General features: G+C 36.2%; 2 protein-coding genes across 2 annotated transcripts; both read left to right on the forward strand.

Annotated features, from left to right (window-relative positions):
• Positions 1 to 18,991: 18,991 nt before the first annotated feature.
• LOC131038735 (uncharacterized) lies at positions 18,992 to 52,736 on the forward strand. Its single transcript, XM_057971272.2, has 6 exons — positions 18,992 to 19,720; positions 50,663 to 50,913; positions 51,060 to 51,435; positions 51,587 to 51,718; positions 51,807 to 51,982; positions 52,299 to 52,736. Exons 1-6 carry the CDS (start codon positions 19,163 to 19,165, stop codon positions 52,420 to 52,422), a joined length of 1,617 nt encoding a protein of 538 aa, XP_057827255.1. The 5' UTR covers positions 18,992 to 19,162; the 3' UTR covers positions 52,423 to 52,736.
• On the forward strand, positions 28,412 to 30,164 carry LOC131038736 (uncharacterized). Its single transcript, XM_057971274.2, has 3 exons — positions 28,412 to 28,834; positions 28,958 to 29,369; positions 29,480 to 30,164. Exons 1-3 carry the CDS (start codon positions 28,607 to 28,609, stop codon positions 30,076 to 30,078), a joined length of 1,239 nt encoding a protein of 412 aa, XP_057827257.2. The 5' UTR covers positions 28,412 to 28,606; the 3' UTR covers positions 30,079 to 30,164.
• Positions 52,737 to 72,089: the final 19,353 nt, after the last annotated feature.

A 72,089-nucleotide genomic window follows, 5' to 3' on the forward strand; every position in this document is an offset into this window, starting at 1 on the left:
CCTTGTGGGTAATATCCATCCCTCCTCATCCAATGGACGCAAGTTCATAATCACGACCACTGAGTATTTTACAAAATGGATTGAAGTTGTTCTATTAACTATGATAAAATTATAAGGCACTGAGAGGGGGAGGTGAATCGATGCAATAAAAAATAATATAAATCTGATCACCACTTTACTCAACTTGAATCTTATCAAACATGCAAGGAAAATAACCACATAAGATAACACCCAATAAAACATGCAACTCATAACACAATTTTTTTCACGTGGAAACCCAAATGGGAAAAACCATGGTGGAAATTGGTACCCACAAGATCAACTATTTGCAGAATAGGGATATGACCGGTTAATGTCTTACAACTGCTATGTTAGGAGCACACCCGGTTAAGAGTATCTTAGCCTGATTAAGAGCTATTACAATAAGGCCTGTTAGGACCAACCCTATTAGGAGTTACCCAGATATGAGATTTACACAACACAAGTTAATGTGTGACCCTGTTAAGGGATTTAAACCTTCAGACCTGTGAGGATCCTACCGCACCCTATTAGGAGTGACCTTGTTAGAGGATTTTATCTTGCAGCAACTATTAGGGAACAACAAGTGATTGATCTGTTGTTAGCACCTTTGTGCCTAATTAGATCTGCTTCATATATGCTTCTAACACTGACTAAACATGAATATAAAGCTTCTTCTTTCACCGCACAATCAAATTCAAATTACGGATCTCATGTCTGATACATCATCACACAATATACTCCTTTTTATAAACAACTTTGCTAAGTCAACTAAGAACCTTTGGAACAATTTCCTAGGTTCAATGAATCTGGTCAATCTTGCTCAACACGCTTTACTCATGTCGGCCACATAATTCATAACTTAAAAATAAAACATTATGTCTACTGGTTTACCGATCTAAGTAACTCTGCTCTACTGGTTCTATATTCTTCACGACTGACTGCTCAAAATATCATAACTCACTCATTCTGTTGAATCTGCTAATGTGGTTTCGTTCATAGACTCATGTCAATGTCATAAACATGCATTCCAAACCACAACACTTAACTCTTCACCAATTTTCCGTATCGGTCGCTTGAACATAGCTTTGTCACTGTTTACCAGTTTGTTGTTTTGTTTACCGGTTCACAATTTAACTGCTTCCACTACTAGTTAGGATTTACCAATTGGACTAAATGACTTAGATGACTAATAAACATGGTTTCCATCAATGATAACACAATACAAGTCATCAATTAACCTATTACAACAAAATCAACATCAAGCCAACAAACTATTGTTACCAACAAGCAAATATTTTCCTTCATCCTGAATGATCTCATTTATCGGCATGGCATCCGTAGTTCCATTATCACTGATAATGGTAGACCTTTAAAAAATAAAGATGTGCGAGAAATTTGCAAAATATTCCTCCACACCTTATTATCCTCAGGGGAATGGCCAAGCAGAGGCTTCAAATAAAACTATTATGAAAATCCTAAAGAAAACAATGAATGATGCTTGTCGTGATTGACATATTCAATTGAATCCCACCTTATGGGCAAACCGAACTAGCATTTGCACATCTACAAGAGCCACACCATATGCACTTGTATATGGATCAGAGGCTATTTTAACCATTTAGGTCAAAATTTCATCACTCAGAGTATCATTAAAAGGACTCATTCCAGATGAGGAATATAGGGTAAATCGACTATAGGAATTAGAGTTGCTAGATGAATGCCATCAACATACTTTAGATCACCTCAAAGCATACCAACAACGCATGTGCAGGAACTACAACCACAAAGTAAAATCAAGGGCATTTCAAATTGATGACTTGGTACTGAAGGAAAATCCTCGCAATTAATAGGATTGAGAAAAGAAAGGCAAGTTTGAACCAAATTGGCTAGGTCCTTTCATCATCATATCAGCCTATGGATCAGGGGCATATCAGCTATCTACTTTAGAAGGAGACATGTTGGATGAGCCTATCAACAACATGCATCTCAATAATTTTTACACCTGAGTCGTCCAATGCACAAAAAGCAAAAAAAAAAAGAAGAGAAAAATCAAGAAAAAAAATCATAAAAATAAAAAAGTGCAATAAAAGCAAGTCGTGAAAACCTAGAAGTAAGCGCTATTTGTGATAGATCGACTCTTTTATCTATCAGTACACATATTAGACCTTTTTGCATCCATCTCATGTACGCCATCGACAAGTATGCACAACTGGTAAAGCTCTTTAAACGCAGTACAATCTTGAAGACACTTAGCATAGTCATTGTCCTTCATTATCTACAACAGTTTATCTATATAATATCTCACCATGACTTCGTAATCAGTGTATATATCCATATCGACAGTTGTGTCTAGGGTTGGGGGCAAGATCCTGACGTCACTAGGGTCAATTTACCTTTTTGGGTTTAAACAAACAACATCTGCACGAACGAAGACATATCCCACAAAACAAAATCATGAAACTCAATGATGAACATCAGAACATTCAAATCTAGAAGCAATTCAATAGTGAACAATTGCACACACATTTCAAACCAATCATCAGACTCAACTTCATGATTGGTAGACCAAAACACAATGGATGATCTATTATGAATCATGGTTTGATTACTTTAGCATAAGATTTGACTATTTGTATCTTAATTTTTGGTTGTCTACGGAGCAACTCAAGGATGTCTTGAACTAGAGAAGCAAGGAAGGAGTTTGGTATTTTTATTTGTCTGCTATCTATGAGTGGATCATTTGTACTATGCCAATTAGTCACAAGACATGATTGGAAACATATCGTTGAAGATATTTCGGATTGGCAGATATTGATGATTCACTCTTGCCTATTTTTACATAAACAACACTTAGGTCATCTTGGTTTAATTATACCTCGACACTTGTGCCATTTTTGCAATATCAAAATCCATGTAAGTGGTACTTGGGTCATCATGGTTTAATTATACCATCTATGTTTGTACTAACTTCCAACATTTCAAAATCTCAATTATGACAAAAAGGAGCACAAACAATTAGCTAATGGAATGACAACATTGCATAATTAGATTGCATGACCACATTAGATTTCATATCAATTGCATTACATTCATATGTAGTTGCATTATCATCATAGTATCATTTCATTTAGCTGCATAATTACATCATTTTACATTTAAAGTAACATATGATTATCATCATCGTCCTTATCAATAGTATATTAATTTGCATTCCTTTATCCAATTAGTTGCATTTATCATTACCATCATTTACATTTAGTTTGAATTTTAACAAATAAATACATTTACCAGGTAATTATCATTATATAGCATTTCGTTGCATTTACATCACAAAAGTATAAGCATGAAACATAACACATCATCATATAGGCATATATCACCTTCAAAACATATAGAATCCATCACCGTATATGCATCATCATCTACATCCATAACCATAGAATCATGTAGACATGCACATAAGACGTCTTAATTATTTATAAAATCATTATCATCATGTATCAACATATGCATCACATAGTACATCATCATTAATATAGCAAGAAGACCATGTAAGCTCATCATAAAATCATTCATAACATTATATGCATTCATGAACAAGAATCATCACATATAGACATCTATAAACATATAAAATAGAAATCATGAAATCCATAAGCATCATCATCTAAAATCATATCATCATGTATAAGCATCACATACGGGACCAAAGAAAATCGTTGTAACATCTAATATACAATCTCAAAAATCAAGTTCAAGTATACAAATGATATCAAAGTTTGTATGATAGATACATCAAAAGGAACGGTACACATGTCAATGTCTATACAAGAGATAAGCAAAATTAGGCACGACTGCCTCCAAACACTGATGGTCTCACTACACTTGTATCACCACTAGATGTCCCTACCCCAGGATCTTTGCCAGGTGGATCCCGTCGTAATGGTCCTCTCACACCCCTACTCTTGGTCTTAGTCTGACTTTGTCTTGATCTAGTGGAGGCTACAGTTGCATAGCTCAATGCTCTTTGGTCTCGAGGGACTAGATCCTCATACAATCTCCTGTAATACTCGGCCTCCTTGGCCAAGTATTGCATCTCTCTAAGTGTATCTCTGAGTGAGGCTCCCGTTGCTGCTCTATCCAATCTATCTACCAAGGCCTCCTCTCGTCCCTGCCACTCTATAGTAGTATCCCTCTCTGTCTCCAGCTGTGCAATCTATCTTTGTTGTGCTACAATCTGTCTTTGTTGTTGAGCAACCTGTGCCTGCAACTGCTATACTGAGACCTGTAATGCCCAGATCTATGCATCCTTCTGATGTGATGGCATGAGGATCTGTATCAGAGCCTGAGACGAGGTACCTGCTTCCCTTGTCCCTGTAGCCAGTGGAGGGAGGATCCCTGATCTCCTCCTCTGTGTAGCTCTCCATGTATCCCGACTGACCCTCGCAACAACTACTCCACCAAACCCTACACCCCCACCACCCTCCTCCTCCTCCTCATCATCATCTCCCTCATCATCATCCTTGTGCTTATGCCCTCCATGGCCCCATGGTCTGCCCTCCTCCTTGTCATCAAAGGTTGGCACTGGCTCGACCAGATCTGACAACAGTGGCACTGCATGAGCTATCTAGAACTATGAATACTCATATTTCATAAAAAACATCAATAACCCCCGCAACATAGTCACATGTCTATGTCACCAAGCTAAGATACTGATAGGGAGGTTGCTAGGTAAGTGCTCAAAAAGGACAATTTGACTCAAAAGGCCATAAAAGGAAACAAGAGGTATTGTTTGTGTCTACTCCTGATGTTTGCAATAACAAGTTTAGTTACACTTGATAGGTCTCTCTACAAGTCTTCACCATCAACCTCCCTTCTTGGTGGAAATTCATACCCTTGCTCTAGCTTACTCCAACTCCTCACTTCACCCATCTACACATTTCTCAATCCCTAGCTTACTGGACATTCAACTTATTATTTTCAGTGTGCATTAGGATACTCCAACAAGGACATGTAGAGCAACAATTTTACTCAAGGTTTGTCAATCAAACTTGGTTTTAGGCCCATGGCCTTTGGCTTGCTCAATCACCAATCAAGGGTCAAAACCTCAAAAAGGGGCTACACACTGTCCAAGCTCCTATATTTCATTTGTTTCACTATTTTAGGATGATCTCACAAAGTTCCATGAGTGCCCAAATCCTCCTTGCAATCCAGTTCTTGTAAAGTGTGTGTTATGTAGTCAAAAGGGCTACTAGCCCGTGGAGGGGTAATTGACACTTTTTTGCTTGTCCTGCCCTATGATGGGTCTCCCCTCAAACAACCTTGTTTTGGATGGTATTTTAAAGGTATATTCTAGTGGATTTTCATGGTTTAGCCCACTGTTATTGCAATATGAGGATTGTCCACCATTTAAGGCACTTTTATAGGGTTGGGTAGGGTTTAAACCAAAGAACATTGAAAAGTCTTTCCAACTCCACTCATCAAGCCTCCAAACTGGCTTAGGACTTCTGCCACACCAAATAAAACCTTCCCATGTTACTGCCTTGCAAACATAATGCCAAACACTTGGCAAAAAACTGAGAAAAGAAAAGAAATGTCACTGTGACTGTAAAAAACTACCCTTTTATCAGTCAACTGTTGCTACACCTTTTGGGCCTGCATCACAAGGTGTTTGAACTGCAAATATACCTCAATGAGGTCTTCAAAACACAAATCAATTTTCCTATCACATTGCCTTCTTAGTTACAATGCTTGGATGATGCTTTTGAAGCATTCCATGAGCATTTGACAAATACAATTCACAAAAACATTGAACTCATTGTTTTGTTTACAAAGTAAGAATATTTAATAGGAACAAGCTATACTAACAAGCCAAGGTGATCTTCAACACCCTTGGCCATATGTCCAAACCTCTGCCTCATAAATTTATTCACTCCAAATTACTTTTGGGTGCAAATCTTGAGTTTTGAACATGCTACTAGCCGAGTAAACAATACTTGCCTAGTACTCACTCAAGTCCTTATTCCAAACACAATTTTGGCACAACAAGAAGCATATGTACACTATATACATGAGTACCAACTTGACTAAATCAATTTTGTGGGATCCCAGACTTGGATTAGTCAAGTGGTGGCATTTTGGAACTTCAAACCCTTGACAGGGTAGTGAGCACACACAAGTAAAATAATTTTGTACAAACAAATTGCCAAAGGAAACCAGTACAACAATCACTTGGAGAGAATTGTAAAACTAAAATGCACACTTTCTAAAGGTGCAGTATGGACTAGCAAAGCTACAGTACGGACTGTTACTCCAAAGAAGCAAAAAATAGTGAATAAAGCCAAAATTTCATGATTTTTATTAGGAATCTCTTGCTCATACAATCACCAACCTTTCTCCAAGAAAAGGGAGGCCTTTTTATAGCATTTATAATTAGTTACCAAGCCCTATATGGGCATGAGGCTTCCACAACTACATTTTACTTGAAAAACCCAAAAATGACAACTTTGGCAACTTTTGCAAGTCCAAATGACAATATTTGTTGCTCAAAAAGACATTTTTGACACTCTAACCTTATCAACTTGTCTAAAAAACTTAGACATGTTTAAAAAAAACTTATCAAACATGTTTCAATGCTTTGGAAAGCATTAGAAGACCTTTTTGGCAATTTTGCACATTTTTGCCAAAAATTGTCAACTCAAAGCCTGAAAGGCAAAACTTGACCTCTTGAACCCAAAATGAGATCAAAACCACTAAACACGACACATGACAGCCTAAAACAACATTATAAACTTGAAACAAGACATTAAAAACATGAAATCACAAATTATTAAAAAAGGAGAGTTTTGCTCAACTAGGTGCTTCTGCACCAGATACTCTGCACAAGTTTCCTCATTGGATATGGTGGGTCCCCACTCTGGCACATCCTACTGGTGACGGGTGTATAAACAGGCTCCCTATGGTATACCCTATTATCAACCATACTGTCGGTACACTCGACTATGTAAAAACCTCTCAATAATGAAAGACGTCTGATCGATCAAATACCATGAAGCAAACACATACAACATCTCTTGTGCATCCTCTTGTCAGACCTCCAATCAAGATACAGCCTCCAGATGACCGTATTCAAATCATCTAACACACGGTGCTAGTACTCTAATTTTCCCAGCTTATGCTGGACAACTACACTTGTGTGTTTATATACATATGGGCGCTCGACTGGTCTATCTCTGTCTACTAGCGGTTGAGTAACCGCTATGTGCTCCCAAGCCTACACCTATAGCAATGTCACCCCTGCTGACAGACTTGTGTATCCTCGATAAACCACTTGATGAAGCTCCCTGTACAGATGGGCTAGCATGCATGATCCCCAGGTGAATCTCCTAACCTTAGTAACCATGTCCTCTAGAACTAACCCCCAGCCCACTGCTTGTCCCTTCGACCTACGGTTGGGATAGAAAACCTCCGATAAATCATGCAATAACAAATGGCAATGGTGCATAACTATCAGCTATCCTCTGCTAGGAGACCTTGTATCCATTGATGTGCTCATCCTGAAAAACTTGTTGTAATGCCTATGTCCCACCCTCCTTCGTATGCTCATATGACAACAAGTCTCCAGCCACAGGGATCTGAAAGAATCCTATAAACATCCTCGGGTGTTACTGCCATCTCTCTAGTCGCTAGATGGAATGTGTTGGTGTCGCTCTGCCAAAGCCATCAACAAACCTCGGTTAATTGTATATCGGGGCATGTCAAGAAGAGAGGATAATCCACACCTTTGGATAATATCTCTATTAGTCTCCATGTCTTCGGGAATCACTCCCGAGACTGAAGGACACCTAACCTATCCTGCATATCGAAACCATATCAAGTCAAATATTATCACCAATCAATCATCGATCAAATATAATCTATCAACTCTATCCAATCAATCAAAAACATATCCAACATGTCAATCACATCAAGGTGATCAAACAACACAATATCAGAATCCAACAAACAAATCTCAATCCAACACCATATCGAAATAAAAAAGCATCGTATTGAGAACCAATACACCCATATCAAAAATCAATTCAGATCACAAAGAACCATATCAAGATCAAAGAGAACTATATCAGAATCCATATCAACAATCAATCAAAGATCAACTTTATCAAGTGAAACCATATCGAGAAATCATATCAAGATCAATCAGACCCATAACGACAATCATATCAAGATCAATTAGACCCATAATGGCAATCATATCAAGATCAATTAGACCCATAATGGCAATCATATCAAGATCCTTCGGACCCATATCAAAAATTATATCAAATCAAGCAACCCATATCGAGACCCATATCAATAAATTCAAACAAACGACCCATATTGAGAAATAAATCCAAGCAACCCATACACTAATCTTTCTGTCAAAAGCGCTAAAACGAACAAATATGCTAATCTTTCCATCAAAAGCGCTAAACTAATGATCAAATGCGCTAAACTACACACAATCTCTAATCTACCGACCAATGCGCTAAAATACCTTGTGTATGCGCTAAAGGATTTCAAAGTGCTAAGAATCAATTCCTACACGCTACCCTACTTTGCATATGCGCTAATGTGATGCCCTACCTAACTTATGCGCTAACATATGTTGCGTATGTGCTAAAATTCAGCCCTAATGCGCTAAAACATGAAAAATCTGGTGCAAAACATAAAAAACATGATAAAAATTAACAAAAATCATACAAAAAGTCATGAATTTCAGACAATTACAAGTGGTCCATACGTGGCAGGTCGCTGGTACTGCCTAACACGTTCAAATTGATGCATATGGTACTGAATCAACATCTTCTCTTTAGATCTCTAATCACCAATTGCAATAAGACAAATGTTCAAATGAATATTCTTTTCACTTTTTACCTTTTTAAGGGGGGTAAAAAGAGGGCTAATAAGTGGGAATGTATTTTTCCACTTCTTCGCATTCGACCCAACTGTCCACATCATTTTTTTCGGGAGATGAATCAATTTGCACATTATCCACAATTTCAACATTGTTAACATTTTTGAAATATCAAAATAAATTTGAAAAAATCGTCAAAAAAAAATTTGAAACTCGAAAAATCGTCGATTCATCTCCCGAAGGGGGCATTATCATCATCATGAATCAAATCAGCAACTGGGACAAAAATCAATTTGTTTTTATCAAAATCATCAAGTGATTTTTTCTTTGAATCAATGTGTGCACACACATCACTTCAAAGGGGCAAAACGTAGACGTATTAATATGACCATTTGATTAAATAAATATTTAATCAATATTTATTTAATCCATTAAAACAATTCTTCATATTTAATTAATTCATTTGACCATATTCTAACTTTTAATTAAATAAATCACATTTATTTAATTAAAAGCGCCCCCCCCCCCCCCCCTTTCCTATTTAATTAAATTTACATTTAATTAAAATCTCTCTCCCAGTTAAATAAATCAATATTTATTTAAATATCCTTCCAATGCAAGTTGTAATCCACCTTTTTGAAATAAATCATTTTATTTAAAATTAAATCCAAAAATCCCCCCACTTGCATCCTCCTAATAAATCCACTTGCATGTCTAATCCCCCTTCTAGGATTCTTCTAATCCATTCTAATTAAGCCCAATCCCCTCTTAAGCATTTGCACAATCCTTAAGAAAAGGGTCACTTCTCAAAAACCCTCAAAGCCTTCATAAACCATTAAAGGCTTTATGTCTTCAACAAGCTAACCTCCAAAGTCTTCAATAACCATTAATGGTTAACTCAAGCTTGACCCTTGGTTAGAGACTTTTTCTCTAACTTAACCCTTCTTTAACCCATGGGTCTCTTCAAACATTCATTTCTTTGACCATGGTTATCCATTAACCCTTGCACAATAGTTTATTCTTTGGACAAAAGGATTATCTAGTAACTCAACCCTAACCTTACCCCCCAGGGTGACCACCATGTCTTCTCAGGCATTCAAGGCCTCTTCTCTCTCCTCTCAAGCCATCTCGTGTTGTCAATTGTCACCATTTCATTAGTGAAAATTGTAAACATGGATTGAATATCCTTTAATCCTAAACCCTTGTTACAATTATTCGATCTTAACCATCCAATTGCCCATTTCTTCTATAAATAGGCCTCATTTCTCTCATTATTCATATCGAAGTTTCATGCATCCAGATTATAGTCTACTTTATCAAGCATTGCCTCTCTTTGTTGATCATCGTCCTAATCATTTAGAAGCATATTAGTATAGCATTTTATCCCGTTTAGCATATATCATGTTAGCATAGCTTGTTAGTTTCTTTATCATAGCATCATTTTCATCATAACTAATCTTAATCTTAATAAGCTTACCATTTTCATATAGATCTTAGGTGCATCTTGCATATAGATCATTTTCATCCATTATCACTCATTCTTGGATTTGTCATTCCAAAGGTTAGTTGCTCAATGATCTGAGAGCAACCATTGACTTGAGGAATCCTATGAGATAGAGAACAATGAGATACACTTTGGAATATTAGCTTGTTTAACTAGTTTAGCTTAGTTAGTCTTTATATCCAAAAGTTTCATTGGTATGTTAGTTTCTAGTTTTCAAATTGATTGACTAATTACACTAAATCTCGCATACAATAACTCATGTCCAAATGAGGTGTCAACACCTGTGGAGTGGTAATAGCACCAACTCTACCTGATACTTCTCCATAGTCACAACAACTAACATCAACTACCATCTTAATAGTCTCATTGCTTGGGTTAGTAGAGAGTGCACTCGATGCTCCTAATGTTGATACCATCACACACTAGTAAATAGGTACAAGAATAGAATCAGAAGGGGTATCCAAAATAGGTTGACTAGGCACAAATTGATTGGGGTCAACTCGTACCCCCAACCTTTGTTGTAGCATGCCACTGCCAACACCCTAAAATGATTTAAAGTCAAAATAATTGGGTTTGTAACCCATCACAAACTTTCCATATAATTTTCTCAAAAAATAAAGAAGGACCTCTAAATTAGTGTGTGGTGGTTGGTCAAATACCATCCACCAATGCTCCCAAAAATGACTAGCCATTCTCGAATGCCTACACCACCTCATAGATATTCATGATTTGTTTGGAGGATCTCATTGGTGGTAGGGGCAATGAAATTTGGAGCTAAGTGGGCTTTAGTAATTTTAAGGTCAAGCATTTTATTATAGGAGAGGCCATAAAAAAAAAGGCGTCTCCTTTGTTATCTCCATGGGGGGTATGTATCTAGGTCCATGTTGATAGACCTAACTGCATCTACAACATCTTTCATCATGCAAAACACACTAGATAGGGTGTCATAAATGGTTTATTTTGGATGACATTTAAAAGAAAAATTAGGATACATATGTACATGTATACATACTTCATTTAACTTTTGAGCATGTGTACAACTTTTAAAATTTATTCTAACTACAATTTTAACTTGCATGTATACTAAACAATAAATCCACTCAATGTAAATGAACTAATGTACACTTATCTCCTTCTATGTGATGGATGTGATCAAATACGTATCATATATGATCACATTCAAAATAGATATAATTCTAAGATCCATCATTTGAGGTCCTAGGTAAAATCAAAGCTTAAGGGGTCATGAAAGAATGTCTTAAGGGTTCATGGGAGAATTATTAAGTTAGAGGTCCTAATAATATGGCTTAAGGGGTCTTAAAACTATGTATCATATGGCCATATTAGATAAATATTTAATCACATTATATAATCATATTATACGACCTCATTATGAAGTATAATCACATTAGATAAATATATTCATGTATTATATGATCACATTATAATCACACTATATGATCACATTATATGACTTAAGGAGTCCTAAACATAATTTAGCCTATGTGCACAATATGTGATCACACTGGCACATTATATAAATTAATTTGGCACATTATAAAGTACGTAGACCATATGATTGTGCATTGGATAGATGTAATTTTAGAGGATCTATGGTCTAAGGTTGTAGGTAAAATGAAGGCTTAAGGGGTCATGAGAGAATGTCTTAAGGGGTCCTAATAGGATGTGAAGTATGAGGTTAGATGAAATTATTAAGATATAGGTCCTAATAGGATGGTTTAAGTGGTCCTAAAAGTATGTATCGAATGATCACATTAGATAAATATTTAATCACATTATATGGCCACATTATTGCAATGGTGAAAAAGATGAATGATGGAGAGATCAAGAGGAAATCTTTTCTTCCCTCCAAGGAGAGATGAAAGCTTCACTAGGGATTTCCCTTCAAACACTTTATCCACATTACATTTAAAAGAGGGGGAAATTCACTAGATCCAATCTCTTAGGGAAGAGATTGAATACTATGAATTGATAACGGGATAGAAATGACAAGCTAACCCCTCTTTTAGAATGGAAAATGATTGAATTATGTGTTGTAGAACTAAGTGTAAAAGTAGCAAAGAATTGATTATAACTCGAGATAGAAGCGTGAGATGAAGATGTGCCCCTGGATCTAGCTATAATATGTCGAGACGAAGCTACCCTGTGAATTTGAGGAAAAGTTGTCAGGACCGTGTTGAAAGTGTCCACGGTCCTCCGAAAAGTCCGCGTAACGAAAAGGGTTTTTTGCCTCTGCAAATGGAGTCCGAATTCGCAAACACAACCGCACACCTGCAACCTACACACATAAAAGAGAGGAAAAGGGGTTGGGATTGGGGGTTTGCCTTTAGGTCAAACCCTAATTTTGGAATTAACCAAATGATGAAAGAAAGTACTTGCAAGTAAATGTAAATGAAAGTGAATGTAATTCACCTCAAGGGAGGTTGTAGATAGAAAGTAGGTATATTTTCTTGTATTGAATTGAATGTTGAAAGAGATCTCCTCTTCAATGGTTGAATCCTTGACTTGAATGCAACACCTAGCCTTGAAGGGAGACTTGAGAATGCTCAATGCTGGAAAGGAATGCTCGAATGCTTGAACTTATGCCCACTCTTCGCTAATCCATCTTATTGCTTCTTCAACTTATGCAAATGAGAGGAAAAGTGTGACTTATATACTCATTAATTAGGGCTTATTGATTGATTTTTCGTCACAAGCCGACACAGGAAAAGTTTTTCCTGCTTTATGCAAAGTCCAATGCAAAGATAGGACAGAGGGGCCCAAAAAATAGGGCAAGGACAAGGGTGCCACACCCTTGTCCTAGGGGGGTCAGGGGCGCCACGCCCCTGTCCCGCCCTTGTCTCAGGACAGGAAGCAGGTTCAGGCATTGCGAAGGGCAAAACAAGTGTCGTTTCTACTGGTTGAGTAAGTCTCGGGTCTCCGATCAGGCTTGGGGATTCAAATCGCCAATGTGAAGACCCTAATATGGTCACAAATTGCAAGGATCACAATTTTATGACACTACAATTACAAAGTATAATCACATTAGATAAATATAATCACAAATTATATGATCACATCATAATCACATTATATGTCTTAAGGGGCCCTTGATATAAATTGGCCTATGCACACATTAAATGATCACATTAGTGCATTAGATAATTTGGAATGCATTATATAAATTAATTTGGCAAATTATAAAGTATGTAGATCATATGATCATGCATTGGATACATATAATTCTAAGATCCATGGTTTAAGGTCGTAGGTAAAATAAAAGAATTAGGGGTCATGAGAGAATGCCTTAAGGGATCTTAATAGGATGTCAAGTATGAGGTTTGATAAAATTATTAAGCTAGAGGTCCTAATAAGATGGCTTAAGGGGAGAAGCATGATTTTAGTCAATCTCTCAAACTATGTGATAAATGTGATCAAAATATATTTCATATAATCATGCATTAGATAAATATAGTTTTAGGATCTATAATTTAAGGTCCCAAGTAAAATGAAAGCTTAAGGGGTCATGAGAGAATGTCTTAAGGTGATGTAGGAGCATCCCGGTCGTTGAGAAATCTTGCGTCAACCAAAAAAATATTTTCTTTTCAATTGTTCTTGTTCTGTGTTGTTTTTGTGTTACTTCTGAAATTCTCTGGTAGTTGTTCATTCTCTATTGCAGATTAGGTTCTTCACTTCTAGACATGTTCTTATTCCTTATTCCAGATTTTTAGTTGATGTGGATCTTTTTCTGGCAAGTTGTCGCTTTCAGATTGTCTATTTCTTGGTTCCCAGAGCAGTTTTGAACTTAACATCTAGTTGGAGATTTCTTCTCTTGCGAAGTGATTTCTTGGCTTGTGGATCTAATTGGCACTTCATTTAATGTTCCTAGGCCCTTGGCCAACCTTCCTTGGTGGTCCACACTTTGTTATGTTCATTGGCAAAGGTGATCTTAATGCTTTGGGTCTGACCTATCTTACACATTTCATTTTCCTATCTTTGGAGGATGCGATCTTTTGTGGTCGACCCGAATGTGTTCCGGATGCTATTTATTTTGTTGTAATTGATCCCTAGAGGGACAGTGAAATATTGTATGACGATGATTTCATGTTATGTAATTTGGATACCTCTTAGAGGTCCGGATGGATTGTAATCTAGAATGTAAGCTATTATAGGCCTATAAGCCTATATGCATACTAGATATTGTCGGTTGGTTTATGGTGAATCTATGATGTTGTGGATGTCTGAATTAACATTTTCTCTATGTTGTTGTTTCTTCCGTTGTGTTACTCTCGCTGCATGATCTGGACTATTCTCTTTGAGGACCCTCCAGATTATGGCTGCGTCATAAGGTGTCCTAATAGGATGTCAAGTATGAGGTTGGATAAAATTATTAAGGTATATGTCCCAATAGGATAGTTTAAGGGGTCAAGTTTAATAGGATGACTTAAAATTATTAAATCAAGTTTAATATAATTTTTTTTAATATAATACGTTTGTAAAATCAAATTGATCAAATGTGAATGATCAATTTGAGTATTATTAGTGGCATAAGGGGATCAATGACTAATTCTTGTATGTTTGTATGTGATGGTTTTGGTTTTGGTCATGGTTTTGATTTTGTATTTTCAATATCATTTTAAACCCTATAATCTAAATATCTAAAAACATATAAACATGAAAATATAAACTATATTTATTAAAACCTAAAATCAATTTTGTTAATAAAAACAAACTACAAAACTCCATTTTTTGATTTATAATTAAAAAAAACAAACACAAAATACAAAAATTAAAGAAAAAAAGGAAAAAAACCTACTTGGAGGGGTTGGTGGTAGGTTGTGAAGCTCCACAAATCATAATTTCATATGCTCTCCTTGTCAATGTTGGCAAAAAATGAGTTGGAAGTTCTCATGTAAAAAAAAATTAATACTTTTATGAAACATGATTCCAATTGAGACTAAACGGGATACAAAACATGATCTCAATTGAAACTAAATGGGATCCCATTCAGTTTCGATCAAGATCCCGTTTCAAAAATCTCAACTTGGAATCACGAATCAAAACAAGATCCCAATTCATTTCAATCAAGATCCTATTTCGTTCGGCCCGATTAGGCATTTTTGGCTAAGTTCGAAACTTCTACTCTATGTGGGCTCAATCTCATACACTTACTCAAATCCTTATTGTATGGTTTAACAAAACCAACATTCCTCTTAACAATGGGATGTTTATGGCTTAAATACCCTTCTTCCTTGCATAAAAAAGCATGCATTTAAACCACCTTGAATTTCAATCCCGCAAGATAAAGATTTTTCACCGAAATCTACTTAAATGATTTTTGATATATCAAGACTGCAAGTTAGAGAGAGTAAAGCTCTCACATCCATGTACATTAGGGTAGCATTTGTATTTTCTATGCTTAAAACATTGTCAAATTGAGCTATCCGTTGAGGCAAGAAATTCCACAAATATGAAGGGATGTTCTTGACTGTAATCCACCTAGGGTAGGAAAGAGCCAAAAATTCTTCTGTGTTTAACTCTAGAGACCAAGACAATGGATCAAAATACAACATCTCTAATAGTCCATAATTGTTTCTCAACCACTTTCTGTTGCATTTTGAGATCGTTAAACATTATCAAGAATAAATATTTTTGAATCAACTAACAAAAGAAGATTTGAATTTCTATTTTCTTTGAACTAGACATTATTAAACCATTGGTCCAAGAATTTACTTGCATGCATTCTATTATTATTAACCACAAAAAATAAAAATAAAAAATTGTTATATTTTTTAATCTAGATTCCTCTTTTTAATTGCGAGGATCGTATCATCTGTGGAGAGTGCTTACCTTGGTCTCCAGGAAGCGACCCTTCTTCACTGGGGGCAACAAACTTTACAGAAGTCAACACTTCGAATGGAGGCCCTATGATTGTCTCCTTGAAGGTTTTTCATTCAACCCTTTAACCCAAATCATCTATATTTGATTCATTATTATCAAGGAGCTTCTCACTGGCCTCCATTAATATCAATGGTATTGATCAAATGAGGTGTTGCTTGCACTCAATGCATGAGGGTAGAATTCATCCTATGCATGCTCGACAAAATGCTCGACCTACCTCTGTCTGATGTTGAGACCAATTTTCAACATTTCAAATTGTACTCTTAAATTTTTTAAAAAAATTCCAATTAATGTTAATTTTCTTAAATAATTGTAAACATAAACTACATCAAGAGTTACATGCATTTAATTAGTTTACATCGTTTTAAGATTCAAAACATAAATGCCACTTTTAAGTGGTTCAAGTTGAAAATTTGTATTTGTGTTGATCATTTTCTTTTTCTTTTTATATTATAATTCAAAAAACTATACAACTATTGATCATAGTGTCTATTTGTGCAATCTTATACTGTCACAATTATATATCATATGAGCTAGGGTAAAAAAAAATTAGCCTTAGTAAGGCTTGAAGTCTTATATATTGTTAATACATCTTGAAATCAACTATAAGCATCTATACATATGATTGATTCGAAGAAAACAAAAAAAATGGAGAATAATGTGCTACTCTTTACTTCATAGATTCCTGCTATCATTGTGTTTATCTCAATCCTTCCACCCCAGGGTTGGGTTTATAACTAAGATCTCCTCATTAGAACTTATAGCCTCCATTGCAAATGGCTATCTTGGTACCACATGGTATCTGGCTTTGCTCACCTTTTTTTTTGTCTCCAACTTGCTTCCCTTTATCTTTTTCCTCTTTCTGCTTAGCTACATTATATTCTTTGCTAAATCCTTTCAAAGCTTGCACAAGATGATCGTGTTTTCCTCCTTTCCACAAACCCGAGTGTATTCATAGATCACCTATGAGGTGTTTACTCTTATGGTTCCATCTTCTAAGAATATCATTAATTTTGCTCTTGAGATGTCCAATACATCTGTCACTTGCATAACAACATGAATAAAGACGAGTCTCTTACAAGATTCATTAAGCTCCCTCCTTACTCTTGAAACTTCTCCTTGTTTCTTAAAGCTCAAATATTCCAAGTATCCAAGTACAAACTATTGGAGCCCATAACCATGGTCCATTTAAAAAAAAAACATCTTTTTTCTCTTTGGTTGAGAATGTCGCCACAAAGAAACCACTCAAAGAAATTTCAATGTCACTTTTGAGCAACAATCTCCATTCATCTACCTAATGACTCAAAATACTTGATAAGTAGATCTATTGATTCCTCTACAAGAATACAAGTAGTGGGAGTTGTCCCATTTTTGATGCGAGAATAATTATTACCAAACCCATGAGTGGAGATGTCAACAATAGAAAGATTCAAAACCCCAACACCCAAATCATTTGCAATACAATAATAAGATCAAGGAGCCATAAGACAGGCAATTCAATAAGGATTGCATGAAAAATCTCAACATGAAGCGAACCCCAAGAAATAATAAATGTGAAAGTTTAAAACCCAACACAATCTTAAGCCAAATGCAACAAAAATAAAGAAAGCTTTAAATTTGTCATGAATGCAAGGTAAATGAAGCACAAAAATATATGAGGAGATCCACCATGCCTAACAACCACCTAATGGGTACCAAACTTTAAATGTTTAGAAGTTCTTTTCCATCTCAATCTATAAAATATATATTTTTTAAACTTGATATAATGCACAAACATATCATACAAGTATGGTGCATTTTTTTTTGGGTTGAACAAGTTTATAAAAAACCCACATTTTTTTTTTCAATATGAGATTACTCATTTAAAGCTAAAACCTATTAAACTAAGAATAAAAAATTGAGGAGCATCCACTCCACCAAAATCACACAACACACAATTCCAACCCTAACCCTTACTTATTATACCTCCAAAAAAAATTTACCTTAAAAATAAATACATTATCCTCCCCAATTGGGCATCCAGCTAATCTCCACACAAAATGACACCCCTGTAAAAATTTAAATCCGTATAACACGATGGTTTTTCGTCGGATTTTTTTGGGTTTTAACAACATTGAGGAGATTGATTATGAGAATTAGAATGGTAAATATTGCGTAAAAATCTGGCGCATTTTGCAAAATCTGATTTTTCTCACGTATGACTTTTTTTTGTGTGGAGATTAGTTGCTTCCCCTAATTAGTACATACATTTGATGCATTTTCTATTCTTTGTAGATTATGCGTTGAAGAGAATGAATGAATGAAAGATTTTAATGACGTTCACGAGACTAAGCAGTCTATGGGACCAAGATGAACACCCTTAACTTATATTCAAATTCTTTTCGATGTTTGATCTCCTAGTACTGACTTTGCCTAGGAGGCTAGCCGTGTGGTTAATCTTGTCTTCCTGAAATAAGTGGCATATGTTGTCAACCTTTAAGCCATTTTCGTACTAGATATGAATATCTTCACAAATAAAATATTTCATTATGAATTTTGTTTCCACCACCCACTTATTATATAAAGTGCAAACTCTTTCTTTCCAAATTTCTTAAAATTTTATAATGAAAACATTATTGTAAAAAGAAAAACCCTTTCTTCCCAAGTTTCCTAAAACCCTTGTTGGCATGGGTTTGGTAACGAGAGCCGTTCACATTGGCGCCATAAATCCTGAATACAAAGCTGAGCCGTAAACCTAATTAAACATATGTAACAGTTTGAGGAATACCCTATAGTCTCAAACGAGATTTTTACATATAAAACAACAGGGAGAGGATTTGTTGTGAAGCTGCAGGGCGGCCATGGCTAAGGAAGTAGTGAGTATAGCTAGCACCTCACACAATGTGGTCTTGGTCATGGATTTCGGCTCGCAGTACACCCATCTTATAACTCGGCGCATTCGGCAGATGTCGATATGCTCTGTTTGTATATCCGGCACTTCTCCACTGGCTGCAGTCACAGAGGCAAAGCCGTCTGTGATAATTTTATCAGGTGGCCCCCACAGCGTGCACCAGGAGGGCGCGCCTGTTCTGCCCCAGGGATTCTGGGACTATGTATTGCACAATAACATTTTTGTACTGGGTATCTGCTATGGCATCCACTTGATGGTGCAGATGATGGGGGGTCAGGTAAAGCCCGCAGACAGCCAGGAATATGGGAGAATGGAGATACGTGTTCAGAAGGGGAGCAGTTTGTATGGGGAGTCTGTAGAAGAGAGGCAGGCTGTGTGGATGAGCCATGGGGACGAGGTGGTCAGGTTGCCTGAAGGGTTTTCTATTGTGGCAACAAGTCTGCAGAATGCTGTGGCCGCCATAGAAAATCCAGCCAAGAGACTCTATGGTCTTCAGTACCATCCTGAGGTACAGTTTAAAATCCCATTTTACATTCTTTCTATATTAAGGAGGCCAAAGTATCTACTTTTTCCGTAGCAAAAACCTACAGAAATTGAAGTTTTTGGATCTTTACCCTTCGGCTGACATGTATAGCTAGCTTAGCCCCGATGTAATTTCGGGTTTGAAATTTGCCCATCATTTCTAATGTTTTTTAATCGTTACTTTTTCCTTGGAAGCGATGAAAAGTGGTTTTGAACTTCGCAAAATGCTTCTTACCTCGACTGTTTGATATAGCAGCTTCTGCATGATCAGGCCCTGGTAAATGAGACAAATTGCCTGCACAAGCATATTTAGTGTACGCCGAGATTGAATTAGTTCACCTTTAGTTCCAGGCTTCTAGCTATTTGAATCACTTGAAAGCAAGGATAATTTAATATGGACCTAATATCCTTGGCTTTTAGTACCACATAAGACTTATTTTTAGTACAAGGTACCTCCTCTCATAGCGGGTTAGTTATTTCAAATCGACACACTGCCATAGCATCAACTATTAACATGACTGTATTCATATTAAATAAACTTCTAGATTCAAGAGATTATAAACAGCAGACAAGGCGACTTGAGTAACTTGTGCTCTATTCTAATGTGGCGTGCATGCTTGCCCGCGAAAATGCAGTTCACATTTTGAATACTGTTTTGGTCCATCATTGTAAATTTTAATACGAAGTTTTAAGTATTCCAGTTGACTTCCTCATTGAATGGATAAGTTCCATCTCTAGTTGGCAATAAATATTAAAAGTTTCAAGGCTATATTATATATGTAAGTTTTAGTTATTCTCAAGCCTTTTCGCTGAAGCCTTTCCTCATTTCCTCTATTGGAGTATGATTTGATTTTCAAGGTTCAAGACAGTAGTAATAAAAGGGACTATCTTCTCCAATGTGCCGATGGGAAAGTGTTGAAAACACCATTAGCTTCTGAATAGAAAGTTGATGTATACGACCGATGGTGTGTGCTAGTGATTGGGTCAAGTGGAAGGTTTATCAAACAACTAACATTACCAAGGGGGGTCACAAAAACCAATAGAGGCTAGCTTGTTTTACCGGATTTCATCTCTATTGATCAGGCTTAGACTTATTATATATTTACAATAAACAATGAAATTACATTAGAAATAAAATTGCAATGATTTAAAATTAAAAGTTAAAGCACTTATTTAGAAAGTAAAAAAGAAATAAACTATATTAATATCCACAGGACAATGTGACTTGGAAATACAGCTAGAGACAATAGGCCAAAAAGAGGCTCCAAAGAAGCTACAAACTAAAATATAAACAAAGGAAAAGCAAAAGCTGAAAGGCGTCTTGGTGGACAAAAGAGGGCGGTTCAACCTAGATTAAGGAAACTTAAGTCCCGTCAGAAAGAAAGAACTTGTGAGACCAGCAAGAGTACTAAAATTGATCTATAAATAGTCCAAACTAAATAGAGCTAGGGACTAGTAAGATTATTGCTTGTAAATCAAATGGAAGTAGCATAATCTATTCTTGTGCAATAAAGCAATCTTTCTTCTTGCGAGCAAAGAGTCTTTATAGCTAGATCTACGAAGAAACATTTGTAAATCCTATTTGTGTTGATAGTATTGAAGAAGGAAAAGCTGCAATCTGAGAAGACCGGTAGCAACTCCTTGTATCTCCTTCCTACATTATTGTAGATCTATCCTAGGAGCTGTAGAGGATGTTGAGAAGGGAGTGGTATCATAATCATTGGGAGTTTGGAATAACAATGGTGGACATGTGAGAGCTGAAGAGGTGATGTAAAGAGGGTGTGCGTGTTGTGAGTGTCCAATCTGGCAGCATAAGGGTGCAATTGATTAAATTTGTGAAAAACGGAGGACAATGGGTCATCATATAGGTCACACTGAGGGTAATATAGCCATTTATAGCTGTTGAGAGACCAAATAGTCATCTATAGCATTGCATTGTTTAGGTGTGGCTTTTAAACAAAGCTACAGTGGTCCCACAAATGGGCTTGAAGGGGTCAGATGAGGGATTCAGGGTGGTTAGTGGTTTGGGGATCTTTGCACTTGCTTTTGGGACCAATTTGTTACTTTGAGACCATAGGAGCTGCACATCAATCATTGGGGATATTTTGGCACTAGAAACCTCTCGAGAGGTGGACATGTGAGAGCCAAAGAGTGATGTAAAGAGGGTGTCAGTGTCCAATCTGGCAGCATAAGGGTGCAATTGATTAAACTTGTGAAAAATGGAGGACAATGGGCCATCATATAGGCCACACCAAGGGTAATATAGACATTTATGGCTGTTCAGAGACCAAATAGTCATCTACAGCATTGCATTGTTTAGGTGTGGCTTTTAAACAAAGCCAGATTGGTCCCACAAATGGGCTCAAAGGGGTCGGATGAGGGATTTGGCTTGGTTAGAGGTTTGGGGATCTTTGCACTTGCTTTTGGGCTCATTTTGTTACTCTGAGACCATAGGAGCTGCACTTCAATCATTGGGGATATTTTGGCACTAGAAACCTTTCGAGAAAGTTTTAAATTATCTCGACAACCTTCCATTTACTTGATTAGCTGCTAGTAGCATTAGAAATTGTCTGTATAGGTACTTTGACTACTTGCTTGATACAGACAATGGTTGGAGTTATCCTATCAGAAAAATATTTGCTACTTGCAGGAACTGCATGTTCTCATTCATTAAATAAAAAATACCCAGTTGGAAAACTCAGCAACTAATTCTATTTGGCTGTTCTCAAGGCTGAAGGTCACTGCGACAAAGAACACAATTCAGGTAATGAGGGAGAATAGATCACTGAAGGCCTTTGCACATATTCACACAAGTAATGCAGTTGCAGGTAAAGCAATGAGAGAGAGTATTCCAACTTTTCACATGAAATGGCTTTCAAAATAAATTGCATTTGGAATTAAAATCATCTGTGTGTCAAAAAATTAACATAGCTGAGATGTTCAGCAATAACAATTTAGTCGAGTCAAACACCTTCCAATCAGCTTTAGCTTTTGTTAATTTTAGTCATAAGACTGAGAGTAAATAACAGAAACTGAGAATGCAACACATCATAGCATAAGAGCAACACACAAGAACACAGCAGTACCCTGGGAAAACATCCCTCTTGGAGGAAAAACCCAGCAACACTATTCAGATCTGATTATATTAATGTCAGAATGTAACTAATTACAAGTACACCCACCTAGGGCTTGAGAAAATCAACTTATCTGAATTACAAGTTCTGATCAGAACTTGACCAAATCCCAATCACATATAGGGCAGTCTCTAGGGCAGATATCCTTTACTCAGAATTCACCACCAAGTAGGGAATACCTGATCAGAGGTCTCAAGAGTTGTACATTGGATGAACTCACTCAACTGAGATGACATTCGCTGCTGATGTCCAATGTCTGGTCGCTGCTCTGCTGATTGCTTGTCTTCTTAAGGATTTCGCAGATCTCAAGATATGGTTGCTGTCCTTCAATATGTATTTGCTGAGCCTTGGATACATTCTCTGTCTTCCAAGGAAGATTTACTGATATTGCAGAAGGACTCGCTGATCTTCAAGATAATTCGAATCTATGTGAAAGGCTTCAACTTGCCTTGACTTTATATGAGTTACAATGCCTTAACTTTGCTAGGTCGTCCATATGAAAATTCCCGCCAAAATATAAACAAATAATTTCATTTTACAAGTTACAAGTATAGGTCGTGACCTATTTACAAGTTACATAATTTTGGTGCCAAGCCATATTTTACATAATGTTTACACGTTATACATGCAAGTCGCAGCACGTTACATATATATTTAACATAAATTGCCCAAATAGGGCCCAGTCAACACGATGACAAATTGTCAAGGCCAAAAGGCCAATTTAGAGAGCTAGGTCGGCCCAAGCTAGGAATCCGACCTAGCTATAAATCAACAACTTTAACATCAGAGTCCCAGGTGCTTGTTTGGTTTATTATTTTAGGATTTTTTTTTGGGAACCAGTGGTCCCTTCAAATTTATTTTAAGCAAATTAACAACAATCTTTATATTAAATTTTGAAAATGAAATCTAAAAGCAAATGAAAAAAGGTAGGGGAGACAATATATGCTGCTACTTGGCAAATTTGTGGTTAAGCAGTGGTTGCATATCTTCAGTCCCTCCCCTTCGCTTACTGCTGAACTTTCAAATCCTAAACTATAGCTGTTCCAATATCAGGAGACAATTCTATATTGTACATTGTGCTAGTTAAAAGATTACATGAGACTGCCGGCACCTCATAAAATTAAGCTGTAAGCAGGGACATGGGATCATGCTGTAAGAAAATCTGCTGGAATGACTGATAATCTAGGAAACAAGCCTGAACTGAAGCAAAAAGAGACACCAATAAACACTGAAATCACTCTGATCTCCTTCCACAAGACCATGGAAGGTCTTTGGGGTTGGCTGCAGGTTATAAACCTGAGTGAACTTGAAACCAATGGGGTTTAGTCTAGTTTCTAGCAATTCAGTTCTTTTCTGCATGTTGATTAATTTCAGTATATATTTACCCTTTCCAAATAAAGAGAAAGGTGGGTTATGAACCTGAGTGAACTTGAAACAAATGGGGTCTGGTCTAGTTTCAAGCAATTCAGTTCTGTTCTGTATATTGATTAATTTAATAAGTATATACTTACCCTCGCCAAACGGAGAGCAATGGATCTTTCTCTATAAAGTAAGGTGTATGCTAAGACAGTCCTTTGCAATAAGATATAATCCTGTTCTTCAAAATAAAATTCTGGATAAAGACATGCATCTTGATATTCATATGGATACTTTATGTTTTTTCAGATAAATAAATTTTTGTGCTAATTTAATGGTGTTAACCGTTAAATACTTTGTTCAACTTGTGCTCACTAAACTAGAATCTGCACAAAACAAAATACATGCATGTTTGTGATAGTAGGGTTCAAATTAGTACAAACTGAAGCATACTAATAAAGTAAAATTATTAATTAGCTATTGAATTATAGAACCCCTGCCTCCCCCTCAAAATAGTGCAAATCGAAGCAAACAAATGAAGTAAAATTATCAATTAGCAATTGAATTATAGAGCGCTTGCCTCCCTCTCAAAGTAGTACAAACTAAAACACACAAATAAAGTAAAACATAAATTAGCAATTAAATTATCAAACCTTCTACTCAACCCCCACAAATACAAGAGAAATTGTCTCTGCAACTTTGTCCTTCATACAATTCTAAGTTACAACTCAGTTGCTGTCTACTTAGATATTTACATTTCATCCTTTTGTATGTAAGAGCCTCCATGCATTTCTAAATCACTGTCACTATCCATCATGAGCAAATCTTTACTACATACGTCGTCTATGATAGTTCATCCCTTGCATGCAAATTCAACTGGTCTTGTCTTGCCCCAACAAAAGTTCTAAATGCTAACTGAAACGACACTTTCAAAGGCTTCTCAATCTATTCATTCATGACTTGTGCACGGTTTTCTTTATTAGATACTGCTAACTAAATCTAATAACATTGAATGCTCCTGCATCAATCTGTCCTTTTCTGGAAACTTTGTATCTCTCTTTTCAAGATTCAATAAAAATCCTTTCTCTTCTTTTTCTTCCATCTTTCAAATCATTCTTCAAGAGCAATCCACTTGACTATCATCTTGTTATAGAGGACGTTTTCAGTTGATGGTCATTAATACAGGAATTTGTTGTCTCCTCCAAGGAAATAACTCTAGTTCCTATTTCTCATCCTTCATTTTCTGTTTTGCTGGTGGCTATTTGTGTCAGGTCTCGTTCTTATTCAACTTCGTGGCTATCATATGCAGTTTCCTCTTTATTTCCAATTTTATCTTGCAATTTATTCATCATTCCTTGTGCAGAGTTGTTATGATGTTTCTTGGGAATAAAGGTAAAAACCAGTAAAATATCAGACTAATTTTAGAGGTGACCTCCAGAAATCAGAACATAATTATATGAATTCAATTTTATAACTTATTTTAATGCCCCTTTTTTGGGATTATTCTAAATTCTCCCCTAGAATCACAAGTTTACATAAGTAATAAAACTTAACATAGTTATAATCATATTTTTACCAATAAATTGTCTTCATCAAGATAATATCTGCAATCATGTTAGACAAGTACTGAAAGCATAATTCATAAAACAATTATTTCAGCATAATTTCAAATCTAGGTAAACTGCACAATATCTATAATGCATAATTGGAGTTCAACCATATTAGGGCTTAGATGGGAAACATGATAGGGTGCCTGAAGCTGCCCCCATGTTAAGCTCAAGAGCGGATATACCATCCCTTTTGGCCCCATGTGGCAATCCGCGATCCATATGAGCTTGTGTGCTCAGTGGGTACTTGTACCTGCCCTTCCTATCCATATGCCTTATTCAACCCTTCTATGATTGAGACTCCTTGAATCCATCCCAACAATCAACCCACGTAGAGGTTGGAGGGGAAGCTACAATAGGGTGCCCAAAGCAATCCTCTGCCCTAGGCCCGAGAGCGGATATACTTTCCTTCTTGGCCTCGTGTGGCCGTCCACCATCCATCCTTCATGAGGTGCTGTACCTAGTGAGGAAGCCTATATCATTTCTTCCTCCTTGTTTTCCCTCTCATACCTTGCCATGATTGATTGTTGCTATTTGTTGAATAGACTGGAAATCCACATCATTACTTATATCTAATATATTTGGTGTTATGCGCCAAAGATATTATTCGAATTATTATCTATATTAATATGCATTTAAACATTATATTGCTGCATATATCAGGCATACGTATTTAACATATATCCATGCATACCACAATATCTACTAGATCAAGCATAGATGACATACTCGCCGAAAACTCGGCGAGTGACAAAAACTTGCTGAGTTTTTGGGCCTGGCGAGTAGTAATGACTTCTACTTGCCAGGAAACTCGCCGAGTTTTTGGCAAAAACTCGCCCGTGTTTCCAATACAGCCGAAAACGGCTTAAAAATTCATTTGTTTTTTGTTTTCCAATTATGTTTTGGGCTGAGAAGGGGGAAACTCATTTGGAAGGCTTGGAAGGTGATTTGGGGTGGTTATTGAGTGATTCCAAGTGGATTTGAAGGGGATTTGAAGGGAAAATCAGATTCCAAGTAAGTTTTTTAATTTTTTTTTCTATGCTTTTTTAAAACAATTTGTTTATTTTTTGTTGCATTTAGATTGATTACAAATGATTCCTAGGTAGTCTAAATCATTTCTAAGTTATTTACACAAGATTTAACACAATTCTTGTTGAATTTTCACAATTTTTTTGAAGAATCTAGTTTTCAAAAAATAATTCAAACCCTACTTTTTTAAAAAAAAAACTTCGAATGATGTCTAAATTTATTTAAACTAATGTAGATAGTTTGCTTAGTGCTAAATTGTTTAACTAAAATGTTAATTTTTTTTTGCACTTTGTATGTGTAGGTTAAGTAAGCATTAATCATGGCAAGGGAGCAATGGCCACTAAATCCATGCCCATCTGGATTTATAGGCACCCGTCCTAGAGGTGCTAGAGATGGGGCATGGAGGTATGCCTATGAGGGACCCGATCCTGGGTCAATTACATGCATAAAGTGTGAGAGAATACTTCATGGAGACATCAACCGCCTCAAATACCACCTTGTAGGAATAGATAGGCATGATGCTAGAGCATGCCCTGGGACCAATGAAGAAATAAAAAGACAAATGAATGCCCTACTTGCAGCTGGGGAAGAGAAGAAACTGCAAAGGGAGAGGGCAAAACTAGCCATGAGATCAGCCATAGCTGAATCTCAAGGTGTTTCTATTGACCTTGAAGAGGAAGAAGAAGCACTTGAGGGCATAGTGGGCTCTCGGCGTGGCCCACGTATCCGCAAACCGACCATCAGCTCGCCCATTGCTTCTGCTTCCTCTAGTAGAGTACCTGGCCGGGGCCCTGTTCCACTTCCATCACAACGATCAGGTTCGATAGGTGATTATTTTGTGCCCAAAAACACACCTGGAGGACAACCATCATTAGAGGCTAGTGGATGGAATAAGGAGGTACATGAGAAAACTGACATTGCAGTTGCTGATTTTTGGTACTTCAACAACATTGCATTCAATGTGGCGGAGAATGCTTATTGGTTGAATTTGGTGACTGCTATGACAGTTTCAGGAAAGGGGTACAAGGCCCCTTCTCGCAGGGATTTGAGTGGGAGGTTAGTAAATTACTACATAGTCCACTTGATTTCATTTTTAATTATTTTTTAGATTTCTTGTTTATTAAATCAAAATTGTGTACTAATACCTAATTTCACTTTGCACTTACAGGTTGCTCACAAATGCAGTTGCTAGGGCAAGAGAAGTGATGGAGGATCAAAAAATTGATTGGGCAAATTATGGCTGCACCATTCTTTCTGATGGGTGGATAGATGGCAAGAACCGCACCATCATCAATTTTTTGGTCGCTTGCAAGGACAATGTAGTGTTCTTGAAATCTGTCGATGCCTCCAACAAGGTGAAAAATGCAGAAACATTGGCTGGAATGTTGGAGCGTGTCATCATGGAGGTGGGGGTAGAGAATGTGGTGCAAATCATCACAGATAATGCAGCAGCATATGTGTCAGCAAGTAGAATCCTTTTGAATTATCACCTTTAGGCATTAGCAATATTCTCATTTGTTGTGGGCTTTGTTTTACTTGGTTGCATATTTCTTAAGAATAAATTCTTCTTTTGCAGGAAGAATCCTCCAAGAGAGGCACCCCACTCTTTTTTGGACACCTTGTGCAGCACATGTCCTTGACCTTCTTTTGGAGGACATAGGAAAACTTGAGTGGGTGACTCCAGTTGTGGAAGATGCAAGGAGGATCACCAAATATATCTACAATCACCCTTGGGTCCTAAATTTGATGAGACAACACACGCAAGGGAAAGATTTGGTGAGAGCTGGTGTCACAAGGTTTGCAACGATTTTCTTGACGTTGCAAAGCATTCTTGCTGCATTGACTTCTTTGAAACAAATGTTTGTGAGTGGACTATGGCTTAACTCACCTTATTCAAAGAAGCCTGAAGGAGAGGCTGTCGCATGCATAGTCTTCGACAACCAATTTGCACAAAGGGCTGCAGAGATTGTGAAGGTTGTTACTTCAAAACTTTAATTTTTAAATTTTAGTTATTCTTGATTCAAGTCTCTCATTACTAATTTGTAACTTCATTATTTAAATTTTGATCTTTTTGTAATTTGTATTTTTCAATTGTAGGTGTCAGAGCCCTTGGTTCGAGTTCTTCGCTTGGTGGATGGGGATAAAACCCCAATGGGATATCTTTATGAGGCCATGGATAGGGCCAAAGAGTCTATCAAAAATTACTACAAGGGGGATAGGCTCAAATTTGATCCCATTTGGGAAATTGTTGATAGGAGGTGGAACAATCAGCTCCACCAACCCATTCATGCAGCAGGGTACTTCCTCAACCCTCGTTTTAGGTTCGGGGGTTCTTACTCAGATTCGAATGGAGAAGTCATGGAGGGCCTCAGTACATGCATTGAGAGGATGGTACCTGATGTTGAGGAGAGAGACCTCATTGTGAGTGAGCTCCAAAATTATGAGGGAGGAAGGGGTAAGCTATTCTCTTCAGAGCTAGCTAGGAGAGGAAGAACCACTCAAACCCCAGGTATAACATTTGCCATTTGGATTTTGGGATCTAAAGACTAAAATGATTGATAAATTATGTTTTCTCTTTTCTCTTTGCTTTCTAACTTTTCCATTTTATTTATTTTGCAGATGCTTGGTGGCAAAATTGGGGTGGAAACACCCCACATCTCAAAAAATTTGCCCTCAGAGTCTTATGTCAGCCTTGCAGTTCATCCAATTGTGAGCGCAATTGGAGCTTGTTTGAAGCAATCCACACGAAGAAGATGAGCAAGTTAGCGCAGAAACGACTCAATGACCTTGTCTACGTGCAATATAATCTTCGATTGCGCGTAAAGAAGGTAGAGGAACTAGAAGGTGGTCCAATTGACTTGGATGATATAGATCCTTACAGTGATTGGACATCACAGGAGCAGCCTCCATTGTTTTCCGACACTGACATCACTGATTTGGAGAGGCAGGCTATGGAGGAGGGGGGTGGATTTGGTTTCAGGCTGGATGACATTGAGGAGGATGAGGATGAGGATGAGGATGAGGATTCATTGCCAGTGCCAGAGGCAGGTGGAGACATAGCTTCATCCAGGATGGAGGATGAGTCTCAATCAACCATACCGAGCGAGAAGGCACAGTCACGCCCAGTCCCACAGCAGACTTATACGACTAGACAGTCTAGACCCTCTAGTTCTACCTCTCCCCATGTTTTTGCTAGAGCTGGGAAGAGGAAGTTGTAATTGTAATTTGTGATGATGTATTTACTTTTGGTTTTACAAAAACTATTTAGTAATTTACTATTTTGCTTCAGGCTTCCAACCATCAGCATTCCTCATGAGGATGCGATTTTGTAGACACTTTGCATTTAAATATATCTAGAATCAGCTTGTTTCTTTTGTGTTATCATTTATTGACTCATTGGATGCATCTTCTCATTAAAAATTGAAAAAAAAATGCGTTTTTTACTAAGTTTAAGTGTGTTTTTAAGTTGCTGAGTTTTTTGCCGAGTTTTTCCGAGTTTTTCCCGAGTTTTCGCCGAGTTTTTTTCCCAGGGGCTTGGCAAGTCGAGCCGAGTCGCGAGTAGTTCAACTATGAGATCAAGTATGGCTGGGTTCCGAATTTGCAGACCTCTTCCCTTAGTTTATCAATCTGCCTTTCTCTTCCTTCTTATTCAATTCACTTGCTTGGTTTAATAAACTCAGACTATTACTGTCTTTATTACATCAGATCTCAGTTTGCTGTCCCTGTTCGATTCCTTTTGGATGAGTGTAGACTGTGTATAATGAATTCTGATCCTTATTGATTTCCCCTTTGAGTGGCAGATCTGCTGGATATATATATATATATATATCTCTTATAGGGACAGAGGGACACATCTCTTTGCCAAGATCACCACCCTTTCAAGTGGTGTGTCCCTTCCAATGGAGTGTTGCCCTTATTTATATATACAAACTGCTTTATTAAGAAGGAAGTCAGCCAGGGTTCTTTTTCACATTAATTGCTGTTTTTTGAATCTAATTTCTGCTCTCCTTATCATGGTCAGCCTCTTCATTAAATTTACCTAGCCTTAGTCGGCCCTTTTTATAGTTACAACATATTTTGTTTATTTTTATTTTGTGTCAGCTCTTATACTGAATTTCTCAGGTTGGTTTATTATGTTATTTGTTATATTCCCTTCAAGCTAGTCGACCTGCTAGGATATTCTTTCCTTGACATTGGGTCAGCCTCCTATTAATTCCTATTGCCCAGTTTTACTATTTAAGAGAGGCTGTGATTATAAAAGTTGTGATTTGTTTTATAAAGGTTGCGATCTGATGTGTTTATAGCTGGGAGCATGACAATCCACCCTTACCAATTTTGCTTGTCCTCAAGCAATAGTTGAATGATCATGGGGTCTACTTCATAATCCACCTTTCACTGTGCTACTTGATATAATCATAAGTTGTAGATTCGGATTAGGACATATATGATATATGTTTTCTCCTTTAATTCAAATGTGAGTTATAACCAATAGTTTGAAATCGGCAAGGTTTACTTTAAGACGAGTTTTCTCTCGTCTTCCAGAGAAAACGATCAAGGCCATCTTGTAATAGTGCCAATTATATTTGCAAAAATTGATTAGGTTGGTGATATGTTTGCACATTGGATATCTTTGTGAATCGAAGCAAGGGTGAGTCTTTCCATATATTAAGATGAGGATTAGAAACATGACACACATCCTTAGATGTGATGTTCTTCTTGATTGTGTTGCTTTAGTGGACAATCTTCCGATGTGCACGACTTTTCATTGTAGACATAAATTAATAAGTGGCTAATACTTGCTTGCCTTCAATTTGATGTAAAGTTGTCTATAACTTGAAATGAAGTGCTTGTTGAGGTGATAATCTTAGACGTTTATGGTGTCTTCTATGTAAAGTTCATACAACACAAAATATTTAGGATAGATGTTTTATACGTTGTATGGTGTATAAACATTATACTTGAGAATGTGAGATAGATGTCATTTGATACACAATGGGCCTCGATATAATGAAATCAACCTTTGGAGATGATATACTAGTTCTCATCCATTAAGGACATGTCTACATATTGAGCATAACTTGTAAACTCCTTAGGACTATGTTTTGATTTGTCAATTTCGATATACTATTAAAGAGATGACAGCCACTACTGTTGTTCATATGACAGTTTGGTGTCAAGCAAGAAAAGTTTTAATGGTTAAAGTACATGATGGATAATCAAACTTAATAGACTACAACACTCAAGTCATCTAACAGATTTATGATAAATGGTATGATTTTCATTGATTGTTTAGTCATACATCAAATTTATCATCTTGAACTCAATCAATCAATGATATATGTCCATAGGCAAGTATTTTTGGGTTTTGTGATCGATCCCCTAAATTGAAATGTGTGCCTGATGCAGTCAACGGCGAGGAGAGACCTCGAGGAGACCAGTCCAAACCGGTCAGCAAGAGTAAACACAACGGAATCACACAGATATGATGGAGGCAATGCATAACAAATAGTTTTATTGCATGAAAGTTAATTACATCCAACTGGTAACAACCGGGTTACAACATACCGACACTCAGGCCTGGTATAATAGGTCACTCGGGACTTTGAATCAAAAGATCTATCTTATAGGCATAGTCTATCTATCTGAAACTCCTTGATTCCTGATTGTTTACATTCTAAAGCATGATTACAAATATATATATCGATCCAAAGGATCTGGTCGGCCCAAAAAGGATCAAAACTCGAAGAACAAGACCTAACGTGCAAAATGAACAAGGTTGGCCTCCACCAAGAGATTCCTTTGAAAAATCTAAAGGATGAAATGTAGAAGGTCAACCACACGCCAAGAAACATCGAGATCAACGTCCAAGGCTCAACAAGCTTCAGAATGGGTTCCGGTAGATCACTAGAATAGGTCTCAGGCAACCGGTAACAAAGGAACAACCGGTAACAAGAAACTATCAAGGAAACCGGTAGCAATATCTTGTCGGAAAGTGATCCAAATGAGATGCAGTTTGAAAGAAAGAAAAATGATCAAGTCTTCAAGTAGAATCCAACTCCATAGGAACCGGTGAGCCAAAATCGGGACACACAGAAAGGAAAATTGAAACTGCAAACAGAAAACAAAACAGAAAAGGAAATGTTTTTTTTGGTTGATGCAAGATTGCTGTGAACCGGGGATGCTCTTGCATCAGACATCCGGGGTTAATAAAAAGCGAGCCTCTCACTTTGCTGGGGTCAGAGGAAAACCAAGGCGGTCTACCTCTACCTGATAAATCCAAGATGAATCTTCCACTGGTCTATTCTTCCACTGATCTGTTCTTCCACTTCACAAGATATTCTTTGTACTGACTGCTTCGGGTACTACACCCAATCCTACTGTCCAAAATCTCTTTAATTTGTTCTGGTTCCTTCGGGGGCAATTGTTTGTCCAAGTCTGCAATACTGTCCTCATTGAATTCTGGTTCATGGTACTCATGAAGATCTGTAATGTTGAATATAGGTGAAATACTCAGACTATCTGGTAGCTCCACCTCATATGCAATTCCAGAACTGAACCTTCTCAAGATCTTACATGGTCCAAACTTCTTCATCTGCAACTTATCATAGGTTCCAATCGGGAATCTCTCTTTTGTCAAATAGACTATCACTTCATTGCCAACTTCAAATTCCTTATGTCTCCTCTTCTCATTTGCCTTCTCCTTGTATTTGCTATTCATGTCTTCCAAATGTTGTTTAACTTGAATATGCAATGTTGCCATGAGATCTGCAAATTCTTCTGCTTCTGAACTCTTTCGGTATTCACTGCTAATGTCTCTCAATTCGGCTATTCCTTTAGGATGCACTCCGGTAACAATCTCAAAAGTTGTTTTTCTAGTACTTCTATTCACTGAATTCTTATAGGCAAACTCTGCTTGTGCAAGGATCAAATCCCAACTTTTGGTTTTATCTCCCACTAAACATCTCAACAAGTTTCCCAAACTTCGGTTGACTACTTCTGTCTATCCATCTGTCTGTGGATGAGAAGTAAAACTGAACTTCAAATCTGTCTTCATCTTCTTCCAAAGTGTTCTCCAAAAATAGCGAACAAACTTAGTGTCTCTGTCTGAAACTATGCTCTTAGGTAATCCATGCAATCTTACCACTTCCTTGAAAAATAAGTCTGCTATATGCAATGCATATGATGTCTTCTTACAAGGTATGAAATGAGCCATCTTTGAAAATCTATCCACTACCACAAATATAGAATCATTCCCTCTCGGTGTCTTAGGTAAGCCATGTTGATTATAATTAGGGAATGGCGGATTCGAATTGCCTTGGGCAACATTGGAATCCGCCCATGGGGGCCAGCCCCTTTCTCCAACGTATAGGGCTGGGCCCTATACCTCACTTCACTCCACGGTACATAATGAAACCCCACGCCACATACAAGATAGCGTGCTAAACACAATAGGGCCAACCCTATCTAATGCATTTCGGTTAAAGGAAAAACAATAAATTAAATGTCAAGCCAACATAAATGGATTTGAGTATAAGCCGACATAAAAGGATATTGCATCATATAAATAAAGATACTTTCACCTCAATCAAACACACATTCAATACATAATGATTGGAAATATCTACATTTGCCTGATGCGAATTTGAAGGAGCAATATCACAACGAATCACATCTGCTATGCAAGTGAATTACATCTGCTATGCAAGTGAATTACATCTTCCATTAAAGTGTGCGAAATTCATCCATGAGGAGAGCAAACTGAGGGCTAAGGTTGCAGTCCAACAAAGTGCAGACTTCATATGCAGACCTAGGGTTTGGACTTGATTGCTGTTGGAAGTGGTAAAGGGATGCTTGTGAAGGTGCAGTCTTGTGGAAGACATTATCAGCCCTAAGTGCAATCACCTTCAAGTACTTGAGATAAGTGTTGTAATCTTCATATGAATATAATCCATAATCAGATCTGAGGATCCTTTCTGGCTGGGTTTTTCCTTGTAGGAGGTTTTCCCAGGGTAACCGTGTCTTGTTCTTATTTTGTTCATTTCTTTGTTATGCCTAAATTTGGAAAACTATAAATCTTTCATCTAATCAATTTAGTTAGAAACTAAATTCTGGTTTTCTGAGTTTTTATTAATCTGAAAGTGTTAAAACTAACAAGCCAAGTACAAAATCCATACTTATATCCTCCCAAGGTCTTATTGGTACTATCAAAGGTTTATACAATCCCACATTTTGACTACTACCTTTTGCAACTTGACAAACTCTACAACTCTGCACATATCTCTTAACATCCTTATGAATCTGGGGCCAAAAGTGCTGCTCACTCACCAATGCAACTGTTTTATTAATGCCAAAATGCCCAGCTAAACCTCCACTATGCTTCCCTTTTATCAGGTTCGCTCTCATGGAACTTTTAGGTATGCACAACTAAACTCCCTTAAATAACATCCCATCCTGAATGAAGTAATCCAACCATTTGCTCCTATCAACCATAACCAGTTCTCTATATGCTTTCCAAGGTTCTGCAAAATCTGGGTCTTCGTCATACAAGGTCTTCAAATCTTCAAAACCTAATACTCTCACTCTCATCTCTGTTAGCAAATTCCTTCTCCTACTTAATGCATCAACAACTTTGATAGATTTCCGACTTCTATGTTTCAACACAAAGGTGTAACTCTGCAAGAACTCTACCCATCTCATATGTTTCTGATTCAACTTACTTTGATTGTTCAAATATTGTAAAGCTTGATGATCTGTATACAACACAAACTCCTTAGGCAGGAAGTAATGTCTCCATTTCTTCAAGGCTTGAATTATGACATAAAATTCTTGATCATATACTGAATATCTCTTTCGGGCATCATTCAATTTCCCACTGAAATATGCTATTGCTCTCCCTTCTTGACTCAAAATTGCTCCTATTGCTGTACCACTTGCATCACAATCCACTTGAAATATCTTATTGAAATCCGGTAAAGCCAACACAGGCTGCTTAGTCACTTTTTGTTTCAACAACTCAAAACTTTTGTTTGCTCTGGTGGTCCACTTGAATTCCTTCCGATCTCCCCTCATGGTCTCAGTCATAGGATTACAAACTGAACTGAAATTTCTGATAAACTTCCGGTAAAAACTAGCCAATCCATGAAATGATCTTACCTCTCCAATGCTTTCCAGTGTAGGCCACTCAACAATGGCTTTCACTTTCTTAGGGTCCATCTTCAAACCATCCTCAGATATCACAAAGCCCAAATAGACTAGCTCATCCTTCATGAAAGTGCACTTCTTGATATTGATCAGTAACTTTTCTTTTGTCAACCTCTGCAAAACTTGTCTTAACTGCAACAAATGCTCCTTTTTTGTTTTACTGAAAATCAGAAAGTCATCCAAGTACACAATAACAAACTTACCCAAGAATTTCTTCAAGACCTCGTTCATCAGCCTCATGAAAGTACTCGGTGCATTAGTTAGTCCAAAAGGTATCACCAACCATTCATATAATCCTTCGTTTGTCTTAAATGCTGTCTTCCATTCATCACCTTCTCTGATCCTGATCTGATGATATCCACTCTTCAAATCTATCTTTGTAAAGTACTTTGCTCCACTCAAACAGTCCATTATGTCATCCATCCTAGGCAAGGGAAACTTGTATTTCACTATGATCTTGTTTATTGCTTTTGAATCGGTACACATCCTCCATTCTCCATTCTTCTTAGGTGCTAATATCGCTGGTACTGCACAAGGGCTCAGACTTTCCCTAATCAAACCTTTCTCCAATAGCTCCTGCACTTGTCTATTTAGTTCTTCATTCTTTGCCGGTGTTAACCGGTGTGCAGCTTTGTTAGGCAAACTAGCTCCGGGAACTAAGTCCATGCAATGAATAATACTTCTAACAGGTGGCAATCCATCAGGTACATTATCTGAAATGATGTCCCCATATTCTGCCAGCAAATCTCTTATCTCTGTTGAGTGTTCTTCTTCCGGTTTTGGTCTCTCAGTTTTCTTAGGAATTAAGGCAAAACACACATTCTCATTTCTCAGTCCATCCATGAACTTCCTGCCATCTACTAGGCAGATTCTGGTATTTGTATAGACTTCATTCTTCAAAGGTTCCTCCATAGGCAACAGGGTTTGCTTCATCCCATTGGCCACAACAGTCTATGTATTCTTCCTCCCATCATGTATTGTCTGTCTATCAAACTGCCAAGGTCTTCCCAACAAAAGACGCAAATATCCATAGGCATAATATCACACAAAACTTCATCATGATAATTCCCAATTCTCAATTTTACTAAACACATGTTCATCCTGAATCCATGCTATCTGGTAAGGCTTAGGGTGTTTCAATCTCTCCAATTTCAACTTATTCACCATCTCTTCTGAAACAAGATTATTTGAACTACCACTATCAATAACAACTTTACAACACTTACCGGATACCTTGCATCTCATCTTTAACAAGTTCCTCCTCTGCAAGGGTTCTTTATCTCCTCCGGTATGATACAAAGCTCTCCTTACCATCAACAGTTCTCCATCTTCCGGTTTATTGTCTGATCCGGTGGGGTTCTCCTCCACCACTGCCGCTCTTCCGATAGCCTCTGACTTCTTACATTCAAATGCACGGTGTCCTCCTCTACATTTAAAACAGGTTCCTTTGAATGTCCTTTTGTCTTGTCTTCCAAAGTTCTCATTCCGGTAACCATCCGGTAGAAATTTTTATCATCCTTTCGGTATGAATTACCTTCTTTGCTCACTTCCTTGTCCTTGTTCTAATTTGTACAGGTTCCTCTTCCTTCGGTAAACCTTCCACCTCTACATCTCTGTCTCTGCTCATGCCTTTTATTCAATTTCTCTTCAGCCTTTATTGAATATTGGTAAGCCTCTTCAACACTCTCTAACTTGATCATACCGAGTTCATCTTGTATAGACATCCGCAATCTGTTCAAATATCTTGCAATTTGTTCAATTTCATCATCAACATGTCCGGATTTGATGTTCAACTTGTAAAATGCTTCAGTGTACTCCTTCACACTAGATTCCTTCTGTCTTAGATTCTGCAACTTTAGGAACAAATCTACTTGGTAATTTGTCGGGACAAACTTTGATTTTAACTTAGCAATCATCCTATCCCACGTCTTAATCTTTTCTTTACCTCTTCTTTGCCTATCAACTTGCAAGTGCTCCCACCAAAGAGATTCATGACCCTTCAATCGGGTACAGGCATACTTCACCTTCCTCTCTTCTGCAGTGTTTTCAAAGTCAAAATACTTCTCCATCTCTGAGATCCAATCCATCAATTCATCTGAATCTAACTTCCCATCATATTTCGGTGGGGTAAAATGAGGTTTAGTGTTCGCCCTACTCAAAACCCTTAAAAACCTTACCTCCTCTGGATCAATTGCCAGTAGGTTCACTTTTTCTGTTGGGGCTTATTCTCCTTCATCTTCGCTCACATCCTCAACATGTCGACCTCTTCTCTGGGTTGTCTCTACGGTTTCTAACCGGGCTGCTATTCCTCGCAACATCTCCATTACAACAGGGTCTGCATTCCCATGCACTCCACCATTCCTAGTTCCTTTTCGCGCCATTGATCCACGCTAGTCCTTTGCAATTGCAGATCGGATCCGCAATCCGCCACCCTACAACAAGATTCAGGACACACAACCTCTGGAATGAACTTCGCTTTGATACCACTTTATGCAGTCATCGGCGAGGAGAGACCTCGAGGAGATCAGTCCAAACCGGTCAGCAAGAGTAAACACAACGAAATCACACAGATATGATGGAGGCAATGCATAACAGATAGTTTTATTGCATGAAAGTTAATTACATCCAACTGGTATCAATCAGGTTACAACATACCGACACTCAGGCCTGGTATAATAGGTCACCAGAGACCTTGAATCGAAAGATCTATCTTCTAGGCATAGTCTATCTATCTGATACTCCTTGATTCCTGATTGATTACATTCTAAAGCATGATTACAAATATATATATCGATCCAAAGGATCTAGTCGACCCAAAAAAGATCAAAACCCGAAGAACAAGACCTAACGTGCAAAATGAACAAGGTCGGCCTCCACTGAGAGATTCTTTCGGAAAATTCAAAGGATGAAACGTAGAAGGTCGGCCACACACCAAGAAACATTGAGATCAACGTCCAAGGCTCCACAAGCTTCGGAATGGGTTATGGTAGATCACTAGAATCGGTAACAAAGGAACAACCGGTAACAAGAAACTATCAAGGAAACCGGTAGCGATATCTTGCCGGAAAGTGATCCAAATGAGATGCGGTTTGAAAGAAAGAAAAATGATCAAGTCTTCAAGTAGAATCCAACTCCACATGAACCAATGAGCCAAAACCGGGACACACAGAAAGGAAAACTGAAACTCCAAACAGAAAACAAAACATAAAAGGAAATGTTTTTTTTGGTTGATGCAAGATTGCTGTGAACCGGAGCATCATTAGAGGATGGCACTGTTATTATGGATTACTTCTCATGATTTTATGGCTATTTTCTTAGCGCCCTGCTATTGTCATGATTATATTGTGGATGGTTATTATTCTCAACACGTTTCCTTTCATAATTTATAAGCAAACTAAATATACTTGTCAAGTTCCTTTACTATCACTTAATGGTGTTTGAGCATTTGTAGTCTTGCACATTCTTCCTTCCTATCCTTTGGCATACATCCTATAGATTTCCATGGCATTGTCATATTCACTCAATCCTTATGCTGTTAATTGTGACACTCATGTTTGCAGAAAGAAGAGCCTCAATAATCTAAAATATGTACCCCATTTTAATTTGGATGCAAGAATATGGCTCTCAAACATGTACAAGTACTCTTAAAACACATATAGAGTAAACATTGCTGGATACACATAAGACATGGTGCGAAGCATATTCACGGCATAAGACATTCCTTAGGAAGGCAAACACACACATGAAGTAATAATGCTGAAAACATGACATACATGGAGCATACACATAAGATATGAAGTATAGACATAAATACATGTAAGGCATGAAGCATATTTAATTTTCACCACGTAAGGCATGAAGTATATACATCAGACATGTAAGGCATGAAGCAAAGTATAAGATACAAGTGATATACGAGAAAGGTATTTATGGAGTAAGCACACTATAAACCATTAGTGATGAAGCAAAACACAAATGCTCTTATGATACAAAGCATCAAGACTCAAAGCATACACAAGAAAGGCATATAAAACACATGGAGTGAACATGCAAAAAACACATTAGGCATGAATCCAAATGTCAAGTATGAAGCACACACATGAATACATAAGACATGAGTCATACACACGAATACACACAAGGTGTAAAGCATGGAGTATACATATGAATGCACGTAAGGCAAGAAGAATCCACATAAAGCATGAAGTATACACATAAGGCATGATTCATGCACATGAATACACATAAGGTGTAAAGCATGCATATAAGGCAAGAAGAATCCACATAAAGCATGAAGTATACACATAAAGCATGATTCGAACACACGAATACACAAGGTGTAAAGCATGAAGTATAAATATGAATGCACATAAGGCATGAAGCACATACGTAACGTATGAAGTATATGCATGTAACACATGAATTATACACATGAATACATGTAAAGTGTGACGTATACACATGTAAGGTGTGAAGTATGCATTTGAAAGGTACTTATGGAATAATCATGCTTAAGAGACATCAGTTGTGAAGCAAACACATAAATACACATAAGACATGAGGCCTACATATAAAACACACATGCGAAAAACATATTAGACATGAAACAAACATAAGGCATACATGAGAAAAGCATGCATATTAAATACACATGGAATAAGCATGCTCAACCATAGTTGAACTACTCGCCAAAACCAAAAACTCGCCAAGGGCCAAAAAAAAAACTCAAGAAAAACTCGGCCAATACTCGGCCAAAAACTCAGGAACTTAAAAAATTGCTTAAATTTAATTAGAATTGCATTTTTTTTTGCAAAATTCAATGAGTAGATGCATCCAAAGAGTCAATAAATGAGAACACAATAGAACGAAGCTGCGTCTAGATATATTTAAATGCAAAGTGCGTACAAAATCGCATCCTTGTGAGGAATGCTGATGGCTGGAAGCAAAATAGTAAATAGTTTTTGTATAACTAAAAGTAAATACATCATTGCAATTACATCTTCCTCTTCCTAGCTCTAGAAAAAACTAGGGCAGAGGTAGAATTAGAGGGTCTAGTCCTAGAAGTCTGCACTAGGCGTGAATGTGCCTCCTCGCTTGGTATGTCTAGCTCAAGTTGTGGCTCATCCTCCATCTTGGATGTGGCTTTGCCTCTAGCTTCTTCTGGCACTGGCAATGACTCCTCATCCCCCTCAATGTCATCTAGTGTGAAACCAAATCTACCCCCCTCCTCCTCTATAGCTTGCCTCTCCAAATCAGTGATGTCATCCTTTGTAAACAATGGAGGCTGCTCTTGTGATGTCCAATCACTGCAAGGAACTATATCATCCAAGTCAAGTGGACCAGTTGGTGCTTCCTCTACCTTATGCTCAATCGAAGATTATATTGCACAAAGACAAGGTCATTGAGGCGTTTTTGCGCTAACTTGCTCCTCTTTTTTGTGTGAATGGCTTCAAACAAGCTCCAATTGTGCTCACAACTGGATGAACTACAAGGCTGACATAAGATATCTTTTGAGATTTGGGGAATTTCCACCCCAACTTTATCACCAAGTATCTGCAAAATAAAATATTGAAAAGTTAGAAAGCAAAGAAAAAAGCGAAAACATCATTTATCAATTTATCAATCACTTTAGACTCCAAAATTCAAATGGCAAATGTTATACTTGGGGTTTGAGTGGTTCTTCCTCTTATGCCCAGCTCTGAAGAGAATAGCTTACCCCTTGCTTCCTCATAATTTTGGAGTTCAGCCACAACGAGGTCTCTCACCTCAACCTCAGGTATCATCCTCTGAATGCATGTAGTGAGGCCCTTCATGACCTCTCCATTAGGATCTGAGTAAGAATCCGAGAACTTAAAATGAGGGTTGAGGAAGTACCCTGCTGGATGAATGTGTTGGTGGAGTTGATTGTTCCACCTCTTATCAATAATTTCCCAAATGGGATCAAATTTGAGTCTATCCCCCTTGTAGTAATTTTTGATAGACTCCTCGGTCCTATCCATGGCCTCATAAATATACCCCATTGGGGTTTTATCACCATCTACCAAGCGGAGAACTCTAACCAAGGGCTCTGACACCTACAATTGAAAAATACAAATTACAAAAAGATTATTAATGAAGTTACAAATTAATAATGAGAGACTTGAATCAAGATTAATTAAAAATTCAAGCTTTGAAGTTACCTTCACAATCTCTGCAGCCTTTTGTGCAAAATGGTTGTCGAAGACTATGCATGCGACACCCTCTCCTTCAGCCTTCTTTGAATAAGATGAGTCTAGCCATGCTTGACTCACAAACATTTGTTTCAAAGAAGTCAATGCACCAAGAATGCTTTGCAACGTCAAGAAAATTGTTGCAAACTTTGTGACATCGACTCTCACCAAATCTCTCCCTTGGGTGTGCTCTCTCATCAAATGTAGAACCCAAGGGTGATTGTAAATATGTTTCATGATCCTCCTTGCATCTTCCACAACTGGAGTCACCCAATCAAGTTTTCCTATGTCCTTCAAAAGAAGGTCAAGGACATGTGTTGCACAAGGTGTCTAAAAAAGAGTGAGGTGCCTATCTTGGAGGATTCTACCTGCAAGGAAAAACTTACTAAGTTACTAAGAGAAAAGCTTACTAAATTACTACAAGTGAGATTACTCCAAAAGAAGAAGTTATTGCTAAGGTGATAATTCAACAAGATTCTACCTGCTGCCACATATACTACTGCATTATCTGTGATTATTTGCACCACATTCTCTACTCCCACCTCCATGACAATGTGCTCCAACATTCTAGCCAATGTTTCTGCATTTTTCACCTTATTGGAGGCATCAACCGATTTCAAGAACACCACATTGTCCTTGCAAACAACCAAAAAATTAATAATGGTGCGGTTTTTGCCATCTGTCCACCCATTACCCATTAGATGAATGGTGCAGCCATATTTTTCCCATTCATTTCTTTGGGCTTCCACCACTTCTTTTGCCTTGTCAAGTCTCAACTGCATTTGTGAGCAATCTACAAGAACAAAGTGAAATTAGGTCTTAGTACACAATTTTGATTTAATAAACAAGAAAAACAATTAAAATGAAATCAAGTAGACTATTTACTAACCTCCCACTCAAATCCTTTTGAGAAGGGGCTTTGTACCCTTTTCCCGAAACTGTCATTGCGGTCACCAAATTTAGCCAATAAGGATTGTTTGCCACATTGAATGGGATGTTGTTGAAGTACCAAAAATCAGCAGCTGCAATGTCTGTTTTCTCATGTGCCTCCCTATTCCATCCAGTGGCCTCTAATGATGGTTGTGCTCCAGGTGTTTTCCTGGGCACAAAATAACTACCTATAGATTGTGTCCCTGGTGGTGCAGTAGGTTCTCTACTAGAGGAAGCAAAAGTGGTGGCCGAGGTCTTGCTGAGTTTGCGGATACGTGGGCCACGACGAGAGCCCACTATGCCCTGAAGTGCTTCTTCTTCTTATTCAATGTCAGTAGAAGCACCTTGAGATTCAGCTATGGCTGCTCTCATGGCTAGTTTTGCCCTCTCCCTTTGCAATTTCTTCTCTTCCCCAGCTAAAAGTATGACATTAATGTCTCTTTTTATTTCATTGGTGGGCCGACGACATGCCCTAGCATCATGCTTCTTGATGCTTGCAAGGTGGTATTTGAGGCGATTTATGCCTCCATGAAATACTTTTTCACATTTAATGCAAATCATCGACCCAGGGTCTGGTCCTTCATAGGCATACCTCCAAGCCCTATCTCTAGCACCTTTAGGACAGGTGCCTATATATCCAGATGGGCATGGTTCTAGTGGCCAATCATACCTTGAATTTGCCATATTGTATTAATGGTTAACTATTAATCTACACATACAAAGTGAAATGACAAAGTTAATATTTTAGTTTAACAAGTTAGCAAACTATCTAAATTAGTTTAAATAATTTAGACATCATTCAAAGTTAAAAAAATAAAAAAAAACTGTTAGGGTTTGATTTTTTTTTGTAAAAACTAGAAATTCTTCAAAAAAAAAAGTGAAAAATTCAACAAAACTTGTCAAAGGTAGCTTTAAATCTTGTTCCAATCACTCAAAACCAGTTTTGACTACTTAGGAATGATTTTTAATTCATCTAGATACAACAAAATTTAAAAAAAAAAAAAATTTATATAGAAAAAAATTCAGAAAACCGACCTAGGAATCTGATTTTTCTTCAAAAACCACCTCAAATCTGCTTCATATCTGCCTCAAATCCTGCTTCAAATCCGCTTCAAATTGATGGAAATCCGTTTGCAAGTGTTTGGAAGAATATTTTTCCCCCTCTCAGCAAAATACAAGTTAAAAAATGATGAAATGAATGTGTTTTTTGATGTTTTCGGCCATTATTCCCAGGCAGCTGAGTTTTTAACACGGACTCACTGAGTTTTTGGAAAAAACTCGGCATGTAAAAGTGGCAAAAACTCGCTGGGCATAATTACTCGCGAGTTTTTCACTACTCGTCGAGTAGTATATCTATGTGCTCAACACATATAGAGAAATGCAATGTTGGCCTACTTGAAACCCAAGTGATTGTTTATCAAAGTAGGTTTGTCCCGCAGGCTGGCAGGATTAGAGCTCCGATATCAATTGTAATGTCCCTTTTCTGGGATTACTCTAAATTTTGCCCTAGAATCAAAAGTTTAAATAAATAATAAAACTTAACATAGTTAGAATCATTTTTTACCAATAATTGTCTTCATCAAGATAATACCTGCAATCATGTTAGACAAGTACTGAAAGTATAATTCATAGAGCAATTATTTCAGCATAATTTCAAATTTAGGCAAACTACACAATATCTATAATGCATAATTGGAGCTCAACCATAAGAGGGCTTGGATGAGAAACATGATAGGGTGCCTGAAGGTGTCCCCATGCTAAGCTCAAGAGTGGATACACCATCCCTCTTGGCCGCATGTGGCAATTTGCCATCCATATGAGGTGGTGTGCTTAGTGGGTAAACTTGTACCTGCCCTCCCTATCCATGCTGCCTTATCAACTCTTCTATGATTGAGACTCCTTGAATCTATCCCAACAACCAACCCATGTAGAGGTTGGATGGGAGGCTATAATAGGGTGCCCAAAGTGATCCTCTACCCTAGGCCCAAGAGCGGATATACCATCCCTCTTGGCCTCATGTGGTCTTCCACCATCCATCCTTCATGAGGTGCTGTACCTAGTGAGGAAGCCTATATCAGATCTCCCTCCTTGTATTCCCTCCCATACCTTGCCATGATTGATTGCTGCTATTTGTTGAATAGACTGAAAATCCACATTATTACTTATATCTTATATATATGATGTTATTTGCCAAATTTATTATTTGAATTATTACCTATATTAATATGCATTTAAACATTATATTGCTGCATATATCAGGCATACGTATTTAACATATATCCATGCATACCACAATATCTACTAGATCAAGTATGGCTGTATTCTGAATTTGCAGGCCTCTTTCCTTAGTTTATCAATCTGCCTTTGTCTTCCTTTTTATTTGATTCGCTTGGTTTAATAAACTCAGATTGTTACTGCCATTGTTAGATCAGATGAGGGACACATGTCTTTGCCAAGATCACCACCCTTTCAAGTGGTGTGTCCCTTCCAACTGACTGGTGCCCTTATTTATATATACAAATTGCCTTATTAAGAAGGAAGTCGGCCAGGGTTCTTTTTCACATTAATTGCTGTTTTATTTACCTAATCGCTGTTCTCCTTGTCATGGTTGGCCTCTTCATTACATTTACCTAGCTTTAGTTAGCCCTTTTTATAGTCACAACATATTTTGCTTATTGTTATTCTGTGTCGCCCCTATACTGAATTTCCCAGGTCGGCTTGTTATATTCACTTTCAAGCTAGTTGGCCTGCTAGGATATTATTTCCTTGACATTGGGTCAGCCTCCTATTAATTCCTATCCCCCACTTTTACTATTTAAGATAGGCTGTGATTTTAGATGCTGTGATTATAAAAGTTGTGATTTGTTTTATACCCCTATACTGAATTTCCCAGGTCGGCTTGTTATATTCACTTTCAAGCTAGTTGGCCTGCTAGGATATTATTTCCTTGACATTGGGTCAGCCTCCTATTAATTCCTATCCCCCACTTTTACTATTTAAGATAGGCTGTGATTTTAGATGCCGTGATTATAAAAGTTGTGATTTGTTTTATAAAGGCTGTGATCTGATGTGTTTATAGCAGGGGGCATGACACTTATGATGGTTTGGGAGAGCTTTTCTCTTTCTTCTTATAAGCATAAGTATTTGGGGACAGACCCCTTCATATTAATTAGTGGGCCCAAGGAGATAACAAAAACTAATAAATAAAAAGATTAAGGTTAAGCATGCTACAAGTGCTTAACCTTATTTGTACTCAGGAAGATAGAATATCAGGGACATAACATTCCCATCCCCGTCAGAAAAATGCTGTCCTCAACACTTAGCAACTCTAGATGAAGCATGTTTTACTACAAATGAGGATGTCGTCAAAGAATACCAACACAAATTTTTGAAGAAATGGAGTGGAACACTTAATTCATGAGGCTTTGAAAGTTTATGTATAAACCTTACTGAGATCAAATGGCATAACTAAGAACTCGTAGTGACCCTTGTTTTTTAAAGTTAGTCTTATGTACATCTTCATCTTTTAGTCGAAATTTGATAATAATTTAAGTGCAAATCTAACTATGTAAAGGAAACTACACTATTCAGTTCATCTGAAGAAATAGGTGGAACACTTAATTCAGGAGGCTTTGAAAGTTGATGGGACCTTACTGGGATCAGACGGCATAACTAAGAACTCATAGAAACCTTTGTGTTTTAAAGATAGTCTTGTTTACATCCTCTTCTTTTAGTCCAATTTGATAATAATTTTAGTGCAAATTTCTTAGTAAAGAAAACTACACCATTTAGTTCATCTAATAATTTATCAATAATAGGAATATTAAACTTATCTTTAAGAATGAGCTTGTTGAGCTCCTTGTAATTTGGCACATTCTTCAGGGTTTGTCCACCTTTAATGTTTTTAACCATAACCATTGGAAATGAATAGATATTTTAGCTGGAACAAACAATCCCCGAGTCCAACATTTGCTTGACTATTTTGTTGATTTTTGACATTCATATGATAATGTCTATCTAATGCACCCTTTTTAATTTTATCCTCAATACTGAGTTTGTCAGCAGTTAAAACATCATTAAGTTTTTAGTTAGAATTTAGTTTGTGTTTTAAATAAGGCAGCTGTGTCTTTCTCTCTTTGAGTTGAGCATCAGCTGTTAAGACACCTGAATAGTGGAATAAGACATCAACTTAAGTGGCACATTTTTCCACACCTGAAGCCGAAATATTTATAGATGGGGAATCATGAGCCATTCTATTAGCAGTTATCATTTATTTTCATTTACTAGCATCTATGCTTCTCTTTAGTCGTTTTACCAGCAACATTTCTTAGCAGCTGTGTCTCACACTTGTTAGTTAACCTATCAGTTGACTGTCTTAATTTGTGAGTCTGATTTATCAGTTAGCGGCTAACGAGTTATGGGTTTTAATTGTTAGTTAGAAACCATCAATTGTGGAATTGATTGCCATTAATTTTGTATCTCCTAAATTGAAAATTATAAAGTAGTTTTGGTAGATTTGATTTTTGACCATGAAAAGATGGTCCTATCTCTTGATTTTGTTTGTTAGAGTTGTATTTGCCTGGGTGATTTAGGTGGGGCTTCAATTCAAACAATGGTTCTTGTTTAAACTTATCCAAACTCTCATTTAAATATGTTGCAAATGGGGCAAGCAAATTATCCTTAATAAAATATACTATTGTCTCAACTTTAGGTGGTGTACAATAAAGAGAGTCACTAGAATAAGTATTTGTAGAAAAATTCTTTAATTCAAAAGATGACATGGCTTTTGATGTGTTTTCTTTTTAACTCTAGATTTTTGATTACATAGTGGAGGGAAGTATTCACTGTGAGTTGTAATTATAAAAATTTAAAATATGCACTATAACTGAATTTGATGCCCCTCTTTTGTCCCAATTTCCCCACTAAATTACGGGATGTATTTTGCCTTTAATAAGAAATTTTAAAGAATGGACCCTTCCTAATTTTTTATGAGCTTTCCAAAATTATAAAAATATTTGAACAATGCTGGAAATTGCAGCTTGGAGAGCAAATTAATGAAAGATCATAAAATTGTAATAGCTCAAATAAAAATGATAATATAAAGCTCACCCTACATAGTTTGAATAGTCACTCTAATTCTTCCCAATATATCTTTGATAAAGGATTGGAGATGCCTGCCTATTGTTATAAGATCATGCATGCCACACGTGCTTAACCTTAAAAAACTGCAATAACCCTATAAGCATAACTATATAAATTGCAATAATTGTAATTAGGTTAAGAATGCTACAAGTGCTTAACCTTACTGTTGCAATAACCTTATAAGCATAACTATATAAATTACAATAATTGGAATAATGTTAAGCATGCCACAAGTGGTTAACCTCATTCACTTGGGAAGTTGGAATATTGGGGGCACTCTATTCCTTTATCAAACATATCGTGGGAAATATTAGATTGACCATTCAAACCATTGGTTGCTTGCATTATATCTTCAATATTCTGAAGCAAGATCTCGCTCTTCAAATCCCAACAAACTTTAATCCCACAATGCTGCCAACCACAATTGTAAAGTATAAACTGCTCTGCTACCAACTCTTAGCAGGGATTAAAGTAATACAATGCAAAGCACTCGCTAAAATTCACAATTATCAATACAATAGTCCACATCCCCACAATTATGAGAGATTCTTTGTTTTGGTAACATATTCCGTCTTCAATTCAAAGTTACATTCCAATTTCTGTCTGCTTATGCTTTACATTTCAGTGATTTCACCTTAGGTAGAAGAACCTAGATGCATTTCTAAATCATTGTCTTGAGTAAATCTTTGCTACATGGTACATATGTCATTCACATTACTATATTCATTGAATGTGAATGAAGCCTACTGATCTTATCTCACTTTATCTAGAGTTGACATGTTAACTAGAGTAACTCTTGTAACTAACTTTCAATCTATTCATGAATGACTTCTGAATGCTTTTCTATATCGCTAACTAAATTGTCTAACCAAGTTGCTCCTGCATCATTCATTCCTTAAAATTACACACAGCCATAGAAAATGATTATACAGCAACTATTTGTTCATGAAGGCATTTTTGAGATTTTGGGCTGAGCACTTTTTCTTAGTCTTCGTTCAGTTCTGACTTATTTCTTCCATCAGTTTTATGGACTTCTTTATCAGTGGTCATGGTTGCTGACTTATTAGATTTCCTAACAGGATATACCAACAACGTTTATGTGATGAATGATTTCAATCCTAACTGCAAGTCGTTCCTTAAATTATCATCAATCCTAACCACACTTCATGCCTAAAGGTAACCCTTTCTAATACTGTCTCAACTCTAATATTGCTGCTTATAGTCTTGCCATGATCCTTAAATGCAATAATATATCTCACATATCATACTTCCTCACCATATATTCATCTCCATTCAAAATATTGAAAACAAAATTAGTTAAATCCCATGTCTAGGGAGAATTCATTGAAGGAGAATTAGATACCTTGTTAAATTTACATGCTAACTTTGACCCACTCTCTAAAACTTTAGTGAGTATGCCTTTCTATGTAGCACAGACTAGGGGTAATAGTAATCATGTGGTGTGTTTCAGATCTGTTCTCATCAGCTGTCAAAATGAAATGTGTTTTTTTTCTTGAGAGGATAGTTCAAGGTTGCTTGTCTATTAATTTTCTGGCTTCAAAAGCTGTGGAAAATTGTTGCAAGTCAGCTACAACTCATTTAGAAAGTATTGTGCAGAAGGTAGTTTCTAAAATTGCAACATTACTGTCTTTAGATGTGAAAAATGAATTTTGATGAGGATGATTCGTTTTTCCATTTTTTTGCAATATCTAATTTTGCCTTTTATCTACTGATGATTTTTTTCAAAGTAAAAATGTTTTCAATTTTGCATTTAGTTTCAGGGTTGAGTAATAAATATATTTGGAGCATGAGGTTCAATGAGTTTCTGTATTAAAAATTGTACAGATACATCTCTCTAATACCCTGGGGCATTTTGTATTTCACATTTCTAATAAATGAGATTATAAGATGGAGATGCTTACACAATTTTTTGGTTAATCCATTATACAAGGCAGAGATTTTCTATGATCTGGTTGGAAATGATTAGAAAAAAAAAACCTTTTCAGGCATACATGTTTATTTGTGGCTCAGCAGCTGTACCTACTACCTTTAGCTGCCTTGGCTGTATTGAGTTGTTAACTTAAAAACAATGTGCTAATATTTGAATTGGAGTAAATTTTACCAGTACAATTCATGCTCAGAGTCTACATTTCAATAAAAATGATGGGCTTAGAAAAGAGCCAAAAGTCCAGTTTCAAGATTGCTGGGGCATATTTTACCTCATTGTTAATAAATGCATGTACATACTTCTATCGTAAATTCATTATTTTGCAGCTGCATTGTTCCTAATCTTATTTGAATTTGAAAATGTGCTCTACAGGTGACCCATTCAGTAAATGGTATGAAGACACTACACTATTTCCTTTTCAGTGTTTGTGGCATTAAGGCTGATTGGAAACTACAGGATGTACTAGAAGAGCAAATCCAAACAATCAAAAATATGGTTGGATCAGAGGACCATGTTATTTGTGCATTATCAGGTGGTGTTGACTCTGCAGTTGCTGCAACTCTTGTGCATAAAGCAATTGGAGACAGGCTTCACTGTGTTTTTGTTGACAATGGGCTTCTGAGGTGAGCTGAAAAGCATGAATCTGTATAAATTTTTAAAGAGAAAACTAGGTTAGAAGAATTGAGTTTCTCATTTTCGTCATCTGAAATGATTGAATGTGACCAGCGTTTATGGTTCCCAATGACATTGAGTCTTGGTATTCTATCAGGTATAAGGAGAAAGAACGCGTTTTGGCCACATTTGAAAGTGAGCTTCATTTGCCAGTGACTTGCGTTGATGCAGCAAGTCAATTTCTTAGTAAGCTGAAAGGTGTAACTGATCCTGAAAGAAAGCGAAAAATCATTGGAGGCGAATTCATCCACATCTTCGATGAATTCTCTTTAAATCTCGAAAACAAATTGGGGCAAAAGCCTAAATTTTTGGTCCAGGGTACTCTTTATCCAGATGTAATTGAGTCATGTCCACCACCAGGGAGTGGGAGAAATCATTCCCACACAATCAAGAGCCATCATAATGTTGGGGGGCTTCCAGAGGATATGAAATTGAAACTTATTGAGCCACTTAGGTGGCTTTTCAAAGATGAGGTTTTTTTACTTTAATATTTTTCTATCATGTTTATTTGTTTGATAATCTTCATTTTAACAATGAGTTACTGTTTTTTCTAATGTGCTTTCAGCATTAACTTATTTTGATCCTATAACCTTGGATTTATGACTATCATAAGATTTTTAACAGGTACGTAAGCTAGGAGAACTTTTGAATGTTCCTCAAGCTTTTCTTAAGCGCCATCCGTTCCCTGGTCCTGGTTTAGCTGTGCGTATTTTGGGGGATGTCACTGAAGGGAATGCTCTGGAGACATTACGCCTGGTACACATATATGACTAATGTAAAAGCACTAATCACTGTTGTATGATACCTGCCTAAAATCCTGATTGTATAATACTCCTTTCGACAGGTTGATGAGATCTTCATCAATTCAATCAAAGATGCAGGACTATATGATTCAATTTGGCAAGCATTTGCTGTTTTCTTGCCGGTGAGGAGTGTTGGCGTGCAAGGTGATCAAAGAACCCATTCTCACGTAGTTGCTTTGAGAGCCATAACTAGTGAAGATGGGATGACTGCAGATTGGTGCGTTTGTCCTACCAATTTCTCTGCCATTTCTCTCTGGGTTTATATGATCTTTTAAAATTGTTTTGTAGTTTTGGTAAAGCCAAATGAGTTCTTACAGTTGCAAAGGAAATGTTCAATCTGGCTAGGGTTCGGAACCACTATAAGTCTATAAATATGACTATAATATGACAAACATGGTAGAACAACTAGGAGCAAGTAGGCTTTTATCTTGAATCTGGACCCACTATCTGTGCTTCTGTACCTTGTTTTGTAACTATTTTTTAGAATGGTCAATTTACTCGGGCTAACTTGCATATAATTATTTGAGTTGCAGGTACCAGTTTGATCCGAAGTTCCTTGCAGAAGTTTCTGCAAAGATTTGCAATAGTGTTCGGGGAGTTAATCGAGTTGTATATGACATAACCTCAAAACCCCCATCCACTGTGGAGTGGGAATAATCAATGTAAAGCACTAATTGCATTGAGCTGCCTCCGAACTTTTGCTTATTATTCTGTTTATCTTGTTTGCATACCTTCCAGGTACAAAAGTTTTGCAGGAAAAAATATCTAATAATTTAGCTCCATTTTTTTACCATATTGTAACATATTTGATTTCTTCAAGGACTAATTTTTTCTTTTCTATAAAAATGAACCAAAATAAGTTCTATACAGCTCCATTTTTTTACCATATTGTAACATATTTGATTTCTTCAAGGACTAATTTTTTCTTTTCTATAAAAATGAACCAAAATAAGTTCATTTTACTCTTTCAATTGTTTTTATAGCAATTTTTGCTTTTATATGTATTTTTCTGACAACTACAAGTAACTGGAAACAAGTTGGGTATGATGAGCTTTGAGCTACATGTGATTTTTGTGCTTTACAGTGGCTTGCTGGGCATAGCATGCCTCTTTATTTTAAAATGCTTGGCTGGTGTGTGACAAAGGGCAATATTTTGGTTATCCTATAGACGATGATGTTGCTATGCCTTGCATTATGTTGTAGGCGTCTTCCTGTAAGCCTGTGACCAAGATTTAGAATGTGATGTAGAACATCATTGGCATGACAAGAGAGCCTAGGAGAAAACAAGACTGTGTACTTGAATTTTGATGAAATGCATGGTTCATGTACAATGCTCTTGGGTTTCTTAATATTAGAGTTAAGCTTCTTTTGGGCTCAATCGTGAGCCTACTTGGCACAATACATTCAAAGTAGTTTTGCAAACGTTCTCATTTGCTGTAGGTTATAAAAGGCCCCGTGGAAGGAAAAGACACTCCACTACCCAAATGCAAGAATCTTGGTGGAAGGAAATCAAAGGTAAGGAGTTCTGTTTTGTATTTTTGACGGGAGCCATGTGTGATATAAATTCTAATTCATGGAATACTCTTTTCAATTACTCGTTATTGGCCTATTTATTACATGAACTCTCCAATATTGAACCTTCCCCGCTTTATAATTTGTATTAATATTTTAAATCAAGGTCTACAGACTCTACACATGACTGTTTTTATCATCCAGCATCATCTGAATACGTGGGATTGAGTCCTGCAAGCAGTTTATAGATTAGTTTGGATTTCTTTACTCTCGAGTAGTATTTTGAATGGGATTCGGAGTTCTTTGTTAACTTTTTTGTTGGTGAAATGCAAATCTTTTTATGTCGAGCTGATGTCAGTGAGCTGCACAAGCCAAAGGATGGGCTTGATGACAATTCTTCTAAATTGCTGATGATGGTCAAGTAAGAAAGTTTAACCTACTATGATTCGGGCATTTAAACTTTCTATGGTACCTGGGGCATTTTAGGACACTCGCTAAGTTGCTCTTGCTACTATATTAAATACTTCAGATTCAACGCTCACTTTTGCATGGGCTAGGTTAGTCAAGTTGTTACTAAGGGTGTTTAGCTGCAAAAAATGGACACAACCCTGTATGAAGTTAAGGTTGTATAAGTAACTATTAATGAGCTTTTGCAAGATTCTCAACATTTAAGTTTTGTAGCTATGAGCCATCATTTAGTAAACTTGACATGGCATTGGAGCATCTAATTGTGCCTTATGTACCTGTGAAAAAGATGATGCTAGGATAAAATATTGCCTTATTAGTCAGAAAATCTAATTATTGTATGCATACTTTCGTCATTGAAAAACATTCTATGCCCGCTATCCAAGCTCTCAGATTGTGACATGAATCTGATGTCAACATGTCGATAGGATCATAAGAATGCACTTAAAGAATAGCAGTGCGATGATTAAGTTCATTGCCGACCATAACGTCTAGTTGCAATAGATCACAATAACTTGATAGGCCATATCACAACTTAAGTGTACCAGCCTACATGGAATTGACTTGCAATTTGCAGTATGAATTTATGAGCATCAAAATTCAGCAGGGAGTCCTCAAGTGAAAATATGGTTGTCAACATGCTTGCTATTGCCCCTTGCTGCATAAGTTGGTTCGTGTGATTAATTGTTTTGTTGGAAATTGAGTTGCAGCCATTGTTGATTGAGAAATTTAACAACTAATAGGCCTAGTAATTATCACAAAACAAATATTATATCACAGATTCTTAAGTAGTAGCGTCATCTACTTTCTTATTGGAAACAAATCTGGTACCAAACATAAGACAACTTAATGAATTTTCTCAAGCTTTTATTCTGCTGTAACTTCTGCCAACCTAGGTTCATTGTTTATCAACATTTTATACATGAGTCGTGCATTGCATCCAGCTTCTTACCTATACGATTGTCCTTACCTTAGCCTTCAAGGTTATCCAAACCATATCCATGGACACCATGACCTTACATTAAGTGAATGCACACCCTCATTAACGTTAAGAACATTGTTTGCCCCCAAAAATAGTGCTCGGGGTCCTTCATGGCTTGAAGGACAATCAATTGGATAACTTTTAACTTGGTAGAGAATTAACGCCTAAATGAATTGTTGATTTGCACTTTGGCAAATTCACATCCTTGTTTTAATTAATATGTATCCTCTTCCAAAATCAAGCTTGGTCTATATGCATTTCGGTACTCATCTAGCCACCTTCATTTAAGAGTTGCATAAGCTTCAAATCATCAACCAGGCTTACAAGGGAGTGGACATCATCCAAATGCTAGTATATTAAATCATTTTCTTGTTTTGGATTTTGATTCTCTTTTTAGCATTTTATTTTTGTTTCTCTAGTAATTTCTATGTGATCTCAAACTTTTGCCCATATTTTTAGAGCTTTTATTTGCATGTGGCATTGGATATGCATTTAGGGCAAATGATCGAAAAAGGAGTTCTAAGCGAATTAGATTATACTTCCCCAACCTCTTGCAAAATAAAGAATGGAACAAGGAGCCCAAGGATTACAAAAGTGTGTAAAATTTAATTTAAAGTACATTAGCACATTCTTTTCCACACTACCTTTCAATTTGAAAACCAAGGAGTAGATAAAAAGGGTAGGACATTTATAATTTGTTACATTTATTTAAGGATCAAAGTTTTGCCCACAACTAAGATAGATTTTTAGTTATTTCAAGGTCTTTTTTGAAGCTTTTTGCAACTAAAATTTAGGAAACAAAACACATAAACTTACCTAGAGGAGAAGGCAAGTGTGGCCAAAAAGAAGTCAAGGGAGATGACACTTGCCACCAAAGATAATTATAAGAAGCATAAACCCATAAGCATACACAAGGAACAAGAAGCCTATAAGCAAATGATCAAATAAATCACTGAGGGATAGCATGATGATTATATATAACATCACGCTTATATATAGAAAAATCAATAAGGACGGTAAAGATCATTCCATAGGAGGAAGAATCAATTTGCCAACAGTTTCACTCTTTATTGAATGTATATTTTACAAAGTAATCATCTAAATACTTTGAAGTGTGTCATTAATAACAAGTGTAGAATGTTATTGATATTGGTAAATGTGGGATTAAAAGGGATTAAACCATTGTACAACGAAATAGCCAAACAATATACTAAGCAAGTACCATGAGTTATTGGACAATCCAAATAATCCAACAAGGCAAAACAATGCGAGATACAACTATAGCTAGGTTGCCACATTTAACATTACAAAAAAAGAACTAGCATGGAACCTTGGGGTCCACATAGCCAATGATCGACCTAACTCTATTCAACCTCACACTTGCCATCTATTATGAGAATGGGAGAGAGATTTATGTAGACCTTCCTTTTGCCTAGTAACAACAATTCATGAAATATTATCATTGACATCTTTAGAACAAGCAGCGAGGGGGATTCCTCTTTAGTGGGCTTAGCTATGTGTGAAGAAGGAATAATATAACAATGATATGAAGTAGCCAAATGATGAAACACCACCATATCAATAGGTTTAACCAAATCCAAAGCCAAAGGAAAAGCACACCGAGTTATTAGAATAATGTTTTGTTTCTTTAATGGTCATCTAGTTGTCCTAGTTAGTTTAGGAAAGTTCCCTTTTTTACATTCTGTTAACGATTGTTTCTTTTAGAAACATTGTCTCTTGTAAATTCTTTATATAGAGCTTTTGTCTCTATTGTTTAATACAACATCGATTATTTAAACATGGTATTAGAGCGGGTTGATGGGGTTTTTTAGAATTTGACAATTTTTAAAAAAATTTGTGGCCTCTTGTTTTTTGAGGGATTTAAAAAAAAAATTAGTGGGGTCTTGTTTTCTGAAAACTTCGTAGGTTCTTTTCCTATATTTTGCGTTTGTGCGTGAGGACTCTAAAATTTGGTTTTCTCTCCGTTTGAAGGCCTTTGATTCTGGTAAAGTTTGAAGGATTTTTGCGTGGTAGTTTACCTTTTGGGCGTGATTTTTTGTTGGCCACGACATATTTCTCTGTTATTGGCATCAATTTTTTTTGTGATTACGTGTTTCTTTTCGGTGCACAAAACCTGAACCTCTCGTGCAGATTTTTGGCTTGTGGACTCTGTGTTTCACGATTTTTTTCTAGATTTTGTGATGGCCCGTGTTTTCTTGTCTTGTCTACGACCTAAGAAAGTTTTTGCGACGGGTTAACTGAGTGTTATTTTCCTCGCGAAAACACTTTTTTTGTTTTTGCTTTGTTCATGAGCCATTTTCTATTCGTGCGTAGGTTTGTTTGGTTGTGGCTAGGGCATGCGATGAATTTTGTTGGTTTGGTGTTGTTCTGCATAACAACTAGGGTTTCCAGTTTGACGAATGACTATCATGTGGGGTTTTTTAAATTTTTGTCCCTTAAAAAAATTTAATTGATGGGTTTATAATTTTTATCCTTAAAAAAATATCTGTGGGTTTTATAATTTTTATCCTAAAAAAATATTCTATGGGGTTTTATAATTTTTATCCTAAAAAAATGATTCTGTTTGGTTTATAATTTTTAACCTTAAAAATTATTGTAAGGGTTTTTCGAATTTTTACCTTAAAAAATGTGTTGGGTTTTGCCTAATTTTATCCTAAAAAATCATGGGTGCTACTTGCTGATGTTTCAGTGTCTAGGTTTTGATCAATTTTTCTCCTAAAAAATTGTGTTTGGTTTTGATTGGGTTTTCTCCTTAAAAATTGTGTCTAATTTCTTGTAGTTGTTTTGGATCACACCTAGAGTTGGTAGGGTAATGGTTTGCACAAGGGTATGCCAATTCGGGTTTGCCGTTTTTTCTTCAAAATCATGGTTTCAGTTTGAGAAGCTTTTCTCGGTGTCTCTGGCTACAAAGAGGGGTAGTTTTTTGTTTTCCCAACATCAAGATGGAAGGTTTCTTGTTATCTTGATCATTTAACATTTTGCAGATCTAGGGAGGGTCTCAACAACAATAGTGTGTTCTGAAGAGAAGGGGCAACCTTCTTTGTGTTTGTGATCAAAAGACCCGCAAATTGTCTTTTGTAGGGTTTTAGGATGATGACCATTAAGGGAGGGTATTAGAATAATGTTTTGTTTCTTTAATGGTCATCTAATTGTCCTAGTTAGTTTAGAAAAGTTTCCTTTTTAGCATTTTGTTAACGATTGTTTCTTTTAGAAACATTGTGTCTTGTAAATTCTTTATTTAGAGCTTTTGTCTCTATTGTTTAATATAATATCGATTATTTGAACACAAGTGTGTAACATGCTAATCTTAAAATAGTGAAAAATGAAAGCAAATTACTTCCTAGTTACAAGATATATTTATATTTTGAAAGAAAATTTCTGTTTCAGCTAAAAAAGTAGTTAACTATCTAACTAAACTTCAACATAGATTTAAAAACTTTCTTTTTAATTGTACAAAATTGCAAGAAAGAAAATCTTTTATAATCTAAATAAAGATGCACAATAACATGAATCAAACATTTCTACATAAGGAAGAGGAAGGATCGAAATTATTGAACAATATGCTTCTCATATGGAATTACTCCTACAAGTCTCAACATTATTATGAAGAGGGAGAGCATCATCAAGGGCTTTACCTCCAACCACAAACTTGGTAGTTTCCCACACACCTTTCTTCTAGAAGTGGCCCTACCCTTCACGATGGTGTAGACCAAGGTCTAGGATTTGTTGTCATTTGAGCTTGATGTTTAGAACTTACACAACTCTAGTTGGTCATACACTATAAGAACCCCTAACTAGCATGCCCATCTAACTAGGAATGTATCTGATTCATGTGAATTGACGGTCGCATGCAAAGCAATGTTCCACCTTGACCAACTTAAGGTTTAAAAGTTGCAAGCATGATTAACAGGCTATCAGTATTCACCACCGTTAACAATACACCCGAACCCAACTGACTCACTGATTTACTAACGGACAAGACAAGCCAACGACTTCATGTCTATTCGCACTAACGGTCTTTAACGACCTTTTGAAAGATCCCTATTAAGTTTGTTAACAATTATGCTTTAAGGTAACTTCAAACAAGTTCCCATTTTGTTGAACATGACCTTTCACTATCTCGACATTTCAGGGGTTACACTAATTGACTGAAGTTAGCTGATTACATATTTGACAAATCCATTAAATTTTGTTTTTCTTTAATTCATGGGTTTAAAGTGTCTTCCTTCAATTGCTATGTAAATGACCATACTGGTCTGGTCCATCGATCATTAATGATGACATGTTAATTTATTACAAATAGAGATTTATTCAACCTAGCAAATGATAAGAACAGGGAGGCTTTATTGGGCTCATGACAGATACATGACATTGCTCAAAACATAATGAACTTGCATAATATTTTCAATTGGGTTTGCAGATTGTTCCCAATCTTGGAACACTACAAATTATCACTGGAATTTGAGACTATAGCTCAACCCCATTACGTGCTAGAGATACATAAATGGATGTACGTATAAACAACAGTAAGAGATTAGATCTTTGATACTCATATTCAATACCTTATCTATGGCATTCTTACTTCGATCAATGCTTACGAAATTGTCTTCTTATAATCACAGCTATTCTACGCTCTGGTAGCATTTCAACTTATGAATTTTTTTACAGTGCAAAAGCAAAGACTAATCTCTTTTCTTTTACATAACCAAAAAGAGTAGATACAACTACCTACACAGGTCATATATGATTATGTTTCAAATATGTTTTTCAGATTTACGAGCCTATTAAATGGCTACTAATCATATCGATGATTATTACATTGCTAATAATGATTCCTATCATTCAAATTAATAATGTCAATAATAGATTCGCATTTAAATTTCATAGGGATATAGTGATAACTTAACATGCTTGTAATGCCTTGATAGACAATGAGAGGATCATGCAGCTTCTACCACCTCGGACTTTGTTATCTCCGCCTTGCTCGATCCAAAATACAACGTGTTTTGGTCTGAGAAATCTCGACCCCAAAATGAATAATGTCAGCGTTTCACAAAAATGATATACGAGAGAAAGGTCTTCATCACGATATTTGTTTTTTTTGCATTGATAGAGGTGAGATGGGCATTACACCCTGCCACCCAAGTGATTACTACAACTCATGAATACTCGGCTATCACAGCCGTAGCTTATTAATTCACAATTCTTGTTCATATATATATATATATTTTTTTATATTTTTATACATTTATATAATTAAAAGTTGAATTATATAATATCTTGTTTTAGTTCAAATACTACAAGATAAAATTATGGTTTCAATTATTATATTTTAAATCATTAAACATGATTAGATGAAAGGACCAAGAAGCGACTAATTGACTGTTAAGGTCACGACTTGACTAACCTGACATAAGGTAACAACAAACTCTAACCCAAGGCCAACTTATCTCTAAGTTCATGGCTTGATGGCAATTTTGTCCTCTTCCACGGTCTAGTACATCCGTCTCCTTGATGATACTCTCCCTCCCTTTTGAGTGCATTAGTTTTCCTACATCAACTTAGACATGAAAAGGTAGCTAGGTTGAATCTTCGCCTTCGAAGATTCCTTAAATTAAATAAAACATTATTGTCAACATACATAAACGAGATGTGTCTCTCCATCCCTTTAATATATATATATATATATATATATATATATATATATATATATATATATATATATATATATATAATTTCATCTCTCTGATGTTCATATCAACTATAGATGTTAGCGATATATAACTCTAAAACAAAATAAAATCATTCATGTAAAGAGGGACATAACATACTTTCCCCCTTGTGAATCATCGTCCTCGATGATCAATTATTAATTAAGTATTACAAATAAAGTCTTTTGCTCAAATCAACATCACATAATTGTTTTCAACTATTTTGGAAAAGATAAGGAAAATTTAGAGGATTTCATCACAATTCTCTCAAATGGCACAATCCTCTAAATACTAGTCCCATTGGACCTTGCATTATGTAACCTCGCGGTTATGTAAGTGAAGGTTACATACCTTGAACACTTTGAGTGGCTCGATTGTGACCACCACTGAATCTTGCACTTGTAATGAGTTCTAGTCAATCATGTAATGAAGTCTACATTGCACTTTTTAAGATAAGAACCATGGAAAACATTGAGTGATTGGGCAAGAGCTGGAGGTAGAGTAATCTTGTAGGCTACTGGGTTGACAAATTTGAAGACTTTGAATGGTCCCACATATCTTGGTTCTAACTTAAGATTTTTCAAATTTGATTGAACTTTTTCGAGGCTTAACTCCAAGGAGTACATTCTCTCCTACCACAAACTGTCTAGGAACTCACTTTGCATCTACATAGATTTTCTTGTTGATTGTTAGCTTTAGTTAACTTTTTCTTAATCAACTTAACTTGTTCCTCCATTTCTTAGTCGAGCATTTCAAAACCAAGGGTTATCATATCTTCTAGCTTATCCTAGTTGATAGGATTTTGACATCTCTTTTCGTAAAATGCCTCAAATGGCGCCATCTTAATGGCTGATTGATATGAGTTATTGCAAGAAAATTCCATGAGTGGTAGGTAATTGTCCCACTTGTACTGTTGATGCATACAGTACATTCTTACAAGATCCTCTAAAACTTGGTTTACTCTTTCCATTTGGCCATCCTTTTTCAGATGATACACTGAATAGATGTTCAACTAGGTTCCTAGAGTTGCAAACAAGGTTTGCCAAAACCTAGATGTCATTCTAGCACCTCTATTAGATATAATCTTTTTCGGTAGTCCATGCAATAAAAATATTTCTTCAACAAACTTACGTGCTATAATTGGGTGCTTCATCTGTCAAATTACCAAGTATAAAGTGAACTACCTTGGTGATCCTATCCACCAGTACTACTAGTATTGTATAATTTCTGTTTCTCGACATAGGTAAGCCCTGCCCAAAATTCATACTAATGATCTGCCATTTCTAGTTTGGAACGTCGTGTGGCTGCTCAACCCTACTGAATGTTGATGTTCCTATTTTCACCCTTTGGCACTCAAAATAACTTGCCACAAATCTCACAACATCCCTCTTCATTCCCTTCTAGAAGTATAGAGGTTTAACATTTACCAAAAGCTTGGTAACACTTGAATTTTTAAAATATGGTGCTAAATACACCTCATTCCAGATTAATTTCATTAATTCTAGGGAATCTGGTACATACATTCATCCTCGATAACTCAAAAGGCCATTTGGTTCAACATGGAATTGTTCATACCTTGGATCTTGGGGAATATCTCAAAGGGCTCCTTTGACTTGATTATAATTTTCATCCCCTTCCAAATTTTGTAAAACACATTCTCTAAAATCCGTGTTAACAATTACCATAGATGATAAGTGTCTCCGATGACTCAAGGCGTTTGCCACTTTATTTTGTTTACCTTTGATGTATCTGATTTCAAAATCATAATCAGAGATCAACTCCAACCATCTTCTTTGACAAGATTTTAGATTGGGTTGGGAAAATATATATTTTAGCCCCTAATGATCTGATCTGAGTTCAAATGGTTTCCCATTAAATAATGTCACCACATCTAGAGAGCATGGACAATAGTTGCAAGCTCCAAATCATGGGGTGCATAATTTTACTTGTAATTTTTAATTCCCTCGACTTAATATGCAATTACATGACCATCTTGCATGAGAACCACTCCTAAACCTCCTCTAGAAGAATATGTGATAACCATAAAATTCCCTTTGGGATTTGGCACTTTCAAAATTGGTGTTGTACTTAGCTTTTCTTTCAAATAATTAGATGCTTCCTAATATTTTTCCATCCATTCAAATCTTTAATCCTTTCCTCTGAAGTGTAGTGATAGGATGAGCTATTTGTGGGAAATACATTATGAATTTTTTGTAATAGCCTGCCAAACCCATAAAATATCTTACATCTTGAATATTTCTCGGAATAGGCCATTCGAGTATGGATTTTATTTTTGTCGGATCTATTGCTCTTGCCTTTGTGGAGATAATGTGACCTAAATATTGTATTTCCTTCTAGAAAATGGTGCACTTGGATAAATTTCCATATAATATGTGTTCGTAGAGCTATTGCAAGACTATTTGCAGATGTTGGAAGTGTTCCTCCTCATTCTTAGAGAATATTAAAATGTCATCAAGAAATATTAACATAAACTTGTCTAGGCAATCCCTAAACACACTGTTCATTAGATTCATAAATGCTATTGGGAAATTGATGATCCCAAAAGGTAATACAAGAAAGTCATATTGTGCATATCGAGTTCTAAAAGTTGTTTTATGAATGTCCTCTTCTTTCAATCTAATTGTGATAACCCGATCACAAATCTATCTTGGAAAACACTGTAGCCCCTTGCATTTGATCGAATAGATCATTAATTTGGGGTAAGAGATACTTATATCTAATAGCAACCTTATTCAACATTTGGTAATCTATGCACATGTGTGGAGTTACATCTTTCTTAACAAATATTGTCAGGATAAGGTGACAATAACCTTGCAATCCTTGTTGAACACACCACCAGAGTAAGGAGGGGTGAATCACTCTAGACCTTCAAACACTTAAATATTGATCTTCAAACTTTAAACCACAAGCATAAAATCTCAACAAAAACAAATCATGAAAGCATTGAGCACAACAAACAGATGAACACCATATTTATGTGGAAAATCCAATTGGGGAAAACCACAGTGAGAATCAAACTCACAATATAAATATAATCTGTTACAATTTTGCCTTCGGAACACTCTATACTTGAGAGGACTTGCAGAACTAAGGTGCACAACGTTATAGCAAGATACAAAAAACTTGCAAGGCTGAAACTTACTTATTGTTTCAAGGCAAGACATAGAAAGTTGCCAAGAGACTCATTGTCTTCCGATAAAGAAATGAATAGTTGAATTGGAATGAACAAGATCTATTGATCATGAAATTGACCTTGAACCACTGTGTCAAGCAATTGATATCATAGCAAACTCTTTTGATTTCAAAACACAATTTTTGAAATCTAGGATATCATCATCAAAGCTCTTAATAGCATTATTTCACACACATCCAATACCAAATATGCTTGTAGTCCTTTAACACTTTCGACAAATCAATTCACAACCATTCCACACACTCACTAATACATCTACACTCGTTTATATACATGATTAATCATTAAAACCCTTAACTAGGTCGACCACAAATATAATATATATTATTACATAAATTTGGCCACCTAGACCTAAAATATCAAATGAAGTCAACTTCGGGAGATAGAGAGGAACTAAAGACATCATAATACAACAATTCAAAATGATTCCAATGAACCACACACACTGGCACATTCCCCAAGCTTGACATCAAATGAAACGTGTAGATGAACAATGAAGCACACCAACCAATTAGCCTAAAAAACATTCTCAAATCCATGAAACTCAATATAGATCTACACACACCATAGTGAGGCCCATATCAACATCCAAGCTCAACCACCAAGGCATATTCAGACCAAAATAAGATGATCCAAGTAGAATGCAACATCATAGCCAACCAAAGACTAGAATAGACGACACACAAAACTCAGAACGTGATAACGCCACTTGCCGATCAAGTTGCCACTTGAAAACTGAATTGGAATACTATATTGATCACATGAACAAATCCGCTAAACCGCAACACTCGAATCCACATATCCAAAAGCCATCAGGCATAATCTAGACCTGTAATGATAAACAACCTTATTGTTAGAAGCAACGACAACTAACTCTATTAACTGAGTAGTAGATGACCTGAAAAATAGATAGTACAATGTACATAGAGCACAGAGATCATTTGTAGAACCATAGAATATAATCTTCACATGTTGAATGAATGCATTCTTCCACTGAGATTTTAAATATTGTTTCCTGTATATTGAGACTTCTACTATACCACCCTTTCAGAAATGCATCAAAATCTGAACTAGATAATTTAGTATTACCAGAACACATAAATAATCTTTCTTGCATATTGTAACTTCCACTACATCATCCTTAATTATCATACTAGAACCCATAAGTACTCTTTCCTGCATATTGAAACTTCTAGTTCATCCTTACTTCAACATCTATGACAACTTAAGACAGGTTGACATCAATGACAACACAAGACATGTTTACATCAATGATGGTATAACACTACAACTCAAGTTTCCAACAATCCTAAGCCATTAAGATATCTCCATGTTCTTTGGAAAGTGTTATGCATAATGATACATGAAGGGTTATGCATAAGAAGATAAAGTTTGGGAGGAGAAAAAGTGTCCATTTGGGGTTTTGAATAGTCACCACAAGCTTCAAAGCACCTAGAATGTGTAAAGACTAAGTGGATTTGCATTTGGCACCCATAAAGAGTCATTTTCTGAGTTATTTATTATTTTATTTTGTCTATTGGCTATTCATTATCCAAGGAATGGGTTTTTGCAAGTGGTTTTGGCCCCTTGTTTTGGGAAAACAACAATGGTTTTTCCTCTCCAATTTGGCTATAAATTGGAGGCAAGGTATAGTTGTTTAATCATCAATTGGTCATTGTTTCCAAGTAGTTTTGGAATCATTTGGAGAATTCTAGTGAAGTGCATTATTGTGGTGTTCTCTCTTTTGAAGAATAATAATATACTTGCCCTTGTTCTCTGGTGAAGTTTTTTTCCCGAAAGGGTTCCTCCGTGTAAATTTGGTCTCTTTTGGTATCATTGTTTTTATATTTATGTTGAATAGTGCAATCCATGTTAATTTTAGATTTAGTTTAAAATTTGTAATCACATAAACAATTTAATATTGCAAGATTTCTTCACTTTGTTTCTCCACATTCGATATCATAGCTAACAGTTCTACTGAGAGGGGGATGTCTTTCTCTTTAAGTGTTGATTTTTTTTTACTACAATGATAGATTTTATTGTGTGGTTTTGTAGATTTGAGAAGATTATTAAAATCCATGGCTTCTACTTCTTGCACAAATATTTAAAAATTCAATGGCATTGGCTATGAGATATGCAAATTGAAGATGGAAGATCTTTTGGAAGAGAGAGATGAATGATTTCCAGTTTCACATGAAAAGAAACCAAAGGACTCCATTTTGGATGATGATGCTTGGAATAAATTGGACAAGAAGGTACAGTGAACCATTCAATTGTGTCTTACCGATTCCATCCTCTTGAATGTTTCCGCAAAAAACACAACATACAAGTTGTGGAAGAGGATTGGTGATATTTATCAATCTAAAAGTTTGCACAGTAAGTTATATCTCAAGACAAGGTTATATTCTTTGAATGAAAGAGGGTGAATCTATTACAATTCATTTGAATTCTTATAATCTGATTATAAGTCAACTTGTATTGATAAATGTTACATTAGAAGATGAAGTTATATGTATCTTATTTATTTGCTCTTTGCTAAATCTTGAGAAAATCCGATTGTTTCTATTAGTAGTCGTAGTACCGAGCCAAATATGGACAACTTAAATGCCATACTTCTTTTAGAAGAGGTGAGAATAAAGTCTATGAATGTTGGCTACCGAGATGCTTTGCATGTGCAAGGAAGGTCCAAAGAAAAAGGGCTCTAAAGGGGATAAAAAGAAGGATATGTCTAAAGGGCGATCAAAGACCCCTAGAAATAGTAAAGTGTTGGAATTGTGGGAAAAGAGGGCATGTGAAGAAGGAATGTAGAGTTAATAAAAATAATGTTGATTCCTCCATGGAAAAGTCCTGATGATAATTCTAATCTAACACTGTTAGTGATAATGGTTGGCTTATTGATTTAGGTGCCTCTTACCACATGACTCCTCACAAGAATTGGTTTTCTTCTTACAAGGCATATGATGGAGGAGATATTTTCCTTAGTGACAATAGTAAGAAAAAGGTTGTTGGTAAAGGAAAGGTAAAATTATGTTTCAATGATGGAAGAGTAAAAACCATTGATAATGTTTTGTATACTACAAGGTTTGTGTGAAATCTTCTTTTTGTATCCAATTTGAATGATTCTGGAGTGCATGTGACATTTGACAAGTCTTGTTGCAGATTGGTAAGAGGGTGTTTAGTGATAGCTAAAGGATCTCAATTAGGGACTTTGTTTAGGCTTAATGTCTCTCTTTTTGCACTCTTTTTGTAACTCTTCAAATGTAACTAGCAACAAAAATACATATATAATGTGGCACTAGAGATTAGGTCACATTAGTGAAAAGGGTCTTAGGACCATTTTAAATAAAAAGTTGGTTGACGAGCTTTCTAATTATTGTGTTGGCAAAAATGATTTATGTGAGCATTATGTATTTGTAAACATAATAGATGATCATTTCCTAAAGGAATATATAAGGCAAAGAGATCACTAGAGACTATTGGTTTAGATGTGTATGGTTAGGTGGATGTTGTTTCTTTGGGTGTATCTGAGTATTATGTTTCCTTCATTGATGGTTTCTCGAGATACACTTGGATTTACTTTATGCATTCTAAATATGAATTTTTTTACTAAGTTTAAGGAATTTAAGGCCTTAGTGGAAAATAAATCACATAATAAGATAAAAGTGTCGAGGATTGACAATGGGAGTGAATATTTTTCAAGAGAATTTGATGAGTTCTGTAAGCATGCAGGTATTGTTTGACATAATACTACTCCTTACACTCCCCCAAAAAATGGGGTAGCAGAAATAATGAAACAAACCATAAGGGAAAGAGTGAGGAGCATGTTGAGTAGTGCTAAGTTTGATAGATTGTTTTGGGCAAAAACTGTTGGCATTGCTTGTTTTTTGATTAATATATCTCCTTGTTTAGATCTTACTCAAAAAACTTCTTATGAAGTGTGAAAAGGTAGAAAGCCTTGTTAAGGGTATTTAGTTGTGAGGCTTTTGTTCATGTGCCTCAAGGGAAGTGATCAAAATTGGATCCAAAAGATTAGAAATGCATCTTTGTTGATTACATTGAGAATGTAAGAGGTTATAATTTTTGGAATCTTTTAACCCAAAAAATAATTCTTTCTAGAGATATTATTTTCAAGGAGTTTAGAGCTTACTTAAGTGATTAACAACTAAAGACGACAAAGACAATGCACTTTGAAACAAAGATTGAGGAGCAAGAGGATGCACATGTGGAAGAATAAATAGATGGATCAGAGGATGGAGAAAAAGATTAGGGTTCAAAGACTTCAGGTGATGTGTAGGATGAGCATATAAAGGAAGATGAACAAGTTGAGATGATTTTTCATACCTTGAGGAGGTCCATAAGGCAACAAAATTTAGTTGACAGGTATAACCCACAAGGTTTTTGTTGTGTATTTTCTTTGTTATAGTGCCAACAATGAACCTAAATCCTTTAGGGAGGCTCTCTCTTTGAAGGAAAGTGAGTCTTGGATATATGACATGCAGGAGGAGACGATGACATTAGATAATTTTGACATTTGGGATCTTGTATGTTTTCCCAAAGGAAGGAAGCCCATTGAATGCAAGTGGGTTTTTGAAAAGAAGTTTGGAGCATATGGACAATTAGAGCGATACAAGGCTAGATTGGTGGCCAAGGGCTACTCCCAGATAGAGGGAGTTGATTTTGGTAAAATTTTCTCTCCTATTGCAAAATTGAATTCTATTAGATTCCTATTGTCTATTGGCACTCCTTATGATTTTGAAATAGAGAAAATAGATGTTAAAACTACTTTCTTGTATGGGGATCTTAGGGAGGAGATTTATATGTGACAACCTCACATTTTCATTGTGAAAGGGAAAGAACAACTAGTTTGTAGGTTAAAGAGATATTTGTATTGTTTGAAATGGTCACCTAAGATGTGGTACCAGAAGTTTGATACCTTTTTATTGAAGTTGGGTTATAAGAGGAGTGAGGAAGATCATTGTGTCTATATTAAGGTTATTGATGATCAAATACTAATCATTGTCTTGTATGTTGATGACATGTTCATGGGTAATGGTAAGGTGATGATTAGAGAACTCAAGGATCATATTTTTGGCACATTTGATATGAAAGACTTGGGGGCCCTGGAAAATATATTCTTGGGATTGAGATTAGTAGAGATCGGGTTCACATAAATCTTTGGTTAAGCTTGAGTAAGTATGTTGATACTATTTTGCAGAGGTTTAATATGCATGACTGTAAGATAGTCAGTATTTCTTTTCCAATTGGTAATAAGTTGATTTTAGACATATGTATGAGTTTTGATGATGATTATGGGGATATGTATAAGGTTCCTTATTTTAGAGCCATTGGGAGTTTGATGTAAGCAATGGTTTTCACTAGATTAGATATATAGCCCAAGTAGTGGGAGTTTCGAGTAGGTTTATGTCTAATCCTAGTAAAGAGCATTGGAATTTTTTTAAGAGGGTGTTTAGATATTTGTGAGGTAATTTTGATTACTATTTAGTTTATCATGGTATTTATGATGTACCTAAGTCCTTGGACATACACGAATTTGTTGATGTAGATTAGGCAAGAGACTTGGACAGTTGAAGGTCCACTAGTGACTATGTATTAACTTTGTTTGGAGGAGAAGTGAGTTAGATGAGTAAGAATCAACCCACAATTGATTTTTCCACCATTTAAGTAGAGTATATGACTTATACTCATGCCTTTAAGGAGGAGATATGGTTACCGAGACTTGGTATTGGCATTGGTTTTGATTGTAGATTGGTAAGGGTTGGATGTGATAGTCAGAGTGCTATATGTTTGGCCAAGAATCTTATGTATCATGGTCGTACTAAGCATGTTGATTTTTAGTATTGATTTATGTGAGAAATTGTTGATAATGGTAAGGTATTTATAGAAAAAGTTGAGACTTTGGATAATTTTACAGATTCTCTTACGAAGCGAGTGACCACAAAAAGTTCTCTTGGTGTAGGAAGGCCATGGGCCTTGATCACTGTAGTTGATTTTATTTTATATATCTCTCAGATGTAATTACAATGTATAATTCCAAGTGAGATAATGCTAGGATAAGGTGACATTAAACTTGAAATCCTAAGCCATTCATATGTCTCCATGTTCTTTGGAAAGTGTTTCCTAGGACATGTGAGAAAATATTAAATATTTCTGCTATATGGCTATTTTTAATTGCATTTTCAAGAGGTTAACATGACAAGATAATAAATATAAATTAAAATGAATAAAACAAACTCCTTCCAATATCCATAATGAGACATGAAGGGTCATGCATAACGATATCAAGTTTCAGAGGAGAAAAGGTGTCCATTTGGGGTTCCAAATAGTCACCACAAGCTTCAAAACACTCAAAATATGTAAAGACTAAGTGGCTTTGGGTTTGGAATCAATGAGGAGTAACTTGAAGAGTTATTTATTATTCTATTATGTCTATTGGATATTCATTCTCCAAGGCATGAGTTTTTGTAACTGGTTTTGGCCCCTTGTTTTGGGAAAACAACAATGATTTTTCCTCTAAGATTTGGCTATAAATTGGAGCCTAGGCATAGTTGTTTAATCATCAGTTGACCATTATTTCCAAGTACTTCTAAGATAATTTGGAGAAGTTTAGTGAAGTGTACTAATGTGGTGTTCTCTCTTTTGAAGCATGATAATATACTTGCCCTCATTCTCTGGTGGAGTTTTTTCTTGAAAGGGTTTCTCCATGTAAATCAAGTGTCTCTTTGGTATGGTTGTTTTTTATATTTATTTTTAATGGTGCAATCACATGTTCATTCTAGATTATTTTTAGATTTGGTAATCTTTTCAGATTTGTAATCACATAAGAAAGTTAATATTGTAAGCTTTCTTCACCTTGTTTCTCAACAAATATCACTAGAGCTCCCCATGGTGATACATTGGGTCCAATAATTCCTTTACTAATAAGATCTTGCAACTACGATTTTATCTCAATAAGATAAATTATTTTCATTCAATATAAAAATTGAGATATAGGTTCAAATATTGGCACCAAGTCAATGGAGAAATCAAACAATTTTTTTGGTGGTAATCTTGGCAATTCTTTATGGAACACATCTTGGTTGTCCTAGAGGTAAGGACATTTTTCAACGAATGATTCTTTTTTATTATTGGCTTCCATATAATATTATACATTATGTGAATTCATTTCATACATTGTCATGTCATCTTGGTATACAACCTCCTTTGACTCACCAATTTCTTCCATTTTTATCGCAAACACGTAAAACCCCTTTCTATTACTCTATTTCAGTTGCATGGAAGAGATCTGCTGCTCTTTGACTTCATGTTGAATTCCTTAAAGATACACCTTTTTTCCAAGATCATCCAAACATTCCACAATCTTAGAAAAGCAATCGACTTTGGCCTTATGTTATCATAACTAATTCATTCCTAAAATCATGATGTAGGAACCTAGGAGTGCTACATACAAATTGATTTTTATAGTTAACCTTGAAAGTTCAGGGTTGGCTTCATAAAAACACTACTCTACCTAAGCTCTCATCTAATTGACATATTCTAAAGTCCAAGAATTTTCAATAAAACCAATTCTTTTAGGAAATCTACTTAATAGATTTAGAGATACAAAGCATTTTGTGGCCTCAATGTCAATTAGAACAATTATGGAGTTTCCATAAAGCATACCTGTTGTCTTAATTGGTGTGATTTGGTATTCTACTTGCTTATTATCTAGAGGTATGTGAATTCTCTACAAAAATGCTACTTGCCAAGTGGGTAAGGGCTTCCTTTGCTATTTACCACCTTGGTTCTTAGTTGGGAATTGATTTTTATAATGGTCTTCACCACATGCAAAACATAAGACTTGTGGCCCTTTCCTTCCTATACATTTGTTTGAAATGTCTCCCTCCTTTCTAAAATTATTGAATCCCTTTTTATCCTTTCTAGAATTCTGCCCCTTCCTTTTGAATCCCTTCTTCTTAAAGCATTGTGAAGTTGTCTCTAGTTTGCTTTCTTTTGTCTATTATCTCTAATAGTATCACTGTTCTTTATCTTTTTCTCTCGTCTGCCTACTTTCTCATAAGCTTCATCCACAATATGGGGTGAAATAATATTTATTGCTCCTCCAATATGGTTATTGAGCCCCATAATAAACTTTTTGATGTGTGTTCTCATCTTGTTGGAACTGAGGTACATACTTAAGTAATCTGGTAAATTTTTCCCAATATTCATTGTCTGACAACTCTCCTTGCCTTAAGTTTTGAAAATCCATTAATTTTTGATCATTTAGTAGTCGTGGAAACCATATTTGTCTAAAATTTCCTACAAACTATTCCCAATAAATTCTATTTATTTTCAACCCCAACTCAACTATTTTATTTTCCCACCATGTAGCTATCTCTCTTGATAGTTGATAAGCTCCCCA

The sequence above is a fragment of the Cryptomeria japonica genome, chromosome 3, assembly GCF_030272615.1.
Source record: "Cryptomeria japonica chromosome 3, Sugi_1.0, whole genome shotgun sequence".
Lineage (NCBI taxonomy): Eukaryota > Viridiplantae > Streptophyta > Pinopsida > Cupressales > Cupressaceae > Cryptomeria > Cryptomeria japonica.

Bases quoted from the DNA above. Each gene is read 5' to 3' on its own strand.
- LOC131038735 (XM_057971272.2), top strand. From the start codon at position 19,163: ATGGCTAAGGAAGTAGTGAGTATAGCTAGCACCTCACACAATGTGGTC. The intron at 50,914-51,059 runs GTGAGCTGAAAA...GTATTCTATCAG, and splicing joins GTTGACAATGGGCTTCTGAG to GTATAAGGAGAAAGAACGCG. The intron at 51,719-51,806 runs GTACACATATAT...TCCTTTCGACAG, and splicing joins CTCTGGAGACATTACGCCTG to GTTGATGAGATCTTCATCAA.
- LOC131038736 (XM_057971274.2), top strand. From the start codon at position 28,607: ATGAGACAACACACGCAAGGGAAAGATTTGGTGAGAGCTGGTGTCACA. The intron at 28,835-28,957 runs GTTGTTACTTCA...TTTCAATTGTAG, and splicing joins GGGCTGCAGAGATTGTGAAG to GTGTCAGAGCCCTTGGTTCG. The intron at 29,370-29,479 runs GTATAACATTTG...TTTATTTTGCAG, and splicing joins AAGAACCACTCAAACCCCAG to ATGCTTGGTGGCAAAATTGG.